General features: G+C 37.4%; 5 protein-coding genes across 7 annotated transcripts in view; all 5 read left to right on the top strand.

Moving 5' to 3' along the window:
* Positions 1–20,262: 20,262 nt before the first annotated feature.
* LOC145578109 (protein FAR-RED IMPAIRED RESPONSE 1-like) lies at positions 20,263–21,219 on the top strand. The gene is made up of 2 exons (XM_081635499.1): positions 20,263–20,727; positions 20,848–21,219. Exons 1-2 carry the CDS (start codon positions 20,263–20,265, stop codon positions 21,217–21,219), a joined length of 837 nt encoding a protein of 278 aa, XP_081491625.1.
* A 16,217-nt stretch (positions 21,220–37,436) lies between these two features.
* Positions 37,437–39,053, top strand: LOC145578110 (protein FAR1-RELATED SEQUENCE 5-like). The gene is made up of 3 exons (XM_081635500.1): positions 37,437–37,554; positions 38,121–38,497; positions 38,619–39,053. The coding sequence occupies exons 1-3, from the start codon at positions 37,437–37,439 to the stop codon at positions 39,051–39,053; spliced, it is 930 nt and encodes a 309-aa protein (XP_081491626.1).
* A 79-nt stretch (positions 39,054–39,132) lies between these two features.
* On the top strand, positions 39,133–41,378 carry LOC145578111 (protein FAR1-RELATED SEQUENCE 5-like). The gene is made up of 3 exons (XM_081635501.1): positions 39,133–39,335; positions 39,936–41,058; positions 41,265–41,378. Exons 1-3 carry the CDS (start codon positions 39,133–39,135, stop codon positions 41,376–41,378), a joined length of 1,440 nt encoding a protein of 479 aa, XP_081491627.1.
* A 7,457-nt stretch (positions 41,379–48,835) lies between these two features.
* LOC145579282 (F-box protein CPR1-like) lies at positions 48,836–53,302 on the top strand. Of its 3 annotated transcripts, none has more exons than XM_081636529.1 (3): positions 48,836–50,193; positions 50,839–50,918; positions 52,789–53,302. In XM_081636529.1, exons 1-2 carry the CDS (start codon positions 48,965–48,967, stop codon positions 50,885–50,887), a joined length of 1,278 nt encoding a protein of 425 aa, XP_081492655.1. In that variant the 5' UTR covers positions 48,836–48,964; the 3' UTR covers positions 50,888–50,918; positions 52,789–53,302. The 3 variants fall into 3 exon arrangements, with proteins under 3 accessions (XP_081492655.1, XP_081492654.1, XP_081492653.1); XM_081636528.1 differs by having other exon boundaries at positions 50,839–50,909; XM_081636527.1 differs by having other exon boundaries at positions 48,837–50,193; positions 50,839–50,923.
* Positions 53,303–70,008: 16,706 nt separating this feature from the next.
* LOC145578112 (uncharacterized) overlaps positions 70,009–72,089 on the top strand; it is a 2,233-nt gene continuing 152 nt past the window's right edge. The window contains exons 1-4 of the mRNA XM_081635502.1: positions 70,009–70,721; positions 70,779–71,379; positions 71,469–71,939; position 72,089. The exon at position 72,089 is cut by the window's right edge and continues 152 nt beyond it. Coding sequence (XP_081491628.1) covers positions 70,009–70,721; positions 70,779–71,379; positions 71,469–71,939; position 72,089 — 1,786 coding nt within the window. The remainder of the gene's footprint in view (positions 70,722–70,778; positions 71,380–71,468; positions 71,940–72,088) is intronic.

Consider the following 72,089-nt stretch of genomic DNA (forward strand, 5'->3'; position numbering starts at 1 on the left):
TGTTTAAGAGACTTGATTGGCCGTTGATTTCTGCTTTTGTTGAGAGGTGGCAGCCAGATACGAACACCTTTCACATGCCATTTGGGGAGATTACGATCTTGCTGCACGACGTGTACAACATACTTGGGTTACGGGTTGCAGGCAATATGGTGTCCACTACTCCTAGCACGGACGTGTTACGGGACGAGTGCTCGGTCACCATGGATATGACTCCAGATGATCTGTCTGAGGTTTGCGGCACAAAGACCATTTGGCAGGGTAGTGGGGTGTTGACTGATAAGATTTTTGAGTCGACGTTGGCGGTCGACCGGGATTTTAGTGAGCAGCTTGATGCATACTTGTGGTTAGTGCTTGGAGGTACACTGTTTGTAGACAAGAGTGGTAACCGTACGCATCCTTCCTTCCTCCACGAGCTATGTCACACGGATGTCCCTATTAACGAGTATGCTTGGGGAACAGCTGCACTGGCCTACTTGTATCGGCAACTGGGCACGGCATCACGGAAAGGTGCTGATTCGATTGCTGGTTGTCTCACGCTTCTGCAAGCGTGGATTTACGAGTACTTTCCGTGCTTTCGGCCACATTAGGGTACCTTGACCCGGGACCTTCAAATGCCTCGTGCGTCTGCTTGGGATGTAGGAGCGGGATGTCCTAGCAAGAACCTGGAGCGCCTGTTAGCTTTTCGTACTAGGATTGATGCGCTTACCGACCGTGAGGTGAACTGGCTACCGTACGGAGCTGATCCTGCATTACGAGTGCCCCCCACTTTATTCATTGGCTGTATCCAGTACCGTAACATCATTGAGCCGTACATGCCGGATAGAGTGGTCCGCCAGCTTGGTTTCGTGCAAGGCATTCCCCGCGAGATCATCAGGCCAAAGAAGGCCAAGAGGCCGACTATCTTGAAGATGTATCGGGTAGACTTCCCGACTGAGATGACAGCTGTGTTGTGGAACAGGTTTGTCCCTGGGGTATCTCAGAGTGTTGTTTTAGGTGCCCTACCCAGGCTTAGTGCTGCAGCTCCTTCGGTTGCGCCCGGTTACATGCAGTGGCTGTACAGGTTTTCTCACCCGCGGGTATCTCCAGGTCCAGGAGTTACAAGCAACCTGCCTGAGCGGACTAACACTGATTACGTACGTATTAATGCTTAATATTATATTAACAATGACTTCTATGAATTTTTGTGTTATAATATGTTATTGTTTTATTTGCAGTGGATGGGTCGGTCCATGGAGATTCACCAAAGAGCACTAGCTGAGTATCCTGAAATGTCGAGTGAGACTCGAACAATGACTGAGCAACTTGTATTTGATTGGAAGTCAAAAATGGGACTTTAGATTATTTTGATTAGATGTTCTGTTAGTGATGGTTTTAATTATGTTATGAACTTATTTGTATTTTATTTTTAAAAATGTAATGTATAACAACCTGTTTTGCACCCGGACTCAATCCGCTCACTTTACGGTGACCCTCTGGGTACACAATCATTGGGTGGTTATGTGTCCCGGTGTGATCATTTTTCACAATGATCTTCCAACTTTCGGTGCTGACATCATAATATATCTTGATGTAGAATGGACAACCATTAGCTTTGGTTTTGGTGTCCTTCCGTATCGCGTTCTCCAAATCTCTCGGCTTGCTCCTTCGTGACCGATCACATCGCAAATACCGATACGGCCGACCATATCTGGTTTTGTTATAAGACGATTTCACCAATACAAATCCCAATTTTATGGAAACACCTTCAGCCCATGTAACAGCATCGTCAAATGTAGGAAAAAACGTATCGGTGACAAAATTCCCACTATAATTCACACCGTCACCGCCTTCCTCAGATTCCATATCCTATACAAATTAAACAAAACATCCTTTATGTCAAAATAATAATAATAAAAACAATAATAATAATAATAATTATAATTAAAATAATAAAAACAATACTAATAATAATAATAATAATAATAACAATACTAATAACAATACTAATAATAATAACAACAAATACAAAACAATAACAATATTAATGATAATAAAAAATTATAACAACAACTACAAAACAATTTATAAGACCATAGCGTTAATTAATAAATAAATAATAATAATAACAATAACAACAATAATAATATTAATAATATTAATATTAAAATTATATTTCTACTAATTAATAATAACAATATTAATAATATTAATATTAATATTAAAATTATATTTCTACTAATTAATAATAACAATATCAACAACAACAACAACAACAATAAAAATAACAGCAACAACAACAATAATAATATCAACTACAACAACAACAATAATATCAACATATTACTAATAATAATAATAATAATAATAATAATAATAATAATAATAATAATGAAACAAAAAATAAACATATTACTAATAATCATATTAATACAACAAAATTACATTAATTATCAAATACTAAATCACAACAATAATCACAAGACCACGAAAAAAAAATACATAAAAAAAAAACTTAATAAACGTACTTAAAAAAAAAAAAATATTATAGGGACATCCGCCTAAAATTTCCGGATGTCCCTAGGTACATCCGCTTGAAATTTCCGGATGTTCCTTGGTACATCCGGAAATTTTAGGCGGATGTACCTAGGACATCCGGAAATTTTAGGCGGATGTACCTAGGACATCCGGAAATTTTAGGCGGATGTCCTAATTACCGAAAATAAAAAAAAAAAAAAAACTTACAGAATGATCCGACGCATTCTCCGGCGTACGTATATTCCACTCGCCGTCCATGACCCAAGACCCGTCGGCAAATTTAACGTTTTTTGAAAATAGAAAATTTAGGTGGTCGTGGGGACCGATTTGGTTGCAAGGTCGTGGGGACCGATTTTGGGAAGCTCGGGACAACAATGTCGTCAAGTAAGGGGACCGTTTCATGCATTGTGTCCAAATGGGGAACAAGGTCCTTTTTATAAGCCAAATTGCATAAAGGGCATAGTGGTCCATTCAAGTCAAAAAGGGAGCGTTACCTGGTAAAATGGGAGCGACAAATAGCAGTTGAGTTGTCTTTTGGGTTTACAAGTTCCTAAAACTTGTTGGCGACTCTTTTTGCTGTTTTTCTTTCCCTTTGGAACGCCACCGTACTTTAGTGTATGATCACAGTGGGGTTCAAGTTTGGGGTTATCATAATGCTTGAAATATTCCCTACAGTTTTTGGCGACTCCACTGGGGAGGATTTCTATTTATATTCCTGAAATTTATTATTAATTTTGGCAATTATTTAGAATGAGCGGATGAGACTCGAAAAATTCTAAGTATTTCATGTGCGTGATTTGATTAACATTATTGTCATATGCATTAAAAGGTCCTCATGGGAGCACCCCATGAGTCAATCCATAGGAATTTTACACGTAGGAAATTTGAGAAATATCTTTCATGACTAGAATCGAAAAGATGATGCGAAATCTGGAAAATTCGAAGAACACAGAAACTTGCCAAGGCATGTAGGAACTAGCGTCTAGAAAACAGGGCTTGTCGCCCGTAAAAAGTTTATGTCGCCTGGCGACAGTTTTGTCGCTTGGCGACAGGAGCTTTTTTGCGGCGACAGTCCCTGTAGTCTGGCGCCAAGTTCTTCCAATACCGAGCCAGGGGTCTGCCTTCTTGCTTTGACCATTTCTAGCATTGTTGGCTCGATTTTGCTTATTGATTGAGTCCTTTTCTCACTTTTCTGAACCCATATGTGTTCTACATATGGAAATAACCCTCTGGGGGTTCCTGCTTCACCTGCCCAATGGAATATCCCACTATCATGTGCAAAGTTCAGATTTGGGTACGTGCAAAGTTTGTGAATCCACCAAACCATGGAGTCGAGTTCGATTTCATTACGAACTCGCGGAATCCTGTCCATTCGCTCCAACCCTCACGGTAGGCTTGTGTGCAATGCATATGGATTCCTAACCATGGACCTTTTTGACTTAACCCATATCCTCGAACTTTAGAGAACTAGAGCCATGGTTAGGTTGCAAACTCATCTTGTGACTATGTGAACTACTTGTGCCCTTGCTTGTATATATTATATATGTGTTAACCGTTTGTTTGACTTGTGATTAAGACTAAATAAAATTGACTAATGACTAAAAGGACTTTGTCTAATTAATTAATTAATTTTGAATTAATTAAAGGCTAATAAATTAATCAATTCGACTTAGTACGACTTTAGGCATGTCCATTTAGAGTAAAATTACTGGAAACAGTCCAGATTAACGTTCCAGCAATGGCACAGAAATTTGGACTGTGGCGCTACAGTTTAGTGTCTGTCGCCTGGCGACAATTTTGTCGTCTGGCGACAGGCTCTAAACAGTGGCGACAATCCTGTTGTTTTAGCGACAATCCAGTTTTCTTGCTCGAGTCATCACGACGAGTCTAATAAACAGTCTACTAATCGGTTAATCAGTTTATTAATGGTTCAAACCATGTTGAAGTCTTTAATTGAGTTTAGGCACCTAAAATCCAATGGTCATACACTAAGAGTCAAAGCATGTCACTCACACACACATAAAGCACACACATAACATGTTTGTCACATTATGACCATGTCTAGAGAGTCTTGAATGCGTGTTTTCCGTCATTTTTTTTAGGGGGGTAAGTCGGATATTAATCCTCCAATTTTAAAACTCCATTAAAATTTCCCTTAAAATATATACCCCATTTTTGCCTATTCTTTCTAATTTTTAAACCATAAAGTCAAGTCAATTAGAGTCAAGTATTAAAACAAATATGGTTAACTTACAGCGCGTGGGCAAGAAAGGAAGGGCGTTTAATCAAGGACAACACTTTTGTTCAAGTCTTACTTTTTGACAAACCAATCGGTAGGAAAAGGAAAGCTAAGAAGGCAATGGCTAGTCAAGAAGAACTTAATGAAGTCAAGGGATAGGTAGCCAACTTGGCTGAGATGTTACAAAACCTATCACTGCAAATAAGTAATCCTAAAAAACAGAAACAAATGGACCTAATCTAGGAAAGCTTGGGCAAGCTGTCCAACGACTTTAGATTCCAAGAGATTAGCTCCCAAGGGGTCTCGGTGGATAAGGACCTCCTCCCACAAAAGTTTAATCCCAATGACATCCCTAAATTTAAGGCTATGGATAACCCTTATTTTCATTAAAGAGCTTTTGAAACTGTAATGAACATTAAGGGGATAGATAGAAAAGCATTTCACTCTGTATTTTCATTATCTTTAGAAGCTGTATGTCAACAGTGGTACTTTTCACTTGAAAAGAAAAGACCTCTAGTTGGGAGTCTATTGTAAGCGCTTTCATTGAAAGGTATAAATGCAATATACAAGTTGAAACCGATCATAGAGAGCTAGAAATGCTAAAACAAAAAGAAAATGAAGGTTTCACCTCCTTCTTTAATAAATGGAGGGAAACTACTGCAAAAATGGTTGAAGTACCTAGTGAGAAAGAATATGTCAGGATGTTCATTAAGAACCTCCAAGAAAAATATTCTAAGCACCTTAGGTACCAAAGCAATCTAAACACCTTCAAGGCCGTCTACGATATTGGAATTAATATTGAAGATGACCTCGCTAAACAAAAAGCTGCTAATAGTAACTCAAGTAGTGGCTGGAAAAATAAGAAGAACGACAATCCTTCTTCATCCAAATCTACCCACTCAAATAATGTTAGCACCTTTAATCTAAATGAAGTTTTGACAATGAACAATAATCAAGGACAAAAGAAACCATTTAGGAAGAATTATACTCCTATTGGTATGAGTTATGACACCGCATTTGACCGCCTGCACGCAAAAGGTCTTATAACTCCTATTGGACCATTTGGAGACCCACCTGTCGAAAGGAGAACGGCTAGCTGGAACCCAAATGCACATTGCAAATATCACCAAGGAAGGGGTCATCCTACGGAAAATTGTTGGAGGCTAAAGGAAGCCATTCAAGACTTGATCGATAGTAACAAGCTCCCATTACCTCCTGCAAGCAAGAAACCAAGTATCAATACCGCACCGCTGTCGGATTCCTTGGCTATTTCCGACGAAGAAAATCAAGTGGATCCATCTAGCCTCATAGAGCCTATCGAGACCATTGAAGAAGAAATTTTCGAAGATGCTCTCAAATGTCATGGCCAGGAACCTGCAACCAAGCAAGAAGTATTGGCGTTGACATCAATATTGACAGAATTGGAAAAATTGATCTCACAAACCTTTGAGGCTATAAGAGAGAAAAATGAGTTACTTAAAAGTAGACCTCCACCCAAACAAAAGAAACCTTTTTCTCTCCAAGTAATTGACACTCCCAAAAAGAATAATAGAAAATATACTCCAATTGGGACGTCATATGCAAACATGTTCAAAATGCTCTCCGAGAATGGTAAAATTCAACCTCTCGAACCGAGACCATTTGAATCACTAAAAAGAATGGACAAATACTATTGTTCATATCATCAATCAGGGGGACATACAATAGAGCACTGCTTTAAGTTCAAGGAATTGGTTCAACGTTTGATTGATGAAAAGAAATTAGTTCAACTTCCACAAGATGCCACGATTAACGAAGTATGGGACAGTGATGATGAGGATGTTTACCTTAAAGATATTGAAGAGACTCCTCTATCAACAATATACCCAGTAAGTGACATTTGGGACGAGGAGGATTCGCCCATAGATGTCCTCACTAGGTCCGGGAGAGTACAACCTCCCATTTCAACACAACCTATACCTTCTATCCAGCAAATTCCCGTGCCTATTATAGAAGACAACGATGTCGTCAAACAGTTAAAAAGGACTAAAGTGGAAATGAACGTATGGAAACTCTTAGCCACATCTCGAGAGCATAGAGTTGCAGTCATAGATGCTTTGGCTAAAGTAGGCATAGATTCGGACACTACTCCTGAGGGACTTGCTAACTTCCTCACGAGTGACCTTCCAAGTCCAATCAATTTAGTCACCTTTTCGGATAAAGATCTACCACCGGAAGGTGACAAAGACAATAAAGTTCTAAACCTCACAGTCATATGCAAAAGGATGAACGTTCCTATGACTCTTGTGGACAATGGTTCAGCAATTAATGTGTGCCCACTTAGAACCGCAAGAATGTTAGGAATAAGAGATGAGGATTTATCCCCATCAACCCAAGGCATAAGAGCTTATGATAACTCACGCCGTCAAGCACTAGGGACAATTACCATGAATATAACGGCAGTTGCAATTGAGCATGCCACCACATTTCAAGTAGTGGATATCAAGGCATCCTTTTACTTGCTATTGGGACGCCCTTGGCTTCATGATTTAAAGGTCGTCCCTTCATCTCTTCATCAACAAGTAAAGGCCATAGTTGGAGGAATTCCAATTACCATTGATGCTTCATCCATGAGGATCAAAACAGTAGAAAATCCACTAATTAATGTGGAACATGATGAAAATGATGAGGATTTGTGGGGCTTTAGCGAAGAGGTCTCCTTAATAGAGGAAGACGAAAGGACCCCTCTTCATTACGACCTCCACTCAAACATGACGACGAATGTTATCCTAAGAAGGCAAGGCCATTTTCCTGGAATGACTCTAGGAAAGAAGAAAGGAATAGCTAAACATATGGGACTACCTGGCCTCCCTAAATTGGATACTTTCGGACTTGGTTTTGAACCAACTCATGAAGACCTTAAGTAGGCCCGGAAAAATCAAGAGCATGAAAGAATGCCCGCACACAAAAAAGGGAGATACCCATGGATCAATATCCTCTCACCTTAAATGGACAATTTATAAGAGAAGGAGAGAATTACCCTTGTCATGAATTTCTTGAACCCTTCGTTGTAAATGGCATAAGACGACCTGGGTTCGAGATCTTTTTGGATTGTTACTTTCTAGACGAGATCCCAACTCCAATTTATAAAGGGAAGACACCCCCTTGCTTTGACTTTAACGTCATGGGACTCCTCTTTGGAAGAGAAAAGAATGAACCAAAATACGCGGAAGATGATTCTTCACTTATCCAAACGGTTCTCCAAAGTGAAGGCTTTGATCCCTCGGAATTTATCACCCCAATAGAAGATCAAGAGCGTGGATGGCGCAAGACGGTAAAGATAACCACTACAAATGGAAAGAAGATTTCAGTAACTACAGAACAAGGACCAATGTTCGAAGAATCGTCTGAGTCAGAGTCTGAGTTAGAGTCTTCCCCTATCGAGTCTTCTAAACCTTTAGTTGTAGCACCCTCGCCTCCTATTTCTACTCCTAGGATAATTAGCAATCAAGTCCCAACGGACATTCCTTTATTTGATGTAATGATTTCCGAATTCAATAATATGTCTTCTTCCCCGTATTCTTCTTGTTTTTCTTTATCTAAAGATGACGAGCATTGCTTAACTAATGATGAAAATGATAAAGAAATAATTAAAGCAATGGAAACACTTGAAAACAAGACACCAATAATTGAGGATACAGAAACGGTTGATATCTCAAAAGATCCAACCATTAAAAGAGAAGTTAAAATCGGACTAACACTAAGTAAAGAAGAAAGAACCGATTTAATTAATCTACTTACAAAATTTATTGATGTATTCGCTTGGTCATACGAAGATATGCCAGGCATTAATAGAGAGATAGCTCAACACACAATACCATTAATTCCAGGAATGAAACCTGTAAAACAAAAGTTACGTCGAATGAAACCCGACGTAGCTCTAAAATAAAGGAAGAAGTACAAAAACAAATAACTGCAGGTTTTATCAGGGTATCCAAATACCCCGAATGGGTCGTCAATGTTGTCCCGGTTCCGAAAAAAGATGGTAGAGTTCGAATGTGTGTTGACTATCGAGATCTAAATAAGGCAAGTCCAAAGGACGACTTCCCTTTACCACACATCGATATTTTGGTAGATAACACAACAAATCATGCACTTCTCTCGTTTATGGATGGGTACGCAGGATACAATCAAATCCTCATGGCCGAAGAAGACATGGAAAAGACAACATTCATAACACCTTGGGGTACTTATTGCTACACGGTAATGCCGTTCGGGTTAAAAAACGCGGGTGCTACTTACCAACGAGCAGCAACTTCCCTACTCCATGATATGATGCATAAAGAAGTGGAGGTCTATGTGGATGACATGATTGTAAAATCAAAAGACCGCCAAGGACACCCAATAGCCTTAAAAAAGTTTTTTGAAAGGCTAAGAAAATACAACATGAGATTAAACCCCTCCAAATGTGCTTTTGGAGTTACCTCAGGAAAACTCTTGGGATATGTCATAAGCTCTAGAGGAATAGAGATAGACCCCACCAAAATCAAAGCAATCATGTCCATGCCACCGCCCAAAACCGAAAAGCAAATTCGAGGATTCATTGGCCGGTTGCAATACATAAGTAGGTTCATATCCAAGTTAACCACGATATGCGAACCAATATTCAAGAAGCTTAAGAAAAATATACCAATTATATGGGACGATGAGTGTCAAAAAGCCTTTGAAAAGATCAAAGCCTATCTCTCGAATCCTCCTGTATTAGCTCCAGCACTCCTTGGAATACCCCTAAGATTATACTTAACCGTCACAAAGGAAACAATGGGAGCTATGCTTGCACAAGAGGTAGAAAATAAAGAAAATGCTATTTACTACCTAAGTAAGAAAATGCTCGAATATGAGACACGCTACACACCATTGGAAAAGCTTGCCTCGCATTGGTGTGGGCCACAACTAAATTAAGACATTACATGCTCGTGCATACCGTTTACGTAGTCTCACGAATGGACCCCCTTAAATACCTATTCGAAAGATCTACACTTAACGGGCGTATATCAAGGTGGATAGTGAATTTGGCCCAATTTGATATAAGGTTTATGCCTCAAAAGGCAATTAAAGGATCAGTGATTTCGGATTTTCTAGCAGATTTCCCAATAGAAGATTCGACACCCTTAGAAGAGAATGAGTTCCCAGATGAAAGTTTAATGATGACGGAGGACGATACATGGACTCTATATTCCGATGGAGCCTCAAATCAAAAGGGATGCGGCGTAGGAGTCTTACTAGTATCACCTAAAGAAGAACATGTTCCTATATCCATTAAATTAGATTTCGACGTCACCAACAACGCAGCTGAATATGAAGCATGCGTGGTAGGCCTCGAAACTGCTTTAGCCTTAGGCGTAAAGAAACTCCGGATATTTGGAGATTCTTCCTTAATCATTAATCAAATCTCCAAAAGATGGAAGGTTAGGAGTGAAAGCTTAGCTCCCTACCAAACATATTTGGAAACTCTCACCGATCAGCTGGAAAAAGTGGAATACCGATGCCTTGGCAAGACTAGCCTCAATGGTTAGAATTCCTAAGGAAATTGAGCAAATGCCTTTAACCATAGAAAAAAGGCATAAACCAGCATATATTCAAGCTATAGAAGATGATGAAGTGATCCAAGAAGAAGAACATGAAGAAGAACCATGGTTCATAGATATATTAAATTACATCACCAAAAGAGAATATCCTCCTCATGCTGACAAAAGAGCGAAAAGAGCACTAAGACTTTTAGCTTCCCAGTTTGTACTCATAGGAAATGAACTACACAAAAAGGTGCCTAAGGGTCGAGCTCTATTATGTGTAGGCAAAAAGGATCTCAAAGAGCTATGAGAGTAGTCCACGAAGGTATATGTGGAACACATGTTAATGGCAAAATGCTAGTCCAAAAGATAATGCGAGAAGGATATTACTGGACTACCATGAATAAAGATTGTCATCAATATGTAAAAAGATGCCCAAAATGTCAAATTTACGCAAATTTACAACATATCTCACCATCTCTCCTCTACACCTACACTTCACCATGGCCTTTCTCTACATGGGGAATAGACATAATTGGAAAGATCACACCTCCCGGAACAGGAGGTCACGAATACATCTTAGTTGCAATAGATTACTTCACAAAGTGGGTGGAAGCACAATCATATGCCAAACTCACTGCCAAACATGTAGCACTCTTTGTCGAAAGAAACATAATTTATCGATACGAAGTCCCACATGAAATGATAAGTGACAATGGAACTCACTTTCAAGCCGAATGTGAAGAATTGCTACAAAAGTATGGTATTCAACATCACCATTCTTCCCCTTATAGACCTCAAGCAAATGGAGCAGTTGAGGCCGCTAATAAAAATTTAAAAACAATCATTGAGAAAATGACTGAAAATTATAAGGATTGGCCTGACAAACTTCACTTCGCACTGTGGGGTTATCGCACGTCAATCCGAACATCAACAGGAAATACGCCATTCAACTTAGTATATGGAATGGATGCCGTACAACCTGTAGAGTTAGAAATACCTTCGCTACGCATCGCGTTAGAAAGTAAACTCGATGAAGTCGAATGGACTAGAGCACGGTATGAAGAGCTAATCCTACTCGATGAAAAGCGACTAGAGGCTCTACATCACACTCCATGTTATCAAACCCGCATGGCTAGACATTTCAACAAGAAGGTCAAGACTAGAAATATCAAGGTTGGGGACTTGGTATTAAAAGCATTAAGAAAAAATGTTTTGGACCCAAGAGGCAAATTTAGACCTAATTGGTCCGGACCATATATTGTCAAAACAATCCTGTCAGGAGGCGCGGCTAAATTAACTGACATGGATGGTAATGAATTTTCAAACATGACAAACCTTGACCAACTTAAGAAATACTACCCATAAGTACTTGAGTAAAATACTCAAGAGAGCTACGTTTGGCCTGATTCCTTAAACAAAGGATACGTAGGTAACCCAGACAGGGTGCGGCCACTTTAATCTTTTCAAATTCTGTATCCCCGAAGTAAAAAATACATGTCTGCAAAATTTCAAGACTGGCGCCAGAAGATAGCCTCTGTCGCCAGACGACAATTTTGTCGCCAGGCGACAGAGCCAAATTGACAGCGACAGCTAATTAGATAGCAGCGCCAAGTTTCTGCGAGTGTCTGGGCAAGTTTCGTATATTCTGGAAATTTATTCGACTTCTGTACTCGAATTAATTCTCCGAAAAATAAATATTGTAATTGTTTCTCATTGCTTTAATTAAAAGTTAATTGAAATAAAAGCTAAAATTTTATTATTTGATAAAGAAATTACATTATTGATAAAATAAAAGCTGACAAAATTAACTAAAACAAATTTACTTTGTCTAATAAATCAAAAGAAAAGCAATGCTCTATTCTTTTTTCTCTTTCTTGATTCTCTTCCAATTTTTGTCTTCATTCTCTTCCTCTTGATCCATAACCTTTGCTAGGAGACAACCATTAGAAGACCTACACTCTATTTTAGTATAGATAGTTCCCCCCTCCGCTAAAACCCCATGTTTCTTCTCTACCCAAACTTCCTTTTTCGTAGAATCAACCTTTCTTTTCCCTTTATCTTTCTTAGAACTTTTCTTCTTTGGCATAATAGGAGTTTTGAATTCACTCCTTTCCCCTAGGCGTTCCTTAGCAGGGACCTTTTTGTCACCTAGACGATCCTTCACATTGGTCTTCTCAATCTTTACTTGAGATTTCTGGAATCTTCCATCAAGCCATTGTTTCACTTTGCTTGACAGACAAGGTGGATCCTTGTGGGTAATCACCACCCATAAGGGCCTACCACTCTAATATCTGTCAAAACGCTCAATCTCTTGTGACACATGAAATTCATAAGGACGACGGAGATCTCCTGTAGGAATGGTTTGTGCGAGACCATATTGTCTCATAACTCTACAAGGAAAATAAAAAGTTAATCTTGACAGGCTCGGGAGACGACAGCATGCTTGGTTACTACAACCAACCATCGCCTCAATCTTCCACCAAGGAACGATCCAGCTTATGGTAAAATCACCGGCAGCAAACACCTTGCTCCATTCACGGCGACCTATCTTCAAAAATCGTTTCTTTCGCCGGACTATACAATTTGGGACATATGTGTGTATATCGTCAGGAGGATTAATAAGCTTTAACCTCTCCATGAGCCATATCTGTAAAATATGCATTTAATTGGTATTACAGTGTAAAAATATTTTTAGTTCTTTGTAAATTAAAAATAGTATCATTTTATACCTGTAATAAAATTGGAGAACCTTGAAAAGGTGCTCTTGGGTTCTTTCTTAACGCATCCAACCATAGCATAGTCTCTCCAACAATTAGCGGCATTGGATTTCTCCCAGACTCAACTTGTTCTATAACAGATATAATCATTAATTGACCTTCATTATCCTTACCACTTACTAAAAGTAATTGGTTAAACATGCAAAAAAGAAAAGCCCTTCTCTTATGGACACGAAAATCAAGATTAGGATTGTCATAAAAATAATGTGCAAATTCTGACAAATCAACTACATTCCCATGCACTATACGTTTTAAGGCCGTACCCCTTAGATAAAAAAATCATTCAAAATCTTTATAATAATATTCACTAATTCTAGGCATTACCGCAAGATCTGTGGAATAATAGCCTATAATGGCTCCAAATTCTTCCGGTAAAGGGCATATTTCATCATGGAAAAATCTAAAACAGTAAGTATCAATATCCCAATAGTCTATGGCAGAATGAATAAAATCCATGTCAAGACTCACCCCCTTTACTCCAAACATACCCCCCATATGAGAAGAATCTAATGTTTTTTTCTCTTTAGCAGTTAAAAGACGACACCACTCATTCATGTACCCACAGAAAGTTCTTTTAGCTAAAGGCATGATTTCTAGTTAATTAGTTAATTAATAAACTGGTTAAATTATGCAGTAAACGGATGATTCGGGGGCTATTTATAAGTTTTTCTTCACAACAGACTTCAATTTCTGAAGGAAATAGGAAAGTGAGTCTGTCGCGTGGCGACAGGTTGAATTACGTGGCGCCAGTTTATTTCTTTGCAGCAACACCTATTACGCGTGGGAAACCGTGTTTTTACGTGCTGGAATTCGACTTTGACTTGACTTATTATTATTTCATACACCCTTATTATTATTATTATTATTATTATTATTATATTATATTAAGCTTAATTAATTTTAGGCTTATTTTTGATAATTATACCTTTTTTTTTCTTCCTTTTTTTTCATTTCTTTTTTGGGGGAGAGAGTCGGTACCCTCCACTAATATTAAAAATGACGAAAATTTTGCGCAAAAATTACACTTTCTCACACACTCACATGCACAATACATTTGTTATAAAATAATAAGTCAGGTAAATAAATTGTTAATAAATAATAAAGTGCATATATATACAAGTGTCTAGTACATAGATCATGTGAATAAAATAGACAAAGTCCTACAAAAGTCAAAATAAGTAAAACACAGGTACAACTACGGTGTCGGAGGTCGCAAGTCGCGAGGGACGCCAAATGTATCAAAGAATGTCCTACTCCGTGGAGTATGTCCATCATCGCCCCCTGAACCACCAGGCGGCGCAAACTGCAACTCAAGGCCAGGCCACCTAACCTCACCCTGAAACCTGACAGAAAGAGGCTGGGGCTGCAAAGGCTGCTGCGACGACGAGCCAAACTCGTATGTCCCACCACCCATCCTACCTCGAACGGTCGGCCCGGTCGGAACATGCTCAGGTGATGACGCCGAGTCCTCTGCAGCGGCCGGCTCAGAACGACCACCTCGGCCACCGGAAGTAGTCCGGCGACGCCTCGAGTCGGACCTAGTAGTCTCTCTCCTAGGCTCGGGTCTCGACCGAGTGCGTGGAGAAGGAATAGGCTGCCCCTGCAAAAGTAAATCAAAGTTAGCAAGTGCAAATGAAAAAATAAAGATGAAAGTAAAAGCAATACCTCCTCAGCATCATTGCTACGACAAGTAGCGCGGTTCCGCAACCTCACAAGCTGGCTGCGAAAAGCGTCTATGCACCTAGCCATAGCCGTCACCACCTCGCGAGAAAACTGTCAAAGTAACTAAGTCAGTAACAATTACGAAGCAAATATGAAGATAATATGTGAGAAATCACTTACTCGAGTCTGGTGACGAGGAATAGACCGCTCCACAAACTGCTCTCCCTCTGGAGCTGGCGGAATAAGCTCCTCGATCGACCCATACATACCTTGGTAGCGTATGGACATCCGCGGAGGAATGAACTCCCTAGGGCCAGCCTGTTAAGAATAAAAAGTTAGAAAAATACTTGGGGGCTACCTAAAGAAAGATAAACAATAAATAAAAGCATACCGCTGCCTCCTTTGAAAGGACAGGAGCCGGCGCTAGCAACGGTAGCAGGTCCTCCTCATAGCTCTGCTCGAGGAGAACGTAAGACCTCCAAGGAGTACCCCGGGTAGGCCCACCAGCACGATCCCGCTGCAAGGCATCGTGGAACATATGCCGAGGTGGAGGAGAGGGAACAACGAAAGTATCTGAGGAATGCTGGATGGCTACCCTCTCCCCTAGGTAGACCATCGCGTCGTACGTCCCCAGAAAGTAACGACGCTCGGCTGTGTACTGCGCCGCCAGCGCAGAGATAGGGAAAGCAGCCCAAGGTCGATAGACGGGGCTAGGCTCCTGCAAAAATCACTAAATAAAACACTAACACCAAAAGATGATAAAAGAAAAAGTATGAGTTATAGAGACCTACCGTGCGCATCATCCTCAAAAGCTGCAGCCAACGTGCAGCGACAAATACATCGGGAACGCAGCTGTCCCGACTGAGCCTCAGCCTGGGCCCGAACAACGATCGGTCCCAACAACTCCAGAACCTCCGGCAAATAGACGGTGACACCAGCATCGAAAGGCAGAGGAGTAGACTGGAACTCTAGCCCCGTAATGAGGCTGAAGTCAGCTGGTGTGACTGTCATCTCACCCCAGGGAAAATGAAAGGTGTTGGTGGTGTCCCAAAAGAACTTCACCAAAGCTCGGACGACGAGGTTACCCCCATCGTATGAAAACATAGCCCGGGTGGCCTGCAGCAGAGGAGTCTATCCACATGACTCCCAAAGACGACGAAGTCCCTCATCGCGGCTGATGAAGTTGTCGTACAAAGAAATGATGGTGGAATTACCCGAGCCGTGGCTACGGGTCCTCCCACTCGCAAGACCTCGTCGGATCCGCTCCGACAGATGATGAACCGGCGCGTGAAACAGGGTGCGCTCATCCCAGTCCGGCATGAGACCCAGCCTGGAAGTAGAAGGCACGTCCTCGCCCTCACTGGTGGGCTCGTCCTCTCGACGCGTGTCTCTCGACCGAGAACCGGAACCACGTCGTCTAGCCATGCTAAAGTATGTAAAAGTAATTAAATTTAAGGCTCTATGGTATCTAAGGTTCGCCTAGGCCGCATGATACTATGTTCGCAAAACAGAGTACGTAGTACTAAAACAGAGCAAGAATTTCAAACGAGCATGGAAGCATTTTTCAAGCAAATAAACAATTTCTTGCAAACATATGATGAATATTGTGACAAATTGTACAAGCAAAAGCAGTAAAAATGCAAAGAACGACCCACATTGTTCCTCACGACCTTAAGAGGTCCAACAATGGTGAATCGCTCGTTTCTTCACCAAATTGAGTCAAACAAGTCTCAAAATACTCCCAAGGTAATATACAAGCATAATTAAACAAATTCAAGGCATAAAATTCAACGAACAAAGCAAATTAAGCAAAAACATTTTCGAATTTTTCAAAAATCCGCGAACAAGAATGCATAATTCGTCAAAAACCGAGTAGATTTTGAGAAAAACTTACATAGATCGGGAAAATAGATGAGAAAAGCTTCGATTTGCAACAAGTTTGAGCGAATTTGGTTAAGAAATGAGCGAGAACGAGTGAAGTGAAGTTTTCGTGAGTTTTGAGAAGCAGAGCAGCGAAATAGAAATGAAGAAGAAGACGGGTTTAAAACCCCGATTCTGTCGCCAAGCGACAGAATTGTCGTGAGGCGACAGACTCTGTCGCGTGGCGACAGGAGCGAAACCTCGCGACAGACATTTCTGGCCAGCGCTGGAGCGGTGACAGAATACTGAGCCCCTCCTTATGGTTTTATGGGTCTATTGTTTGGGTTCCTTGGTACGCCAGTTAGCCCCTTTAAGCAAAATTGACATGATTTAGTCAGCTTGATTGCAATGCATTAAGTGATCGACTTGATGAAGATCGTCTCACTTAGCTTAAAGCGCCTAAGTATTGGCTCATAATATGGCACCGAAATAATGGTTCAATAAAAGCACCGAAGTATTGGCACAAACATAAAAAATAACAATAATAACAATATATTAAGGGTCAATAAGCAGAATGAGTCTTTGGCGATGTCCCAACATAGAGAGGAGTTGTCAAGTGGTGAAGCACAGCCGTGGCGAGGTAATGCCACAAATTTTGGAGATGGCGAAGCAAGGTCAACTTCGACGGTCCCTCAAGGTAAAGAAGAGATTGTCTACAGCGGCGATGCACTGCCGTGGCAACGTACGGCCACAACCTGGAAGATGACGACATACAATTTTTTTTTTAAGATGTTCCCGAAATACTGTGGAGGATTGTCACCAAGAATATTGAAGGCGACGACATACGGTTATCTTCAATGATGGCGTTCACGAGGCACTATGGAGGTTGTCACAAACAACAAAGAAGCAACAACAAAGATGGTTACGTTCAGAGACGTGTGCTCGACGGTGCAAGATACGCGTTTCTTAACTCTTTTATCTGTTTAACTAATGATTAGTTTGCGGGTATCGGTGTTATAAGAATGATTTGGAATCGCAGAACGTTCAAAATTGTTCTCCGTCCCTATCGATACTTTGACTTTCGTTTTCGAAACATTTGTTTCTCCAAACTCAGTCAAAGTGGGGGCTTCTGTAGACACCCATTTGTGTCTCCCTAAAACCAAACCCGGTGATGAATACCTTTTACGTCGAACCATAATCGAATTAGGTGAAAGTGGTTGAAAGTCAAGTGTTGCGGTTTAGTTTTGATTAAAATTCTCTTCTCTCTGTTTTTGAAAATGACTTTTTATTTGAAAATAGCAAAACCAGTTTAGTTTGGTCCATAATTAAGGTCCAATAATAGTGTTGATGGATGGGGCTCGAAAAGACCTTTCCAACGATATATTATAAGCCCAACACTACAAGAAAAATGTCTTTTCGTAGCGATTATTTCGTAGCGATTGTACATTCGCTACAATATGCAAGTATGTTTGTGAAATCATTAAGGAAGTCGTATCATTTTACAATCGCCATGGTTTTCCCAAATAAAATCGATACGGAAAACATAATAATATCTATCCACACTATATTTACACATTTATATAATTTTGAGAAATCGTATCATTTACAATCGCCACTAAATCCCAAAAATCGATACAAAAAGTCTTTTCAACACTAGATATATAAATATTGTTTGACAAAGATACATAAAATATATCATAGCTTATTGGTGAAACATTTACTATAAGAGTTTGAGGTTGCATGTTCGAATCTTATAAAGATCACGTGCATGTTTTTTTTTTTTTTGAAGAAAATGAGTTCAACATTTATAGCGATTGTAATCGCTACAATAATCACCACGATTGGATGTAGTTTTTCGTATCGATTATTAAGGCCAACCCCAACGATATTGAAAACCACTACTAAAGGCTAAGGCAACGGGGGATATTGTATCGAATGATCATTCGTTGGGAAAGCTTTTTGTTGCAATTACAATCGATACTAAAGGTTAAAATAATCGCTACGAAAAGGTTATTTTCTTGTAGTGCAATTCCAATGAATAATGAGGAAGTTATGGCAAAAATACTAAACTGGGCCTGGTTGATCATTTAAATACGGCCCAATGATCTAGAGGAGGGCCCAATGTTAATTATTATTCCTAAAATTATTAGGATTAATTATAGTTTTCTAGAAGTTTCTAGAAAGTTCTTTTTAATTCTAATATATTAGATTTAATAATTAATTATTTTAAAATAGACTTTTATTTGGAGTAAAATATCGTTTTATTATCTTAAAAATACGTATTTTATCTTCTGTACGGATTCCGTAGATCAAGTTGATTAAAGATCGGATTCCGCGTGAAGAAAACGCGCTAATACAGGTTGTCGCCAAACGACAAGTCTGTCGCCGCGCGACAGACCCTGTCGCCTCGCGACAGATATTGTCGCGTCGCGACAGAGTCGATTCCTGGCGACAGCGTGTAGTTTTATTCCTTATCAAATTCTATGATTTTTCGGACTTTTTCCTTATAAATAGGGTCTCAAACCTCCGTTTTTATTCATGATCTCTCATCAACTCTCCTTAATTCTTTCTATTCTCTCTTGAGCAATATAGCTTATTCTTTCTCTCTCTTTCTAAACTAGCTTTTTTCAAACACAATTCCGCATTCACAAGATCTTGAATCACTTATCCAAGTTCGAAGTTGCCTTCGCCCTAGACGTGCAAGGTTGATAATTTCTGAGGGTTTGGTCCAAAACTAGTCAAAACTTTATTCAATTTAATTCTTTAATTCTTTAATTATTGTCTATTTATTTTCATTGAAGTTACTAACTTGTGTATTTTGTTATTAGAAAGAGGTACCGGGCTTCAAAGTATGTAATCTTATTACTCTCTTTCAATGTAGAAAGCATGCTTATTAATGTTTAATTCCTAGTATCATGTTAGGATGCTTTTAATGCTTTCTAGTATCATGTTAGGATGTTATTATTGCTTTCTAGTATCATGTTTAGGGTGCCTTTACTCCTTTCTAATATCATGTTAGCGCCATGTTAGGTTTAAAGCTTTGATCTTTATTGTTTAGTGACATGCTAGGGTTTGTTATTAATCTTGTTAGTATCATGCCTAGGATCTTGCTATTATTATTAAGCTTTATTATGCCTTATCATGCTATTATCATCGTTATTGATTTATTATGTTGCTTTATATTTTATTGTTATTGCTTGATCACACCTTTTATGATTGTTAAAGGGAATTTGTACTTGAAATCACTCTTAATAAGATAATTATTAATTTGGTTTAGGCTAATGTGATTTTAACTCAAGTGATCGCCAATAATAGTATTATTTGTGCATTAATATTCAACCAACATAGATAAACAGGGTAGGTTTAATATAATGTTTGTATGTTATTCGAAAAGTGCACATGAATACGAGCAGAACAAAGTAGAGGCCTATTTTATAGGGCGGGTCCTTTCTTTTGTAGATTGGATTCGTACCCTCATCCCCGGACCCTATTTGGTTCAAGAGCTTATGGAGTAGTTGATGGTCCTTTTGGATTGTCTTTTGGGTTTACAAGTTCCTAAAACTTGTTGGCGACTCTTTTTGCTCTTTTTCTTTCCCTTTGGAACGCCTCCGTACTTTAGTGTATGATCACAGTGGGGTTCAAGTTTGGGGTTATCATAATGCTTGAAATATTCCCTACAATATGGCACTTAGAACAAAATGCAATAACACGATTTGGAGCCCTTAAAAGGGATAATGAGTTCAAAAAAATATTCAACAAATGCTTGAAGGGATGTGTGACAGAAACAGAATTTGAAGAAAGATGGAAAGAAATGATACAAAAATTTGATTTGGTTAATCATGCATGGTACCAAAGGGTGTACAATCTAAAGGAAAAGTGGTGTCCAGCACTCAGTAAAGATTTCTTCTTGGCAGGAATTCTTTCATCACAAAGAAGTGAAAGTACGAACCATGCAGTAGGATTCAGAGCTAATAAATCAACAACACTGACAGAATTCTATGGCATCTTTGTAAGAACCATAAAAAGATGGAGAAGTGATGAGAAGTATAATGAGTTTACCTGTAGCAAATCAATAGCCTTTACTTCATTGCCACTATCCGGAATGCTAAAGCATGCTGCACAGGTACTTCTATATTCCTTTATTACATATATCTAAGACCTGAAAACAAACAACATAAGCAAATATAAAAATGATACATGCAAAAGAACATGACTGGTAGTAAGTTATTGCTCTAATGTACAGGTTTACACATTGTCTCTGTTTAGAGACTTCGAAGAGGAATTTGGATACTCAATGGCGACCACAGTCCAAATTCTAGGGAGAACTGAAGAAAACATTATTCTTTATGAAGTATCTCTAGAAGAAAAGCCATGGTCTTCCCAACACGTAAGTTACAAACATGAGAGCCAAACTATATGGTGCACTTGCAAGAATTTCGAAGCTTCTAGTTGGCTATGCTATCACTGCCTCAGAATTTTACATCTACATTCTATTACAAGAATTCCAGAGAAGTACATTAGCAAAAGATGGACAAAGCTTGCAAAGTCTGAAGTATGGAATAGAATGGAAAAAAAGGATCCAAAACTCCCATATACACCATGGAGACATATATGATGAGAAAATATTATAACTTAATCTTAAAGAGTCAAGAAAATGAAAAGGCAAGAGCATTCATGTAGGACACTTCAAAAGCTGTATGAAAATGGTGGAAGACTTACTTGCGGCTGATGCTTTTACAGAGGAGGTTGCTGCAAGTGATGACAATTCTAATGTGGCAGAGAGTGCTCAGAGTAAAAATAATACTACTACTTCTTCATCAACAAGTACAACCATACCCACTATATCAGACCCTAAGAGATCTGTAACAAAAGGGAGAAGCAAGAGAGCAAAAGGAGAACTTGAAAAAGGGAAGAAATCAAAGCAAAAACCATTACCAGATCCAAATTCAGAGTTTGGATCGAAGACACCTAATGTGCGACTTTTTTGAACTTGTAGTGAGTTTGGATGAAACACAATTGCAAACTTTTTAAAAATTAACCGTCCTATTAGCGGTAGGAACAAGCATACTACTAAGAGCATGCATAACAAATAACCTCTTAAATTCATCACCTCCATTCACCAACTCCTTGATCCTAGTTTCTAATCTAGCCAAAGGTATCAACTCCTTAACACCAACATCAAAAGCAGCTCTCCATTTATTTTTCAACGCACTATCATCTTGAGATTGACCTTTGTAACTACCCTTCATTTCAGGAACCTCACGACCTTCTACCTTAGGCAAACCAAAAACATCACACACATCATCCTTAGTCACAACAAACTCCTTACCTTCAGCCACACAAAACATACAAGTATATCCATTAAACTCTCAACAAGCCAAGGAAGTATACCTCCAACCATACTCTCCACACGTAAAGACAACAAACCACCAAATCCAACCTCTTCTACATGTTTTTTTTGAGTCGGAGAAAGCCCACTTACAACCTTAACTAATGAAGAAGGTCTACAACGACAGGTAATTTTCCTATCAGGCCTGAAAAAACAAAAAAAATTATTATAACATACTTATATACTGAAATTTAAATTATCATATAAAATTAAACATGAATTATGAACATTTATACAAATTTTTATACTTATTCTCACAAAAGTGACAATCATAATCACAAAAAATGATACTCATGACACTCATTAAAGGGATATAATACTCAAAAAAAGTGATTACTATCAAAACTTTCACAAAATGATACTTGCACTCACAAAAGTGACATTGATACATACAAAAGTGAAAGATATACTCACAAAAGTAACACTTAATATATTGACACAAAAATCACATAAAAACATAATTAATCAAAGTTACCTATACTCTTACAAAAGTCATAATTCCATTCACAAAAGTATAGCAAATATACAATATTCTAAAACATAAAATCTTACTCGTCATCCTCTTTTTCATGCCTCTTCCTTTTATTTCCCTTGGATGTACTTCCTTCACCTTTCAACTTCTTTTTTCCTCCTGCATCCATTTTATTTACTGTTTTCTCAGCTCTACTATAACGAAAACCTTTGATAGATCCTACCAATTAATTAAAAAAAAACATCACAACAAATTTTTTTTTAATCTGGCATAATACAATTACTAAGATACACTAATGTGTATAGACACACAAAAATTAGGGAGAGTGCTTCAAAGAAAATAGCTATAAGTTAAGTAATGCTAATCCAGCTGAGAGAAAGGTTTCAGGGTAAATGATGGATGTGTCAGGGGATGTAGAGTGGGGAGAGATACCCAACATAAACTCTATAACAAAGAAGCCATATTATATGGATACACTTACTAATATTTCACTCTAAAGTCTGAGATGTGAACACAATAAGGGAGTTCATGGGCCATGACTCTTGAATTTGTGTTTGATCACAATAAATGCTACTCTTCACAATCTATACGAGTAGCTCAAAATGATTAAGGTTGTCTACTGCCAAATCAGTAAATAGCCTACAATATAGCTCAAAAGGCTAAATAGCTAGCAACACAGCAACATAAGAGCACTAACGAGCCCTCACATTTCAACATGATTCTTCAAGCCCTCACAATAAATGACTAATTGTACTACTATGAACATGCAGTTTATCATATGGACATTTTTACAAACACCTAGTAGGCAATTCTCAAAATAAACCTAATCTAAGAAAAAGCAAGTGATTAAAACGCACAATCAAACAAACATAGCACAAACTGAACAAAAAAAAATTGCGAAAAGGAGAACAAATACTAACCTAGAGCAACATTATCATCACCAGAAACCAAACTCTTCTTCTTCACCATTGCAAAAACTACAAAAAATCCTAAACAACGAAAACCTAAAAATCAAAACACTTAAAACTATATAAAATGAAATAAGATTGAGTAAACAAACCTGAAATCAGCAACAATCAACTTCAAAGTGAAGAAATTAAAGATCGAAGAGAGAGAAATTGAAGTAGCAACAACGAATTTCTGCAAATCGCCAAAAGCAAGAGAAGAAGAGAAGTAGAAGAGAGAGAAAAAGATCAGAGAAAGAGAAGCAGAATAAAGAGGAAAGAGAAAATAAGAAAGTTTTTTTGTTCTTTTTTCTTTTACACGTGTGAGCCCAAATTGGGCAACCCAATTTGCACTTCCTTGTTGTGATTTTCAGTAAATTAGTGAAAACCCAGTTTTATTAAAAGTTTGTCTTATAAAAAATCGTAATACACCAGGTTTATATGCGGTGGGCTTTGGCAAAAAAATGGCCAATTTTGAAGAGAGGCTTCGAGCCAAAAATACCATGCCTAAATCTGCTACTTTAGCCAAAATTATCGTGCCCATGGCCAAACCCTACATTTTAAATTTGGGATGAACTAGAGCGGGTCGGGCTTGTTTTGATCTGGCCCATAGTATGTACAACTTTTATCTTTATACTCTCTCCTATACTCTCTCCTATTGATAAAGTGTGTTTCGGGGTTTTTTGGAATCCCTTGGGATACTAGTCGCACTCTTCGGACAGGATGGCTCGGACACCTGCGAAACACGAATATTCCGATGCCGGAATATTTGCCTCCGAAGGTTAAGTTAGTTACCGGAATTCGGAAAGCTAGAGAGAGAAAGTAGAGAGAAGTTGGAGCTTTTATAGGGGTGGGAATTTGTGCCCCTTTAGGGTTAGTGACCTAGGAAATTGTGCTCTGATTGGCTGCGTAATCAGTGAAGGGCACGCGTCCCTTAGAGGTGCTGTTTTTGCGGTATTCAAGGATTTTGGGCCTCCTGATGTCAGGAGGCCTTCAATCTCTTTTTCAAGTGCTCTTATGTTTGACACGTGTCATCTTCCTATAGGGACACGTGTTGCTTCTTGATTGGGACACGTGTCGCTATGAGATTGGACCACGTAATTGGGATAATTTTTACCCTAAACATTTGCCCCTCAGAGGGGGTGACTCGTTCTTCACGGGCCACCTCCTCTGATCTCACTCGTCCGAGTACTTAGGCGTTTTGAGCGTTTGAGGATGTTTGTAGAGGTCGGACAGGGTCGTCCGTCCGTCCGATTGGGTTGGATGCCTTGTTCGACTCGCGTGACATCTTCAAAGGACTTTGTCTGATTGTCAGGCGGACGGGATGGGCCAAATGGCCTTTTTGACAAGCAACCTTCTATTCTCCATTATTTCGAGAAAATGGTTCAACTCTCGAGGCAGGTGCTGAATTTGACGGACAATTATGACGTCTGTTCGAATTCCATCTTAAATGACCTGATGACACCCGTTCGTATTCCGTCTTGATTGACGGGGTGGTTTTTTAACCGTTTAACTCCTAGGTTAAAATTCTTTGAATGTTAACCGTTTGGTATTCTTTAGACGGGAACGGCGATTTTACCATTTTACCCCCATGAATTTCGCCTATAAATAGCGAGGGTTTAACCTCATTTATTTTACTTTGAATTTTTAACTTTCTAGAGAGAAGTTAAAGCTTCTAGTGAGAGAAAGTTACTTTTTCTTCGAATCTTCAAGAGCTCAGCCCTACACCCGAGTTTTCCGACCAAGTGTTCGAGTTTTCCGATCAACCTACATCTAAGAACTTTAAAGTCTTCCATCTTTCTACTCGGACGAAGGTAACCGAATACTTTCCTTCTCTTTCTTGATTTTTATTTACTTGTTTAATTTCTTCGAACACACTGGCTCAACACTCGGCCTCGTCCGTTTCTCCTCATGAGGCCGTCTGTTTGCCTAGGACTAAAATCTAGAGTGGACGGGGACGAGTCCTTGTCTTTGTGGAGTGGGTCCATTTCTAGTGCGTACCAACTCACCCCCACCTATTCTTTTATGTCCCTGCAGCCGAACATGGCGTGTACGAAGCGGACGCACGACCTTCTTGCTGCAAGAAATCCGGATGGCAGCCTAGTCCAACCCTTGACCTCCTATGATTCGAATAATACGATCATGGAGACCACAACCACAACCTCAAACACAAACACAAATACATCCACCACTATTGGTGGTAGTGAATGCTCGGCTGTCGAAGTGACCGCCTCTTTTGAAGAGCGCCAGAATCAGCTAGGCACTTCTACATCTGGGCGGAGCCTAAGTGTATCCCGCGCTTTATTTGCTAGCTCGATCCTAGGGCAGAACGAGTTGCCAACTTCATGTAACGCCCCCGACTTTTAATCGGCGCTACCGGACCATACTTAACTCGTCATTCGTAGTGGAATTAATTAACCATAGATAAACCATTCTTTACTCATCATACACAGCGGAATTAATCATATAGATAATCTTATAAACCACCTGTGGGTTATGGGCCTACAAATAAACATACTCCTTGGTAAAAAAGATTCCTTTAAAATAATACAACTTCTAGGCTACAAACTTTCAGAAATAAAAATAATTTATCCCTCAATAAATCTTAATTCCAAAATACATTGCATAAAGCCTTGATTTCATAAATCCTCAACACTACAAATTCCTTTAATCACTTTGCCTCCTGACTAACTTGAACTCCGATCCGTCATCATCATTCCTGTACTTATCCATAAAAAATAGAAAATAGAGAAAACACAGGAAAAATCCAAAAATGAGTGGAAAACTCAGTAACATTACTTTAGCCCGTAAAACAGTTTTCTTTCAAAATCATTTGACCACATATCTTATACTTTATACATACATAGTTGTTCAGAGATAATCTAATATCATTATCTTTAAAAGTTGAGTCGACAAGGATCATTCCCTTTACATAAGATCCTAGGTACGCACAGGTTTTGGACATAACATAACTTTCATTCGTGTGGGATTAATTCCCCATTTTCATTAACATACTTTCCTCCACCTGTAACTCACCCATTTACCATGTTCAGTTCATTTTCCAATGCCAACAAAAGTAACATTGTATCATATTAAATCATTTCTAAACAACTTTATACCTCAGCTCATATAAATTCATATTGGCACATTTCATAATCATTCATTCGTAACATTTAAATAAAATAATCACAATCATTAAACATTTAACAGGGGTAAGACATTTCCTACTATCAAGGGAAGCCATTACTCCTTACAGGGGAAACCATTGCTTCATCATAATAGATTATGTTTGCATTTCTCATAAGTTAATAGAATAGCAAAAACGACAGTCATTCATAACATCTTGTAAAATGGTAAGACACTTTACAATCAATCATACATTTCGGCATATCGTAATATCATCAATACAATATCCTTGTGAGTTCTCATAAAGTCCTTTAATAGAATTCATGTATTCCTAATCTTTTTGGTGGACATGCTAGTCGCTAGACAGTATGACATGGCGGAACTCTTCCGCGATGGGCCGATGACCATAACATAGAGCAGGTGCTCGACATAGTTGGGCTGGTGCCCCATGGGTACATGCATTGCATGACCGAAACATAACATATACTGCCAGACGGACTAGGTCTTTCACTTTCATTTATTATGTTGTGTATCTTTTAATAAGTTATTCGTAGATTATTAACAAACTTTCGAGAGATCCCCAAATCAATAGAACCTTATGTGTGTGTGTGTCTATATATATATGTATATATATATATATATATATATATATATATATATATATATATATATATATATATATAATATAATATATATATATATATATTATATATATATATATATATATTATATTATATATATATATATATATATATATATATATATATATATATATATATATATATATATATATATATATATATATCATGCATATAAATCATAAAACTGAAATACATTAATAAACATGTTTATCATCTCGCAAGTCATTTATACAAAGATATAAAAGATCATGTCATGTCATTTCCACATACCATGCTTTTAAATCATAACATGCCAAACATATCATACGGGCATACATGTGATACAATAACATCCCATTAAAATTACACACGTGCACTCATAATCACAAGACATAATTGTCACACATACAGGTCTAAACACAATCGCTAGACATAATGGTTACACATACAGGACTAGACATAATGATTACGGGACTGAACACAATTGCTAGACATAATGATTACACATACAAAACTAGACATAATGATTTCAGGACTAAACACAAATGCTAGACATAATGGTTACACATACAGGACTAGACATAATGATTACGGGACTGAACACAATTGTTAGACATAATGGTTACCTCATTTGATCATCTTTAATCATCTCACTTATTCTCCAATAATCATCATCCGAACTCTCAACCCCCATCATTAGTCCCTCATTGACATAACTCATTCGATCATACCCAATAATATAAATACTCATTAGTAACCTCTCAATTCAAAACCTTTAATAAAACAAGTATAAACTTATTTTTAGAGAACAAAACAAGTATTAGTTCATTTAGAACAAAATAAGCACTACTTTAAAAATAGATACTACCACTATTCATATTAGTAGAAAATATTACTATAAACACTTTAATTTAGAGAACTCTCAAATTGCTTTAGTATCAAAACTCATTTTAGGAAGTTGAATGTATGAAGTGCATAATCATCAATTCCTTGTGCAAAATAATATTAGAATATAAACAAACACTACACTTTTAAGAGTAAATAAGAACAAACATAGAACTTAGATAGCAAGCTACTACTATATTTTAACATCATTTTCTTATCATCAAAACATCTACAGAATCGTTTTCAAAGAAAGTAAAGAGTTTTTATCTCAAATAAAGGATAAACTTATACTCAAAATAAGAGCAAATAAAATAAGCTCACTTTGGTTTCATGTGTACAGAGTAGTCTCAAATATTCTCGGTTTCACCAAACATGACACGAATGGAGGAAGAAGAAGAGTGCGTGGCTGCGGTGCGTGAGCTTGGTCGACGGGAAGAAGAGGGATGGCAACAACGGCCTGGAGCAGGGAAAAGGTGCGGTGATTGCGGCAATGGTGGTGTCTCTTTAGCAGCAAACTTACGGGTGTTACTAACTTGGTACAAGAAACTTACAAGGGAAGGAAGAGTAAAGATCAAGATTGCTATATTAATTTGATAAGCAATAAGTAAAAGAGTCAAGCTAAACCAATTCGGCTTTCAATACTTAGCCATGAAGCAGAAGAGGTAAATGGAAGACATGGGTTTTGTTTCTTATGGTTCATGAATTGAACAAATGAAAGAAAAGAAAATGGCTTTCAATCCCCATTTCTTAACCGTGAAGGAGGAGAAGAAATAAGAGGTGGTGTTTGTCCTTTTGTATGAATAAGGGTATTTTGGTCATTTCACTTCATCGGGTGAAAATACATATTTAAATACAAATCTTTAAATATTTAACGGATCATAAAAATATCATTTGACCTGAAATACATTTTAAAATAAATTACTTTCCTTTGTAAAATTACCTTCTGAAATATTATAATCTTAAAATGAAATTAAGACTAAAACATTCGTTCTTGGTAAAATAGAAACTAAAATTTAATTAAGATTATAATATAGATTAGAGTATAATAAAGCATGTTTTAAAATCTCGAGCATTACACTTCATTGCCCCGCTCTTCATCTCGAACGGCCACCCAGTTCAATCTGGCCAAAATCAGCCAGGGACTCCCGTGGCGGCCGCTGTTCTATTTGGCCAAAATCGGCCACAAGCTTCTGCGGCCGCTCCTGCTCAATCTGGCCAAAATCAGCCATAGGCTTCTGTGGCAGCCGAGCGAAATCTTTCTCCTCCCCTCTCTCATCATAGCAGGTCGGCCAGGCCTAGGATTGACATTCACATTGCTGAGCCGACCGACCGCCCCCGTAACACTCTATCTGGAAATCACAGTTCGGGGGGGTGGAAAGAAAGACAAGGGCAAGGCCCCCTTAGTGCCTGAAGGAATTGTACTAGCCGAGCTAGGGCAGGGCTCGGTTGGAGGTAGCTCTGTCAAGGCAGATGAGTTGGACAGAGTCCTGCCCCACGACTTTGGTTTGGCAAGGGCCATGAACCACAACCGACTGAACAGGAAGATGAAAACCCTGACGCCGAGGCCGAGGTTGAGGAGATTGACTTCAATAGCCCCTACGGCTGCGAGATAGGGGCAACCTCTTTGGGTTTCCTCAACGAATGCTTCGAGGAATGGGAGAAGTTCCTCATGCTAGGGGAGGGCTTCAAGATAAGTCCCCACCCGAACCTCAGGCTCGGTGACCGCCTCTGACGACCCAAGAGTCGTCCGCCGGGGCTTCAATGTATATAGGGTGGCCCTAGAGGTCGGCCTCCGCTTTCCCCTTCATCCATTCATCCAGGAGCTGCTGGACGAATATCAGATTGCCCTGGTCCAGCTGATGCTGAACAGCTGGGCCAATATTTTTGGATACTTGGTGACTTGCCTCAAGATTGGCTTCACCCCTAACTTCCCGGTCTTCTGCACCATGCACAACATGGTGAAGCTGAGGGCTGATGCGGACGGGTGGTTCGTTTTGCACACCCGTCCGGAATACATGGTGGTTTTGCGCAAGCCATCTAAATGGCGCGATTGGAAGCAGAGATTCTACCTTGTTCGGACCAAAGATCGGGAGTTCAACAAAAATATGAACAACTTCAACTCCTCCCCTATTCAGCTTGGACGAGGGGATCACCAGCCGACCCGACCTCCCATCCATCCGGACCTTACCCCACTACTTGACTATTTCTCGGTCAAGAGGGAGTTTAGAGGGGGTCGTCGAGTGCCCATTATCCCCAAGTGGATTCCCCTAGTAATCTGGTTAAGGGATCCCTTGTTCATGTCCTCATTCGGCCTGCTCCAAAATTATACTCCAGGTTGACTCTTGTAGCATGCATACTTGACTTTATTTTGATTTGAGAATTTTCTAACTCCCAATTCTTTACTCTTGACAGAACAAGCCATGTCTCAACTCGACCCGGCACAGAAGGGAGAGGTTGACATGAATGAGTTCAACATGGAGCACTATCGGCTCCTGAGGCAGCAGTATGAGGCGGCGAAGGGGGTACGAACACTTTCTTCATTCCTTTGCCTTAAGAATTTTTTTTTTCCTTTTTTTACTCGAACAGGATAACCTTACTAAATGCTTCTTTTGTTTTTCAGTCACCTACTCCTAAGCCAGCGAGGAAGCGGTCGGCGTCTGCTTCAAAGGACGAGGGGTCGTCCAAGTCTCGCAAAATCTCGGCTTTCAAGACCCCCTCAGGGACGCCGATAGCCAGGGCAAGGTCGCGGGTTACACCATCGCAACCTAAAGGAGAGCAACCCCAGCTAACACCTAGTGGGGACTCCAAGCCTTCGGAGCCACACCCATCCAAGGTGGCCCGAGAAGAGCTTGTCCGCAAGGACGGGGAGGGAGAGCCGTCCCAGGACCAAACGGCCGGCCAAGACTCAATTTCGCATGTTGAGTATCTGGGAACCCGGCCAACGGGTTCCCATGCTGAAAAAGGGCATATGTCCCCACCAAAGGTGGACGAGCACCCTCTACCAACGCCCACTCCTGAGAGGCGTCCGCACATTCCCAATCTCTCATAAGGTACTCATACACCTCCACCTTTTCCCTTCTGAGTTTTCTTTTATCAAATTTCTCCTAACTTGTGTTTTTACTTTGTAGACATTTCTGAAGAGATGGATGCTCGGCTCCCTGGGTCTTAATGACCGGGGCCAAGCGCAAGGCTGTCCGGGACGCTATTCAACAGGCCGTCCCGGCCGAGGCTCATGACAAGTTCCGGGGTATCCATGATGGGCACCTCGGTCTGATGATCAACAGCTGTGTTGAGGTATGCAGACTCATCTTCTTACTGAGTACTTAGCCAATTTCCTTTTTTTTTTTTTAACTTTGTTCATTCATCCGCAGCTTCTCCTTGGGTCCGTTCGAGTGATAGCTTCAACAGACAACTCAAACAAAGCCAATAAAAGGTCGTATACCCAATGATTGATTCGGCGTTCACCTAATCTAAGGGCAATATTATATATGATTTGATTAACATATTAGTAGTCATACCCTTCAAGGTATAAAATCTACTAAGTTAATCAAATCACTTGGAATATGGACAAGGAAAACGTCGAATAAAAGGGCATACCCCCAGTGCTCGTACGAAAAGCAATAAAAAGCATAATTAAATTGTGCAAAATTGCTAAAATGCATGGACAGTGCTAAGCCGAATTTTTCAGGGGGGGTACCTAAGCTCGGCGTTATGCAGTACATGACTAATGAAATAAACAGGAATCTGGTGGTCGTCCCTTTCAACAAGTAGGACGGCACTTAAGGAATACTCTAAAATGGCAAGATACATATATAGCTTTTCATCCTTGAGTGGACTAACGAGCTGAGGGAGCGTATGCAGATGGTTTTTAAGTTGCACAAAGGCTTCCTCGGCCTCTTCCGTCCACTTGAACATGGCTTTTTTCTTGATTGTCTGAAAGAAGTATCGGCACTTATCCCCTGACCTAGACAGAAATCGGTCGAGCGCAGCTAAACAGCCGGTCAGTCTTTGCACTTCTTTAATTATTCTCGACCACTTCATATCTAAAACAGCCTGAATCTTCTCAGGGTTGGCCTCAATCCCACGTTGATCAATCATAAATCCGAGAAATTTGCCAGACTTAACACCAAAAACACACTTTTTCGGATTTAACATCATCTTGTGTCGCCTGAGTTCGGTAAAGGTTAATCGGAGATCATTGAGATGATCGGTTGGCTGCCTTGATTTGACGATCATGTCATCAATGTAGGATTCCATGTTTCGGCCAATCTAATCTCTAAAGACAGTGTTGACAAGTCTCTGAAATGTAGCAGGGGAATTTTTAAGGCCGAATGGCATAACTTTGTAGCAGTACAGACCCTACTCGGTCACAAATGCGGTTTTCTCTTGGTCTTCTTCCCACAGGGGGATCTGGTGGAATCTTGAGTATGCGTCCATAAAGCTCATTAGTACGTGTTCGGCCGTTGAATCAACCAACCGGTCGATTTTAATCAAGGGAAAGCTATCCTTAGGACACGCCTTGTTGAGATTAGTGTAGTTTACGCACATTCTCCATGTCCCATTTGGCTTCTTCACCAGAACTACATTTGCTACCCTCAATTAGGGTAATAACATTGCCGAATGAAATTGGCGTCCAGTAGATTCTTCACTTCTGCTACGGCTGCAAGATTCCTCTCTTCTCCATGATTTTTCTTTTTCTGCTAGACGGGCTTTATCAATGGATTTACCGCCAACTTGTGGACGGCCAGACTTGGATTTATGCCCGGCATCTCATGTACTTCAAATGCAAAAATATCCTTAAATTCTCTCAGCAGCTTTGTCAAGCCAACTCCAAGCAAGCCCACAGCCACGATACCAACCTTGACCGTCTGATCGGGCTGGTCTAGGTCGAGCACTATGTCCGTGTGATCACTAGCCAGCTGTGGCCAACTCTTCTGGCCGGCCAATGACCATTAGCTGCTATGCCTGCTCTTTCTTAATGCGCTTCTGGCCGATGTGCATTGCTTGGAGTACCCCTTCATTTGAGTTTGGCTCGGACGATCGTCATCGTCTTCTAGCTGTTGGCTTCACGGCCAGCTGATTGCATTCCTTTACCATCTTTTGGTTACCATGAATGGTACCAATCTTCCCATCCGTCCTCTCAAACTTCATCAGCATTAGGTGCGGTACGATTACACCCTTGGCTTCTATTAGAGTCAGACGACCAATGATGACATTGTAGCCTGTAAGCTCCTTGACCACCAAGAAGCGGACGACCATGTCCCTTCCTTCTCCCTTCTTCCCAAACCGGACGGGTAAATCAATCCGTCCGACCGGGTGAATGATACTCACACCAAATCCAACAAGCGGATGGGAAATATCCTAGAGGACATCCTCTGAAAACTTTAAATTTTTCAGACATCCTAGGCTGATGATGTCGGACGAGCTGCCAGTATCAACTATCACCCGGCCGACCTTCAAGTTTTCTACCTTCATAATGAACACCATAGGGTCATTGTGAGGAGCCTTTTATCTCGCCTCGGTCAGCCTCGAAGACCGTCACCTCTGGGAAAGGCTCGTCCTTCACACCCTCGGTTTGCATCACATTGCCCAACTTCTAAACGTCCTGCTTGATTCCCTTCATGGTAGGGCCGCCTACGGCAAAGCGGCCTGATATGACGGCGACAAAACCAGAATCAGTGTTATTTCCATCATCTTCTTTGTCATTTTGCTTTTTCTTCTCGGATTTGCTGTCTGTCTAAGTGTACGTGAATTTTGACTTCAAGACGTACGAATTCTACGTGCCCTTTTTGGCCAGTTTATCCAGCATTTTTTCAAATATATGCATTCATTCGTGTCATGTCTCATGTCCTTGTGGTAATGATAGTACTTGTTTTTGTTGCGGTATTGGGTCGAGCCTCTCAACTGTTGGGGCTTCTCGAACTCAAATTTATCTTTGATTTCCATTAGGATTGAATAACAATCCTTGTTGAACTCATACTGAGGCTCGTACGTCTTGACCTTTTTTGACTTCGTCTGCTGGCTGTCGGCCACCCAGACTTCCTTTCGCTTGCCGTTTCCTTCTTTTTTCTTCCCGGCCGACTTTTGCTGAGAAGGTTGCTTCTTTTCATCTCCCTTGGCCGGTTGTTCTGCTTTAGTCAGGAAGCAAAAATCTGATGCTTCAATGTAGGTTCTCGCAGCACGCCTGCGTACGTCCGACCTTTTTCCTGACCAGATCAAACGTCCGAACCCTTGGGATACTGGTCGCGCTCTTCGGACATGATGGCTCGGACACCTATAAAACACCAATATTCTGATGCCGGAATATTCGTCTCCAAAGGTTAAGTTAGTAACCAGAATTCGGAAAGCTAGAGAGAGAAATTGGAGCTTTTAATGCTCTTTTTCAAGGTTATGTCACAATCCACCCCTCCCATCATAAATGATTGGGGTATTTATAGGGGTGGGAATTTGGCCCCTTTAGGGTTAGTGACCTAGGAAATTGTGCTCTGATTGGCTGAGCAATCAGTGAAGGGTACGCGTCCCTCTAAGGCGTCGTTTTTGCGGCATTCAAGGATTTTGGGCCTCCTGATGTCAGGAGGCCTTCAATCTCTTTTTCAAGTGCTCTTATGTTTGACACGTGTCATCTTCCTATAGGGACACGTGTTGCTTCTTGATTGGGACACGTGTCGCTATGAGATTGGACCACGTAATTGGGGTATTTTTTACCCTAAACAAAGTGCATCACTTTAACTGGTACATATGTCGATGCATAACTCTGACCATTGTAGACACCCAAATGTGTCTCCCCAAAACCAAACCCAGTGATGAATACCTTTCACGTCATTTGATTATCGAACAAAGTGAAAGTGTGAAAAGTCTAGTGATGAGGATGTTTTTATTAAAATATCTTCTCTTTCTGTTTACAAAAATATTTCTTCTCTTACTCTATTTATGAAAAATAGTCGGTCCAATTTGGTTTGGTCCATGGTAACGGTCCAATAATAGTGTAGTTGGATTGGGCTCGAAAAGAGCTTTCCAATGACATATTATAAGCTCAATTCCGATGAATAATGAGGAAGTTATGACTTAAATTAAATTAGGCCCGAAATGAATTTTATATGCGGCCCAATGATCTAGAGGAGGATCTATTAATTATTATTCCTAAAGTTATTAGGATTGATTTTAATCTTCTAGAATATTTAGAAGGTTACTTTTTAATTCTAATGAGATTAGGATTGATAATTATATTTTAAAGAGTTTTATTTTGAATAAAATATGTGATTTGGCACAAATGTGATTTTAATCTGCTAAACGCGGAATTAGCTGTATTAAGAAGATGATTCCGCGTACAAAGCGCGTTTTAATTTTGACTTAGCGCGAGATGACAAAGCTGTCGCCTGGCGCTAACAGCTGTCGCCTGGCGCTGCTCCTGTCGTCTGGCGCTAACGACAGGAGGTATTTTATTCCGAATGAGACTTGATTTGATTCCGTGATATTTTTCCTATAAATAGGGGTCATATTTCCTTGTTTTCAATGATTCATCAATTATCATCATTTATCATCAACAATCAATCACCTCTTTTTATTCTCTCTCTATTCTTTTTCTAAACCTTCCCCTCTCACAAAATTCCTCATACACAAGTTCTAGACACACCTAGCCAAGTTCGAAGTTGCCTTCGCCCTAAACGTGAAAGGTTGATAATTTCTGAGGGTTTGGTCCCAAACCTTATTACAATTCTTTCATTAGATTTATTGTTTTAGTATTTTTCCTTGAAGTTACTAACGTGTGTATTTTGTTATTAGAAAGAGATACAGGGCATCCAAGTAAGAAATTTAATTGCTTTATTGATCTTTTGATATAGAAATCATGCTTAGATTATTTGTTGATTCCTAGTATCATGTTAGGATGTTTTATTGCTTCCTAGTATCATGTTTAGGGTAATAACTAAAATTTCTAATATCATGTATATTTTATTATGATGCTTCATATTTCTTTCCTAATATCATGTTAGTGTCATGTTAGGGTTAACTGATCTTTAATGTTTAGTGACATGCTAGGGTTTGTTATTAATCTTGTTAGTATCATGCCTAGGATCTTGCTAATATTATTATTGCTTTGAGATTGAGAAGATTATTATGATTGATGATGATTGTTGTTATTATGTTGCTTGATATTATATATATTGTTATTGTTATTGCTTGATCACGCCCTCTCTTGCAGGTTTAAAGGGAATTTGTACTTGTAATCACGCTTAATAAGATAATTAATAATCTTGTTTAGGCTAATATGATTATAATTCAAGTGATCGCCAATAATAGTTTTGTTTGTGCATTAATATTCAACCAACATAGATTAAACAGGTTTAGGGTTAACCTATTGGTTGTATGTTACTCAGAAAGCGCACATGAATACAAGAAGAATAAAGTAGAGGCCTATTATTAGGGCAGGTTCAATCTCTTTTAGGTTGTATTTGTACCTTCATCCCCAAACTTCCAGTCATGGTTCCAGACCTATTGAAATTAACGATCTCCTGGATCGTTATTAAGGGGTGTAACCTTCACCCTGTGAATGGTTTGCAAGTTCCTAAAACTTGTTGGCGATTCTTTTGCTCTAGCTTCCTTCCCTTTGGACGCCACCATGCTTAAGTGTATGATCATAGTGGGGCTCAAGTGTGGGATGCTTGAAATACTCCCTACAACCATCAATATCTTTTATGAAGTGTTACTAATCTATGAAAAGGGTTGGAGAGAAAGTGAAATGGGTCGAGGTTGATAGGGGATTTGCTTTGCTTTGTTGGTGGGGTGAATGGGGGGGAGGGGGAGGGGCTGATCAAAGGTGATCGACAAGGGGGCTCTAGGTCGACGACAACAAGCGACGAGGGATGCTAGTCGACGGTGACCAGAGAGAGTTTTGGTCGACGGTAGCCGAGGGCTGATTGGGAAGTGTTGTTTTTTTTACAAAATGTTTACTTCATAATTAATTTAAATAATGAATTTTAATTAATATTAAAAAGAACCAATTATAAAATGACACATGGGATCATTAATCCAAAAATCAGCTACCCCAAATCCAACATGAAATTTACATAATACACCAGGGTGTACCATGAGCATAGTACACCTTGCCTTCCACGTTGGATTTTACATCAAATTAATACTTAATCTGCCAACTTTACACATTTAAAAAAAAAAAAAAAAAAAAAAAAAACTACCTCAATTCATGTTATTAGGCGTGATTATCTCCCTTTTGTTATAACTTCCACATTTTAATTGCACCAGATTTTCAACTTTAATTATGGAGAGAAAATTTGTTGTTAATTTCCACCCATTTTTAAATTTGAATTTAGAGAGAATTACAGTTAGAATTTTACAAAGAATTATATTGGCAATCCAAATTACAGAGATTTTAGCAATATAATGTCCTACCAATCTGAATTTTGCCATGATTCAGATTCGAGATTCGTTAATTATGATCTAGATAATGATGATATTGACCATGGAGGTGAATTTGAAGACATTGTAACCGATGGAGAAGGTAATTTTTTGGTTTTCGTATTATTTTAATTTTTGAATTTTGGTTATTATGTCAACATAATTTTGATATTATTATCTTAAGTTTCAAATCAGAATATTTCTAATATTTATTGAATGTGTTAATTCCTTATATTTAAGTATTTATATTATAGAATATAGAATTTTATATACATTCGATTTTCCGATTTTCGGTTGTAGGTTGATGATGAAGTTCTTTTTAGTGACCCTTATGTTCTTTGCTATTTTAACAGACTAATCAATGAGTTGTGTACTCTTCCTATAGTATGTTCGTTGATTGTAGGAGTAATGTTCTTTTTAAATTTATATTATTTAAGTCAACGGTTTTTTTGGGGAAATATTGATGTAGTAACTTTTTAAGGAATAATTTTATAATATTTGATATAAAATATAATATTAAAGAATTTTTTTTTTTAACATGTAAGACATATACATTACAGTAGTGAGGTATATGACCTATTTAGTTTACTTATTTATTGTGCATTATTTTATGTTATAATGTACATTCATATGTGATATAACAAACATAGTTTATTTTTATTTTTGTAGGTTTTATTGAGGCAAAAGAATCTGAATTGCTTCATAGAAAAGTAAAGTCTAACGAAGAGGCATATGATTTATATAATAGATATGCATTCAAACATGGTTTTGGTACACGTAAGGGAAAGTTGAATACTAGAGAAGACAAGTGTACAATTCAACAACGATTTTGTCAATGTTCTTATGCTGGGTTCAAGAGGGTTAATAAGCCTGGTGCTGAACTAAAGGTGTATCAAAAAAGAGACTTCCGTACCGGATGCAAAGCCATGATTCAATTTGATGTAGACAAGGATTCTGGTTTGTTTATTGTAGTTAAGCACCTTATGGAGCATAATCACAGTAGAGTCCCTATTTCAAAGAGGCATTTGATCAGGTCACATAGGAAGGTTAGGGCACACTCATTAAGTTATTAAAGAACAATGATTTTATATTCAACGTACATTACTTTATTTCATAATGTACATTATATGATAACTATCTGAACATTATTTGTTTAATTTATTATAGGTCAGTGATGAACAGGTTGCAATGCTTAGTAGTTTAACTGAGAATGGTATACCTATTGCTGATGTTGTCCGTGTTTGGAAAGGTCAAGCTGGAGGCGAGGCAAATCTTGGTTTTTTGTGTAGAGATGCATATGGTGTTTTAGCTGCGGAGAAGAAAAAAAATTTTGATGGTTGTGATACAAAGCAATTACTTAGTTACTTTAAAGAACGAAAATCTAAAGAATATGACTTTTATTATGATTTTGATGTTGATGAGAAAGGTCATTTGCAATCCTTCTTCTTTCGTGATAGTAGAATGAAGGTTAATTATGATACTTTTGGAGACTTATTGGTCCATGATACTACATATCGTACAAATAAATATGCTATGATTTGCGGTCCATTTGTTGGTATGAACCATCATAATAATAATGTTATGTTTGGATTGGATTTTTGATAATGAAAAGTGGGAGTCATTTGTGTGGTTGTTCAATACTTTTTTGAAATCTATGGGAGACAAATATCCCGTCACAATAATGACTGATCAAGCTCAAGCAATGGCCACGACAATTAAGATTGTCTTTCCAAACACTCGGCATCGATTATGTACTTGGCATATTGGGGAAAATGCAAAGAAAAACATCAAAGGACTCAAAGCAAAGGATGGTTTCAATGACTTGTTTGATATTGTTTTAAATTACACCGATACTATGGCGGAATTTGAGCATTATTGGTCAAGGTAACATTATGCAATTTTTTGTTTCTTATAAAATATTCCGTTAAATATTAGTTGCAATTTTAGGATATTAATTGTGAGATATAAAATATTATAGTTTAAATATTTAACGGAGGTAGTACATTAGTTCACCTTAGATTTTGCATGTTCATTTAGTACATGTAATTGTTCTATGTTTCTCAACAATATGTTCTTTTTTTCTCAACAATATGTTCTTATTCAATACAATAGATATTCCTTTTTCCCAATATTGAATGTTGTACGGTTTTAGTCCTATGTGTTCTGTTTAATAAGATTCCACTAAATGAATGTTACTTAGTAAAGATCCTATATATTTATTTATTTCAAATTGTAATAATATTTCGTACTATAATGTAGTGTGGATTGGGTGCATTTGTTATGGACATCTTTTTACTAGTATAATTTATTTTAAACTATATTTTGTTGAAGTTCTACATGATCCAGTTAAAGCTTTGTGTACGATCATTGATTATTCAATTCAATACACTAGCATTTTACATGTTTTTTTAATAATTTAAGTTGTTCTTTTTGTTTTTACTTTATGTTCACTTAATTAGCTAGTCATGTTCTTTTTAATTTCAGCATGATTCAAAAATACAACTGCAAGGAGAACAAATGGCTTAGCAATTTGTATAATTTTAGAGAGATGTGGTGTCCTGCATACTCGAAAGACTACTTTAGTGGTGGCATTCTCTCATCTCAAAGGAGTGAAACAACAAACAAATCGGTTTCTCGTAGAGTCCATGTCACTCATGGTCTTTGTGATTTCTACAATTCGTTCCTTGAGGTTGTTGATGAGTGGAGGAGCAAAGAAGGCAGTAAAGATTATGATAGTATGACTGGTAATCGACACTTAGTGTGGGCAGATGTCGGATTGTTAGAGCATGCAAGAAAGGTATATACCATTCAAGTCTATCTACAATTTGAGGATAATTTTGTGAATGGTGTGCCTTGCACTGCAAAGGTAATAGCGATGCAACCTCCTCTTTATGAATATCATGTTGGGCATCCCAAAAAAGATTTGATAATGCATACAGTTACTTTTGATGAATCAATGGTCACAATTGAATGTACGTGTAAGTACTTTAGCGAAGTAGGGCTACTATGCAAGCACTCACTCCGTGTACTTCACTTGAATAACATCACCTACATTCCAAAACGATATATTGTGAAGAGATGGACAAAGGCTGCCATGTGCACTAGGGTTAATGACAATGTTGTTGCTGAATCAGGTATCACTCCTTCTAATGTTTGGAGATTACATTCTATTAGGACCTTTATTAGGCTTGTCGATCGTGGGCAAAATGACATAACTACTCGAACTGTCATTGAAGAAGCTATTGATGAGTGTACTAATAGAATCGATCTATTATTGAGAAATAATGAAGATGAACCCACACAATGTTCAAACATCAATGATCAATCAGCTACACAAGATAATGGTGATGGCAACCTGTTGGAACCACAAGATAATTTAGAGGAGTGTGTTGAAAGAATAGATGTGGGTGATCAACAAGAGGTTGTGGATGATATTGATGTTAAGGACCCTGTTAAGAGAAGGAAGAAGGGACAAAGAAACACTAGACTAAAGAGCACTCAAGAAAAGATATGTAACAAGCTAAAAGGTCAAAAAATCAAGTCATGGAAAAAAAAGAGTGCTAGAGGGGTTTCTAAAATGAAACAAAAGGCGCAAACTACAATCAAGGTACTATATATTATTACATAATGTTCTTTAATTATATCATTTATGTTCTTTTATTATGAATGTGCGCTTGTAAATTTGTGAGCTACAAAATTATCTTTTTTCAATATTGTTTAAGTTCTTTGCAGGGCATACTTGTGTTCTTTTTCGAAATATAACCTTTTATCATTATTCATACCTTGTATTCATTTTATTTTATTTTTTGGTAGAACTCTATGGCAATACCTCAAGGAAATATTTTGGCACATTCATCTGAATTTGGAGAGTCATTAGAGTACGTTGAGCCAGATGAATACTTTGGAATAAATATTAGTCCTTTTTAAGTTACACACGATAGAGATATTTTTAATTTTTTATAATTGGGCATACAAGTTTTTTTGCTTTATGAGCACCATTATTAAATTGTCTTTTTTTTTTGGTGCAAACAATTGGATTGTCTTTGACTTATGAGTATGAGTATTTTATTAATTAAAGATTGATAATTATTATTATTTTATAACTGCACATTATACATATAATACTTTTTTCATGGGCCCACTGAAATATGAAATGCAATATTATATCAGTTAGAATATATTGATATACATCACTATCTTTTTTGAAATTATCCTTTCTTAACTCAAGGATATAAGGCCCTTGTTTATAGCCTTGTGAATAATCCAAGGAATTATCGTCCTTAGTTCATGTTCAGGTATTTAGTAGTTCATATTCTTCAGTTTCGACCAATATGTTCTTTGTCATAGTATACTATGTACTTTTATCAAAACAATATTCATATGAATTTTTTTTGTCTGATTTTTGAATACTTTGGTATTGAATTTCACACGTTTTACATCTTGAATCGTTGTTGATTCAAATTTAACGCATAATTTTTTATGAGCAGTTCAAATTATTGTTTAAAGGCATTGGAAGGATAATTAACTTTAATACAAAGAATATAAAGTATAATAAAAAAGAACATACTTCACATATAAAAGTACATAGAAGTAATATCATGATTTCAACCAAAAACAACGCGTTTCATAAAATAATTGATATGTTCTACATCAATTATACCTCAACTTATTGAATTATCTTTCACACTTTAAAATTCCAAGAAAGAGTCACCAACTTCCATTGTCAAAAAGATAAACAAAAAAAAAACAAAATTGCCCCATTGTTCAAAATAAGAAAAATATCATATATATCAATATCCAATTTGAAAAAACTAAGGTTAAAATATGCTTCTTTGCAAGATGATTGAAATCACCCATTGTTCCAATGAATGTTTTAAGCCTTTTCATTTAAGAATCTCTTGGCGCGAACACGAACATCTGCATCGAATTGGTTGAGGTTGCTGGTGATAAGCTCAAAAGTATATTGCATCCTTAGTTTTTTCAACGCATCAAACTGAAAAAAAAAAATTATAAAATAAATTAAAATTTATTTAACACAAACAAAAAGTCCTAAAAAAACATCTAGTAAAATTTGAAAGAACATAACCTACATTTTGGTAATCTAGACCACATCCCATGATTTCTTTCCATTATAAGTTTCCATGTGACGCATGGTATATATGCCACAATCAACTTCATTATTCACTGTTTGCCAGGGCATTGTAAACAACATCACAGTGTACGATGGCATTTTTTCATGAAGTTTAATATTTTTCCATTCAAGGTAAATTGTAAACGCCTTCAACTGTGAAAAAAGAAAATAAAAAACAATAACTGTTATTAAAGATTATTGAAACTATGTTAGAAATAGACATTAAGCAAAATTTTGGATATATCTTACTATTTGTTCCGGACAGTCCTTATATTTTTCTGCCATGTCCATACCATCTGGAATTGGACTACTACCAATAATCTCGATTGATCTTGATCTAGTGTTGATTACTAAAACATAATAATGATCAAACACGTACATGGGAAAATAGAACTGAACCATTAAAGAACATAAGTTATGGTTTGATATTTTAAAAGATCTATAAACAAATATATATAAAAAGAACATGCTTTCTAAATGAAAAGAACATGCGTTCTAATTAAAGAGAACATGCTAATTGAAAAGAACAGTATACATTTTTATAAGAATCCTACCAATTGGAAACCTTTGACTGACTTCAACTTATTATCAACCAACCAATCATCAATTGCTTCCTCAAACCTATGTTGTTTCAAAGTAGGAGTGACAACTTGACTATCATCTTCGTAAGCATCATTCATGCATAAATGATTCTAAGAAAACATAACAAAAAATTGAATTAAAAAAAAAATTCAACAAAAAAAATTGATCACTACAGATTTGGATAAAATAAAACAAAAAATTGATTAACCAATACTTACAAATGCATTGTTTGGGAAGAAAATCCTCTTCTCATTTGATATAGAATTTTTATAATTAAGGATAAGAGACCAAGCATCCACAATTTCAATGAATATGCCCACATCATGACCAAGTGATTTGATTATCTCTCTTGTTATAACTGTATGACCATCATCATACAATAATTCCCTACAAAAATTAATAAATGAACATTCCAATAAATTATAAATTCTAAAAGAAATGCTTATGAAAAATATGATATAGAGGTAAGCTTACTCATCATCCAAATGTTGTTCATATGCATATTCCAAAATAGCATTTTGGAGGTCGTGCGATTGTTCTAGTAGATGCGAGTATTTAGCCAAATACGGTGACTTGAATACATGTGCCAACTTTCTCAACCTTTTTGAAACTTTTGGTGATTGCCTAAATAAAAAATAAATAAAAAAAAACCCACACCAAATAATGATGAAGGATATAAACATTGCAAATAAAGAATACACACTTAATATAAAAGAACATGTACCGATTATAAACATCACTTTCCCCTCTTTTTCCATAATCTTTCTCATATTTTTCTTTTCCTTTTTCTCCCATTGCCCTTTTTCCTTTTTCTGATTTATTTTCCTGACGATCATCAGTCTTTCTTCCTTGGACACTAAAAGCACACAAATACAATGTAAATAACAAAAAAAAAGGCATAATTAACAAGAAGTACATAGATATCAACTAAAGAAAGCACAATAAAAAGTACATCAAGCATAATATAAAGAACCTTAAACATTTAAATAAAGAACATATACCATGCTATAAAAGAACATCATTTATATTGAAAAGGAACATAAGTTTTTTTTCCCCTATCCGAAAGAGGAACATAAGATTAATAATAGTACAATATATAATCAATTACAACAACAGACATGCTCTAACATAATAACACCTATCCAGCCAGAAATAGATAATACTTACCACTACATTACCAAGTGCAAAATATCAAAACCAACATATTAAATAACAATAAGAATGTGAAATAATTAGTTACCCGGTCTTCTCAATATCACTTATTGGATCACTAGACACCTTTTCAACATCATCAAGATGTATATGTAAATCAGATGAGGGTTCATGCACTTGAGCAGTTTGTGGTGTCTTCCATATCCCCTCATTTTCTTCTTGCTTTCCATTCACATCTTGGGGTTGTACACCGTCATTATCACCACATTCTTGACGACATCGTCAATTATATTCCCAAACCAATCTGAAGCGAAGAAGTCAGTGTCCTGACTCAGTATTGAAGCTCCTTCCACACGTTGATTTTGTGTGAATTGCTGTAATTCAGAAGGCAATTTTGCAGCGGCACACTTAGACCACATGGCTGTAACATTGTAGATTGTGGTCTCCTCAACTAATGGAGCTGTATGGAACCTCTCACTTACTCTCAACAGATTGGATAGGTTGAGAAAATCATTGGCTATCCTCTCTGTTGCCTCTCGGAGCATTTGATTATATTCCTGAAATGTAAACAAGCATTCATGACATCTTGAAAGATCAAGGTCATTCACAATCTATAAAAAGAACAAAGATTTAAATTAAAAAGAACATATACTTTAAGATTTGATGGGTTGCTGTTTTGGTTGTTGATGTTGATCTTGTTGTTGTTGTTGTTATCTTCTGGTTGTTGTTGTTGTTGGGCTTGTTGTTGTGCTCGTTCTTCCTCTTCTCCAGATTGTCGTTGTGCTTGGTCTTCCTCTTCTCCAGATTGTAGTTGTTGCTCTTCAAGCAAAACACCTCCCTCGATGGCTTGAACTCCAATAAGATCCTGTGGTATTGGGATGTCCACGACATCTGGTCTCGGAATTCTGTCCAACACTTTGCCAAGCCCAAACCCAGGCCCTAATTCTTCAACAATGCGTTTCTTGACGACGTCTTGTCTTCACTCTTTCAATAATGGGAATTCTCTAGGCATAAACGACGTCTGCTTTTGTAGTCGATCGAAGTAACATATCTGCATCACATTTTTAACATTAAATATGACATCAACAACAAAAACTAATTGCACAAACAATGTGTGCTCTACACAAATAATGATTAAACTAGTTGACAAAACATGTCATGCATTACCATAAGAAATGGCAATGGCCCAGCAAAGTATGTATTCGGTTTTCTCCTCCACTTGATTGTCCACTCTATCAAACTCTCTATTGCATAAGAAGACCAATCATATTCTGGAATCTTCTTGGTGTCAGTTGTTGTGCTCAAAAATCTATTAAAAAAGAACATCATAAATACAAACAAAATGAACAAACCATAGAAATACAAAGAACATACTAGATGAACGAAAAGAACATAATATATAAACAAAAAGAACATACTATAATAATGAAAAGATCATATTAAATGAAAAGAAAAAACTATATAAACCAAATAAGCTTATACACATTACAATTAAGAATATAATATATAATAAAAAAGAACAATGCAATTATTTAAATATTGTTGTTTATCTAAATTTTTTTACCTTAGATAAAGTTGTGTGCTTGTCACATACTTAATACATGAATTGACAACTAAAACAAGGAAGCTCCTTCGCCGGTCATCATCAAGTGGAGTTGTTTCCAAGCATAGATGTACTGCCAAGTCCGTCAAAGTAGGCACTTGACCTCCATGATAACTCTTGAATTGCCTTACTATTCATTATACTCCTTTTCACCAGGCTTAGCTTCTACAATTTCTATTCCTCCAAATGGTACTCCATATACCAGATGGACATCAATTGCCTCGATACTTAAAACTTGATTTCTACCAAACTATGCACATCTCATTAATCTCCAATTTATCTACCAACATAGTAGCAAACTCGGGTGAATTCCTTGGTAGGTCAAGGTGTAAAAATCCACCAAACCCCATGTTCTTTATTGCTTGCAGCGTATGCACTTGATTTTCTAAAGCAACCACCAAGTTCATTAAGGGTTGTATTGTATGCCTAGGTTTCACAACACATCTACCAAGAGGAATAGAATTGTCCTCCTCATCCTCTTCATCATCCTCATCTATTTTTGCTTTCTTTTTTCTATGAGTAGGTTTCACTTTTAACACATCCTTTGGTATAACAACCAGTGATGATGTCGTACCTGATTGGGAAGCTGATTGTGCAACACCTACCTCAGGTTTCTCAACAACCTCAAAGCTAGCCTCTTCAATTGGTGCCCTCCTCTTCTTTAGCACCAATTTGTTTTCTTTTGGAGCAACATCTTTGAATGCCTTGCTAGTAGCTGGTTTTATTGGATTTGCATCACCTTCTTTTCTTTGTTTAGGATCACCTTTCTTACTGGAAAAAAGAACATTGCATAATAATTTAAAGAACATATATAATATTAATAAGATCATCATATATAATTCATATGTACTTTGTGATTAGACTAATGTTAATTAAAAAAGTACATTTGTAATAAATAAAAGAACGTGTAATTAGTAAATAAAGTACATTTGTCTTTCTTTAATACCTTTTTTTGGTAGCTATTTGCTTAAACCGATAATCTGTTTTCTTTTTTGGTAGACCCTGTTCTTGAGGTTGTGATGCCTTTTCAGATTTGATTGTTATGGGTACATCTTCGTCAACCCTGTATGACAGACTTACCAAATGAGATCTCGAATGAAAAGGGGATATCTAGTTTTCATATAAATCTTAGCTTACTAGTTGATATTTATTTTCAGCTTTAATTTAATAAAGTGATCTCAAAATCAATTCATATTAAAACTATCTCTATCATAACACTAATCACACTAAAACGACATTTTATAGGGTTTGGGCATACAAGATCACCACACAAGTATAGAGATAAGTACTACAGGATCAACACACAAGGTGGGGACTATCTTGATAATGGATTCCAATATCCATATCAAGTTCAATCACCGCAATAAAATTCGCTCATCTCAAGCTATAACTCCATGTATCACTTTGGAGTCATCTTTTTAATCCCACCGTCACTTTTCATTTCAACTTAAATTCTTTAATATTTTTTTTTATTATTTTAACTTACCATATCAAGATTATCAACAATTAAGCAGGGCAAGCATATCAAAGAACATGTACTCCTCTCAAAAATAATATTATAACAAGACATATAAGAATATTATAAAAGAACATATACTTTTCCCAAAAAAACATCATTACATTACAAAGAAAAACAATTAAAGAACATCAAAGTCATACAAAGTATACATACGGCCAACTATAGGGCTTTAGTTCATTAGTATTTTAATGACCCTACCAAGAACCAAATCTACCATTTTTAATGAATTACTGTGAACAAAACAACATGCAAAATCTAAAAAGTTATAATTTTATCTTACTTGGAACTACCATCCATATTGTTTATGGATCTTAAGATTGTCGGGTCCACAATCGGACCTATGCCATCTACAACCGCACTTTTGCTACCATTTTTAGACAATATATTAGCAATAGGTAGCTCGTCCTCATCATCTTCTTGTCCTACACTAATAAACAACAACAAATATAAAAAAACACATCAGATCCAAAATAAATAAAAAAAAAAAAAAAAAACAAAGTTGTAAATATCCACAAAAAAAAAAAATGCTTTAAAAAAAAACCTAGGTTGTGGATCATCTCGTTGTTCTTCTTGAACCACGAAATGTTCTTCTATACCTGGTTCTTCACGAATCACAGTAGATTCGCTACTTTGATTCCAAAAAAAACCCAAAAAAAATTCGAACACAATTAACAAAAAAAAAACGAAAAGAAAAATAAATTTAAACTCTAACAATACAACATTATGGAATAAAAAAAGCATTTGATGATTACAATTACTACTTACCTTTCATATAATTCGGCCATAAACCCAAGATTTCAAAATACACTAGGGTTCTTTGCTGAGAAAGTAGAGAGAATATAGTCTGAATAGAGAGAGACGATTTTTTGGAAAATGATATCAACCAAAAGATTTTTTTACAATTACTGTGGGCCATAGGGGGTAACTATTCAAAATTAAGTAAAAAATTACCTCCTAAATAGTCGCGTTCTCTTGCTCAGGGTATAATGTACTTTTTAAATTACATGTTCTTTATTAATCAACATAATGTTCTCTCCGCCTTTTATATTGTTGATCGGGATATATGTTTTACACATTGAAGGCTGTCGTTTTGGGCCGGGTGTACCATATTCCCGGGTGTACCAATCATGAATTAAATCCAACAGGTCATGACTCATTTTAAGAAAATACCCCATAAAAACGACTTTTTTTCCGTCATGTATTTTTAAGCTGTTTACTTCCTCCGTTTCATATTAGATAACATATTTTATTTAGACACGTTTGCCAATTCATACATTATAATGCAAATATCATTGCTTCTATGTTAGCAAAAACTATAAAATTTCAATATTTAAAAAATAGATGTTGAAACGAATCTAATCACAAAATGAAGTTAGACCTGATTCGCTTTCCGGGTTTTTGGAAAACATTTTCGACCCGAAATCGCTCAACCGTTGATCACCTATGAGTTACTATGACTATGAGGACAGAGCAATAGAAACTACTGAGACTGGTAAAAAAAACCCTTCTTTTCAATCACAGCAAAAATGGCGTCACTACCAACAGACATAATCTCCGAAATTCTCTGTAGATTACCAGTCAAAACCCTGCTACGCTTCCTCTGCGTTTCTAAATCATGGTATTCTCTAATCAAAACCCCCAAATTCATCAAACTTCATCTCAATCAAACCCTAAAATCCAACTCCAATCGCCACCTTCTTCTCACCCATTCCACCCTTTCCTCCGGCGAACTCCGCCCTCAATTCCATTTTTCCGAGATCAAAGACCACCCTTTTATCGGCCGATTCAACCCCAGGAAGGACACGTGTCCTCTCGGTGTGCCCTCTGACTCATGCCCTCTTCAACCTGCTGGATTACAGTTTCATGGGTCTTGCGATGGCGTCGTTTGTATTTCCGACCCAGAAAAGATTGATGTTGTTTTGTATAATCCCAATACTAGAACTTATCGTTTTCTCCCTAAGACGAAGAATCCATACCCGGATAAGTTCTCGATATTCGGGTTCGGGTATGACAGTGGGAGTGATGATTACAAGGTGTTGAGGATGATGCAGTGTGTTGGGCCTAATGATGAGATTCTTAATGATGCTAGGGTTTATAGTTTGAGGAAGAATTCATGGAGGAAGATTGATGATATGCCTTACCATGTAATTTATGATGACGGGGGTGTGCTCCTTGATGGGGTTTTGCATTATGTTGCTAGTAAGGTGGCATTCTCCCGGAAAACGAAATCGATTGCGAAATTCGATATTAGGACTGAGACTTATTCGGTTATGGATGGCCCTGATTATGATAGGAGTTTGCAGAGTTGGACAATGTACTTGGGGAATGTGGATGGTTGTTTGAGTTTATCGGTTAATTATGATTTTCACGGCCGTGCTGATTTGTGGGTGATGAAAGAGTATGGGAAGAAAGAGTCTTGGATGAAAGCTGTTAGTATTGGGAATCATCAGGGTAGTTTGATTGATTTGAGAGCTATTGGTTGCTCTGATGATGGGGAGAAAATTTTGGCTGAGATTGATAACTATGAGCTGCGTTGGTTTGATATGAGGCGACAAGGGGGGATTCGAGCTGGAATTGAGGGGCTGCCGAAGTATAACTATAGAGCGGCTATATACGTCGAAAGCCTTGTAATGCTTGATGGTGATAGGGTGCAGTCACAGGGGAGTAAGGTGCTTTCGAAGGGTGAAAAAAAGGTGCAATTGGACGGTGATAAGAAGTCGAAAGGAGGGGGAGCGACGACAAGGAAGCATAAGAAGTAAAATAATTCTGTTTGCCTTGACAATTACTGAAATATGCATGATTAATTTTGTTATTTGCATTCTTAGTTATGATCTTGATGGCTTTAAGCATGCGGTTGACTTTTATAATTGTTTAGCTTATCAATGTGGAACATGTGACTTGTTTAATTGCATTGCTGTGTGTTGATAATTTGATATGACATGTTTAGGATGTATTACTTTAGTTAAAGAAAAGGAGGATCACTCTCCAACCTTGATCTCTGTCTCATTTTAGTAGAAACATACTTGCATTACTTCTTTGTATGTTTTGGTGGCTTAATGCTGAAGCGATAGTTGGACGATATTTTCATTTACAATTTGTTTGATGGCTTATGACTGGATTGAAATTGTTGATTTCTTATGCTATTTTGTCTTTTTAAGTCTAATACAGAGTGCATTTCTGCCTTATTTTTTCCTTGAGGTTTTGTTTTGTAAAGAAGTATAAGTATTTTTGATTACTTGATGTTTAAAGCTTTTGTAAACTATTCATAAGTTTTTCTGTAAAAATGAATAATTATGATTATAAGCAAATTTTCATGCAGTGGAACCAAACTAAGCTTTTTTTTAAGAATTAAGATTGAAATTTTGGCATTTAGTTTTTATGAAGCTCTCTGCTCTCTCAGGGCTGATCAGGATGATTTCCTTACTAAGGGGTTTAAGCTGCGACTTTGACAAAATTGAAGATGCTATGCAGGTGAACTATGTAATGTATACTTCTAAACTCATTTATCAATGATCTAATGCTATCATTTCGTGTGCTTAAATGTACTTCTAAACTCATTTATCAATGATCTAATACCATCATTTCATGTGCTTAAATGGCTCAGCTTTTTTGTATGTTGTTACCTTTTTGAATTAAAGAAAAATCAATCAGCTGTTTAGCTTTTGAAAAACTTGTAATTGAATGGTGATAAGTCATAGGCTATTAGTTGTTAGGAATGATCAATTATGACATCGCTGTTATGTTGAAGAGAGATAGATCAATATATAATTTGATCGTGCTCTATATAAATTGGTAGAGCTATGCCGTTCTCAGGCTTATACAGTGGCTCTACAATAGAGGAGAGTTTACTAACCTTAGGCTTTTATTGAATCACATAATGATACCCCAGTATGCCTCCCCTATCTTATTTGCTCATGAGCTAAATATAGACAAGGAGATAATGAGATAGAGAAAGTAACCAGGGTTTTCTAATCAGCAGAGGCATTTGGCATTCATTGGAAGGAGACATTTTGTGATCTCATTGTTGCCAATCTATTTCAAAGAGGACATAAATTTAATTATTATTTATTTATTATTTATTTTAGAACTCTCTAAAGTTCAAAGCAACCTTGTCAAGTTATCTGTTATTTTTGTATAGCTATTATTGCAATTGAAAGCCAGCTTTAAAAAAATTCTCATAATTACAATCAAATAAAAAACAAGAAGCTCAAGTTGGCGGTTCTTCTGTCTGTTTTGTTTCTATACCCAGTTTCATTACACTTATTCCTGATGTTTCCCAAGATGATTTTGCTTCTGCTTGGAATGATAGATGGATAGCTTGCTCATGATATTCAAATATGGGCATACTTTCAGTTCTCTTTCTTTAAACAGGATTGCGACAGCATTGACTTTTTCTCTATTTTGGTGATAAAATTCATCTAATATTGTAGGTTGGTTTTTCAATCTGTTGATTTTTGGCAATGCTAAGAATATGCTACCTGAGATTAGAATCTGTTGAGTCTGTTATGCTAATGCCTGCAGCAACCGGTTGAAAAGCACTAGAATAGTTTCTTAATTAAAAACACAAATATGACATTGTGGCTTGGTCCTGGGATGAATAAAAATTTTCTCGCTCTTTTTTTTTTTAACTAGGTTTTTAATTGTTACCAATCTTACCATTGTTCTTGGCTGGTATATAAACTTGGCCTTATATCTCCAGTTTGCAGTTTTGCTATTACTTGGGCAGCTTTTTCTTTTGTTTTTTAATTATGCTGTCCGTTATGATGAAATGCTTATAGGGGTAAAAGTTAACCACTGCAAAATCAAAATGAGAAAGCCTCATATGGGACGATCTCAGTATAACATAGAAAGTCAAAGTCTTGGAGTAGGTATTCTAGCTCAAGCTTGTACTAACTATTGATTCTTATGCCAAACAGATTTAAGCTTTGTGAGATGTTAGGCTTGATTTTAGATCTTTTAGATATGGCTACAATATCCAAAGTTACAAAACAAAGTAAAAATTATATTGCTGATGAAAATGCAGTAACTTGTTATAGGAGCTGATAAGAAATTCATTTGAAGCTTCAAGTTAGTACTCCATATGGGTTAAACTTTGAATTTAAGCTATTGATTGACTAGGATGGTATGAATGGCACACATCTGAACTTAAACAACACTTTCAGATTACAGATGTGTGTCCTGCCTTTTGGCTTTACCTCGTTATTTCGTTCACATGCTCTATGATGTTAATTTATATGCTCTTCTGTACTAACATAGTATGTGATATTGTGTTGTTTGAACGTGCTGTTTTAGTGCTGTGAATTGGGCAATTCATGTTTATAATTATACCTATTTTGGGTGTTCCTGACAGTTTTCACATTTTGCTTTGGACAATGGCTATTCTTGACTTCTTGAGTTCAGAGTTAGCAACATCGTTTCAAGAGAAGAGAAGAGAAGAGAAGAGAAACCTCCTGGCTATAGGTTTGGTGGATGACTTTTTGTGGGAGGCCGCATCTGTTTATATCTGGTTGTGTCGGTGTTTCATATTTTGCTTTTGGTAGATTGCCATAGTTGGGAGTTATTTTTTTTTTTTTGCTTGTTGAGAATTTTTAGTTTTCTACCGCTGTTGGAGTTGTTATCACTGAAGTGTGTTTGTAGTGATATTGCCTCCAACAGAGTAGAATTAGTTGTTAGTTGTGACTTGTATGTGATATCTATAGTCTAGACTCTAGTGTATTGTGGCTCAGTTTGATTTGACATATGAAACTTTATATTAATACCTATCTAACAACATATTTTATGATAAAATTACGGTCAAAGTTAATACATGAAGTGGAAAAAAGTCCAATGCTCTATGTATTTTGGAATTGAGGGAGTATCATTAACCTTTGAGGTTAACAATGCCATTTGTTTCACCATTTTTTCTTAGGGTTTTTGTTTAATTTGACGGCAAAGCCACCGATAAGGCGAAAATATGGTGGTAGAATTGGTGGTTTAGGAGAGGAAAGCCCAAGCAACTTCAATAGAGGTGGTCAAGCGTTGGAATGGTTATATGTGGAAATAGTAGAAGATAAAAGAGGATGAGAAGGAAATAGAGGGAAAAATAATTGCTCATTGATGTTTATGTTAAAAAAGGACAGCCTCTTTTTATTAATTAACTAGATGTAAACCCGTGCGATGCACCACGTTTCTAATAAATCATTTTATTTAATTCAAGATTTTGTATATTTATGAAGATCATTCATTAGAATTTGGATAAAATACCTAGTATCATAAGATTTTTTTTTTTTTTAATTTTAACACTAAAATTATCTTTCGTTGTTTCATTTATTTTACGTGGCGCTTGAATATAAAATCTCAAACCTTATTCATTAATTTTGTTTAGGTGACAATTTAAATTTTAATTCAAAAATAAACGACAATTTTTTTATTGGTTAAAATAAGTCCTTTGCACATGCATTTTTTGATATACTGTTCTGTTTCAAAATGTTAGTCCCATTTAGAATCTTTTTAACTATTAAAAATTAAATTAGGGAGAATCTTCTAAATTTCTCTCTATATATAAGGACAACCATAGTCATATGAGATTAGGTTTTATTCGTCTCGATGAGTACATTATTAATATCTAATTTTTATAATATATTAATATTTGCTAGGGAGAGATTAAAGATATTTGCGATCAAAGATTTGCACCATATATGTAAAAAAGATAATTATTAGTTTTTTAAATAAGTTAAATTTTAATTAGTTTTTTTTAAATAAGTTAAATTTTAATTATTCACTATTCGTTGTTTTTACATATGTGGCAAAATTCATAAATCTCATTCGTAACTTTTGCTTAGGTGGCAAATGAATTTTTTTTTTGAAACAAATCAATTCATTAATAAGAAGCCATCCGGCATCTATCTTGCACTGTGGTACATCTCTCGCACACATCGCTGGAATATACAGCCTTTTCGGAGAGACGGTCTAAAGATTTGTTGTAGTCGTAAGGATAAGTTTCATTTGATTCACTTGAACGCATTCGAAAATTTGACAACCGTTGCGATCCAGAACAAATCTTTACCAACGAACTGACAATAGGGCAAAAGATGATTACCTTTTTGATAAACACTAACATACAAACAAACCCTAAACGTAACCAAACAACTAAACTAACAAAAACTAACGACTCCGCCATAGGGAGACACTCCACCATAGGGAGACAGACGAATATCTACACTAGTGTAGATTTATTGAAATCTAAATTGCAAAACTAAAGAAAATTAAGGAAATAGGGTCGAAAATAGTCTAATTTCTTCCGACATAAATGACTAAGATTTTGGAGAAACCCTAGAAAAGAGGAGGAGAGAAGAGGAGAGGCTCTGGCGAGTGAATTTTTTAATTCTAAAATAAATTATTAATCTAATTTTTCCTTTGTCAAAATAATACATTTTTTTAATGTGGCGTGTCGAATGCTCTCCAAAAATATCTACTTTATTTATATATATTAAATTAATTGCATCCAAAAAAGCCCTAAATTATGGAAAAGTTCAATTTTTCTTTCTCCTCCATGTCTCCTGTTATTTTCTCTGCTTGAGATTAGATTTCAATATAATATTGATAAAAATACATAAATAAATAAAAGTAAAAGAAAATTCTCCTCTAAAAACAAGATATCAATCGTAAGTTTCAATAGTAGATCTTGTTGCTTCAAAATTGTTCTAATGGACTTATTTTAATATAAATAGCATATCTTAATTCTCAACTTTCAAATAATTGATAAATTTCACAATACTTACCTTCAATTTACTCCCATTTAGACAATCACATAATTACTTCTTAATTTGGGTTTTTGAATAAAATAATATTATCACATTAATAAACAATTGTTGGTTAATCATTCATTTGTATATACTTGTACTAAAAATGATTTAATTATATAAAAAATAAACTTTTCAACAAGTGGGTCTCACTCCAACATCATTAATGTTATATTTTATTTGGTGCTTTTCAACAAGTGGGTCTCACTCCAACATTATTAATGTTATATTTTATTTGGTGCTAATAAGTGTGAAACTCCAAGTTTGTGTCAAATTTTTGTTTGGTGCTAATAAGTGTGAAATCCCCAAAGTTTGTGTTAAGAAGTGTGAACCCTTCAAAGTTCGAATAATTTAACAACGGTAATAGTATTACTTTTTTTTTTTTTTTTTTTTTTTTTTTTTTTTTTTTTTTTTTTTCCCCCTCTCTTTATTTACAACACATCATTAACACTGTACTAGGGATGTTGGTCAATTTAGCTAATTCGAAGTTGTCTAAAAAAATATGTTAATATTTGTGACATTAACGTATGAATAAATAACACTAAGGAATAAATATGTATATTTGTATGAACAACATCACCTCCCTTATCCTTATTTAAAATCTTAATGTTAAGATTATTACAAATGTCAAAATCTCTGCTTACAATGAATTGTTAAAGATTATTGCAAATTTTAACATCACCTCCCAACTTTCATGACACCTTTATCTTTTTTTCTAATTTTTTTTTTTTTTTTTTTTTTTTTTTTTTTTTTTTTTTCACTCCTATGTTATATTTTTTTAATAGATTGATTTAATATTGGAAAAATAGAAATAAATAATCCTACCTTTCACCAGTCTTCACAAAACAATCCACTTATTGATTTTTCCGAAACAACACCACCTTCGACATGGATCTTCTTTTAAAGGTTTTTTGATCTATAACTTGTTAAATAGGTTAAAATAGCTTTTTTAAAAAATAAAAAAATAAAAAAATAAAAATTGTTCACTTTCCTTCCACCTCCCCGTCCCCCTTCCATGGCAACCGCTATAGCCACCACCCAAAAACCCTTACCACCGTACTCCTACCTACTACTACCAGCCTTCTCCCTTTGCAGCCATCCCCCACTGCCACGGGATACCCCAACATTATTTTTCTGCCGCCCTAAAACCCCCAACCACACCCCCATGCTCCTGAAACCCCAAGCTCCACCCACATGTCGCCTTGAAACCCCCAACCCCACCCATCTGCCGCCTCGAAACCCTAGCTAGCCCCACTCTCCTACCGCCCCAAAACCCAACCCCGACCCCGAAAATCCCACTTCTAGCCACGAAAACCTCTACGCATGCCGGAAAACCTTAGCCACCACCCAAAACATCAACCACCAAAACACCCACCTCCACCCCCACTAGGGATGTCCATGGGGCGGGTCAAGTAGGAGACTCGCCCCATCCCCACCCCAGTGGGGCGAGGATGAGTCTTGGTTTGGCGGGTGGTAGGTGAGGATGGGGATAAAAATCATCCCGCCATGGGTGATGGGACGGGGGTGGATTTTAAGTTGTACCCGCCCAACCATCTCGCCATGGATGATGGGGCGGGGTGGATTTTAAGTTGTACCAGCTCCATCCCTGCCCCGCCCCGCCCCGCCCCACTTCGTACCCGCCCCATCCCCACCTCATACCAGCATATATATATATATATCTTTAAAAATAAAATTATATACTTTTATACTATTTTATAAAATAATTACATGAAATAAAATATTAATTATAATACTTTGTACTTCACTTATATTATAAACAGAAACGTGTGTAATAATAAGAATGTTTTTTTATATATATTGTAATTCGTATTAATTATGTAGGATTGTGTATTTGAAAGCGGAGATTGGGTGGGGATTAGGCGAATCTTTGGCGGGGATTAGGTGGGGGTGGATATCTAAGTGGGGGGTAGGGCAGGGATGACTTTGGAGTTGTACCAGCCGTGGCGGGGATGGGGATGAATTTTGGACCCGGCGCGGGGGATGGGGATGGGGATGAAAATATTATGTGGGGATGGATATGGGAAGGCCAACATCCACCTCGCCCCGCCCCGCCCCATTGACATCCCCAAACCCCACCACAAAAACCCTTAGTCAGCCCCGACACACCTAGTCCCGCCCCAAATTCACCAACCCCAACCCATCAAAGCCCCCCTCATCTCCCCTTTTCGTTTTTCGCTGCTCTTGTCACCATTAGACATCAATGTATGACTGCTCTTATCCATCTATATATTTAATTTTAAAAAATAATTAAAAAATCAATAATCTTTGAAAAATTAAATCAATTATTTATTTACAAAAATTACATGGCCCTACACTAGTAATAAACTCCTTCTTTATTCCAAAAATTTTATATTAATTAAATTCTAGAAAAAATTCATTCTAATAATCCCAACTTTTTCCAATTTACTTTAAATAATCTCAACTTTCGATTATCCTACAATAATTCCAACTTTTATATGTGTTTTAATTTCCTTCTTCAATCCAAAAACAGATAACCTAATGAAAGGGTTGAATTTTTTTAAAAGCAATATATTTGACACGTGTTACACGTTATTAGTTCAAATAATTAAAAAAAGAGAATAAAACAAATCAAAGAACACCAAGCTAATGGCCACTGCTGCCGCTGGTGGCCACCCCCTCTGCAACCCTAGCTTGAACTACTCACTCCCTTAGCCTCGATCACCAATTCCCGACCCCCTCCCTTCCTCTAACCTTGGAACCTACCCCGGCCTACCCCAGAATAGTTGTAGTAGAAATAGTTTCCACCATGACGCCGAATAACAACAAAATGATGTCGTTGAGACCGGTGAACAAGGCGACACTGCTCAATGGAAATAAGCTTTGAAGAAAAGACAAGGAACATTTGATTACGTGGGGAGGGGAATGGTTTCAAGGGTGGTGCTGTGAGGAGGGTAGCAAGTTCTAGAGTAAAGTTAGGGTGGTAAGGTTGATTTCCGCGCGTGGTGGTAAGGGAAGGGGGTCGGAGATCAGCGTGGGGGGCTAGGAGGGTGGTGGTTCGAGGTTGGCTAGGGAGGGGGTGACCACCACTCGTGGTTGTAGGCTGGTGGCTTGGATTTTGTTTTTTTCCCCATTTTTTAATTGATATTTGTTTTAATTTGTTTTGAACCAATCACATATTGACACGTGTCCAAAGTCACCTGTTATACAGATGATGAATTGCTGAAATTGAAAGAAAAACGCATATGAAAGTTGATTGCAAAATAGTCGAAAGTTGAGATTATTAAAAGTAAATTGGACAAAGTTGAGATTACTAAAATGATTTTGTCTTAAATACTACACGGCACACGTTTCAAGCAAAGGAAAGTATTGTTCATGTACTGCTCTCATTTCTTATTAACTCTTTTAATTACCCACCCCACTCCTTAAACTCATCCTTGCAAATTACCAAATCCACTAATCAACAGCCATAACCACACTGCCATATATAGAAGTCGATGCTACTGACATGCCTAACACCTCCACCGCCACGCTTTAAATTAATCAACAGAAACTTCTAATCATATCTAAGTAAAATACCCCATTCGTCGTTCAATTTTTTTTAAAAAAATATCCAACTCTAAAAAAATAAATTAAAAATATTTATATATGTTTTAAAAAAATTATCAATAACTACTACCACAAAAACAACTCATCTTCCTTTTCTCCTCATCCTCGTCACCATCTTCACGACTACCGGGCACCAACACAATTAAAGAGAATAAAGAGGTTTTTTTGTGAGGAAAAATTAATTTAGATAATCCAACCTTTTGCCCATTTAAATCTAACAATCCAGCGGATTATTCCTGAATAATCAAAGCTTTGGGGGTCTTCAATTCTATTAGGCCAAACCGATCACCAACCTACAGCATCAGGTCACCTTGCCACGTGTCACGTTCTGATTCGTCCAAATATATATTTTACATTTAAAAAAAAATTAATTATGCAATCTTTTTTTCCTTTTCTCTTTCCCCTTCCACTCCCTAGCTACCTCCTTTAAATCAGGCCCCCCCCTTTCCCTCCACCCCCATTGAACTAGCACGGTGGCAACCTTGCCCCTCCATTTCTCTACTACTTATCCCCTCTGTTTCTTGACTGTCTTACTTTTTTCCCATCCCCTCCCCTTCCTAATCACTTTTCATACCACCCATCCCCCTCCCCTTTCCCCCACACCCACCTAACACGACGACCCCGAAATCCCAAAACCCTATCGACCTCTGAATTCCAAAACCACCTCCCGTAAAATCATTAACCCCAAAATCCCCTTCCTAAAGCCTACACCCTCGAACCCCCCGCCACTTAAAGCTCCTTATAGGTTAACGATTTGGCTAAAGGTCGGAGTTGTAGAGGGGTTTTGAGGGTGACTAGGTTCAAGGGATAATGGGTGGCTGGGGAAAAGGAGGGAATCAGGGTTATAAAAGCAGAGGTGGTTGTTGGGGAATGGATGTGAAAGGGAGAAGCCAAGAAGGAGGAGAGAGAAAGGGTTTTTATTTTTAATTTTTTTGTTATATTAAAAAAAATTACCTGATGAGCAAGTCACCAGCCAACTTAGCTTAATAAAGTTGAAGACCCCTTAAAGCTTGGATTGCTCAGGAATAATCAAAATGTTGGATTATTGCAGGCGTCATCCGAAGCGCGCCTACTTAAGCATGTGTGAATATGTTTGACACTCTTAGGAAGTGGGAATTGACATATGATTAGGAACACGATTAGGGATAAAGAAAAGTAGGAAACCAGCAACAAGTTTTTAAGGAACTTGTAAACCCGTTCACGGATCATTATAAGGAAACCATGATAGGCAACAAGCTAACAACGATTGACTCGTTAAGGTTACACCCCATTTGTAATGCTCCATATTTTTATTATATTTTTATATATATATAAATGAATTATTTTATTTATTAAAAAGAAAATTATTTAATTATTATGAATTATAAGTGTGTGTAAATAAAATGGATCATGAATTGAAGCAAAAAAAATATTTTTAATTGGGTCAATTCTATTTAAAAGGGTGGATCAACTTATTGGGAATTTAGGGCCCTAATAAGTTGGCCCAAAGGGAGAATTTGTAAGGGATTAGGAATTAATAATGGAAAAGTTGTAAATATGAGTTTTAATTTTAAAAGGAGAGTATAAATACCTTAAAATCTCAAGATTTTTCCACACAAGATCATAGTTGTCAGATTTCACAAAAAAAAAATTCAAAGGTTTTCTTTTTATTTTCTCTCTCTCTCTCCTTTTTCCTTTATTTTTCTTTCTTTTTCCTCTTCTTTTTCCCCTAAAACCCACGCACTCTCTCTCCTTCTCCCTTTTTTTGGCACGGTCGGCCACCAGCACCACCACCACCACCACCGGCGGCCACCAGCAGCGGCAGCGGCAGCGGCGCCAACAGCCCAGCCGTCCTACGCCACCCTTCTCTTTCTTTCTTTTTTTTTCGGTTTGTTTATATATATATATATATAACTTCTTTAATCCTAAAATTTATTCTATTGATTTATTGTTTTAAAGGCATGATTTTTATTATGTTTTGGTGTTGATTTTGGGATTTTGATGTTGCTAATTTATTGTTATAAATTTCAGATTTTTATTTAATTAAAAACCCCAAATTATAAACCCTAGAAATTGGGGATTTTGTATAATTGGTTAGGGATTGAGGCTGGGTTGTTGTTCTTGATTAATTCATGGTCTAATCATGTTTTGATGTGTTTAAAGCCTTCAATTTAATGCTGGAAATTATTTACACACACTACTAATTATTGAGTTAGGGTTTGATTACCCATAAAAGGGAAAAAGATTTTAATGATTTATATATGATTTCCTAGTCTAAAAGTGATGTTTTATATTAAATAAGTATGCTGGAATTTTATTTAAGTCATAAAAATCAAGTGTTTTTGAAAGGATTTGAAGTACCCACTTAAAGAAAAGGTTTTATGGCTTTCATGTCATTAAACAAGGTTAATTAGTATGGTTTATATAGTATTATAGTTGCTGGAATTTGTGAGAATAGTGAATTAATTATAGTTATGTATTTTTAATTGTAGGAAGTTTCGAGCTAGGTGATTTCTAGCAAGTGTGGCCGAGTTTAGGCGTTATTCAAGGTACATATGTGCAGAAGAATATTTGTGTATGCGTAATATCATGCTAGGATTGTGAATTGTGTTTGAAGTGATGAATTAGTAGCATGTTCGGTTGAATGTATGCTTGGAATTGATGTTGGTTGAGCATGAATAATTATGCAAGCATGTGAATATGATATTTGAAGCATGATACAAGTTGAATATATATATGAATCATGGAAGTATGTTTTATTTTTGAGTATCAAGGAAGTATGAAATTAATAAGCAAGGCTTGTGTATGTTTAAAAGAGCTATAATTAGAATTATTGAACATGATTCATGAATTTTATTCTCATCCATTATTTATTGGTGTTGAGTCAAGGAAGTTAGTTAATTTATTTGCTCACTCAAGTATGTTGAGATCGTATCAAGAAAGTTTATTTGCATTCTATGCACCAAGGTAGTAATCGTGCAATTTTGTGCATAAAACTAGGTAAGGAACCTTAATTAAAATAAATAGTATGTGCTCACTAATTAATTCAAGAATTAATTGGAAGAATGTGTTGATTATTGTTATGTTTATTCTTGATTGATTGGTTGGAGTCTTCACATGTTAAATTGATAAATCACATAAAGTGTAAGAGGATACGCACCAAAACTCTTGGAACGTATATACCTTGAGTATGACCATATGGGGGGAGTTATGGGGTTTTATATTTAACCATAGCTTCTACAGGGGTAAAGACGTTGTACTTTTTTTTTTTTTTTATTATTATTATTATTATTATTATTATTTATGCCCTGGAATTCCGTCACCAAGGTGTGACATTGTAGGTGCCAATTGGGGTAGCTCCCTGGTTGGAAGCTCCATGTTAATGGGCTATGTTTTTTAAGGAAGGAAATCCGTTCGATGCGTAATTCAAATATATTAATTAATAATTAATATTGCTAGTTATGAGTCAAAGGTAAGTTGACTGTGATTGTATGGCAAGCATGTTTTATTACTATTCTTGTTGATAGGATATTCATGTTAGTGTGGTGCATATGTACTCAGATTTTGCTGATTCATACTTTTGTGTTTGTGTTTGGCTTTCCTTTGGTTGACCCTACTATGACCCATTTATATGGTGAGTAGAGGGTTGAAATAAAGGGGAAGTGACAGGTACTTGAAGCATGAAGAGCATGATGGGAATGAGTGCCGAGAGTTACTTGTTACGCTTTCCTAGTTTTATGTTTTGAATTATTTTATTATGGACTAACCTTATGTGTTATTTAAAGTTGGATTTTTAAAAAGGACCATGTTTGGAATGGTTCCAACTTGTGATTTAGTTACTTTTATTTTGTTTTGAAGTTGTGAGCTCAAGTTTTATTTTAAAAGTTGGTTTTTATTTTAGACTTCCGCTTTGTGACTTTGAAAAATAGCCTTAGCCGTTATCACGGTGTTAATAATATTTTGGTTATTTCCTTAAAATAGTTTTAATTAAAATAAAAAGATTAATTTAAAATAAGGGAATTTCCGGGGTATTACACCATTCATAATCCATGAGATTACTAACTCCAAATGGTTCGGAACCACGAAAGGAGGATCGGGGATGATGGTACGAAGTGCGTCATGGAGTTACATTCTCCCGTATTGACCTCTACTCGATTCTTATTGTGAAAAGTATTTCCTGCGATCTCAAAGTCACACAAACTAAGATTCAATTTGCTCCAAACAAATATTAAGCTAAATTGGTTGAATGTTAATGCAACACATAATTCTAAATATCGTGATCACTTTATTAGACAACTAGCTTAAAAAAAGCAACCTAAACCGTTTGTCCAAATTATCTTATTAGGCGTTATATTCAATAACATATTCCCTTTAACTTGCATAATGGTGATCAATACAATAATAGAATTAACATGAACATTGGAAGCAATTTAACCATAATAACGATAAATATATGACAAACATAACAAAAATCATTAGAAATATAATACGAACAAAAGGAACATGATTCCTTACTTTGATTGCATTTGCTTGCAACTATAAAACAATAAACACGTTAGTGACTCAAGGAAAATAAATAATATAAATGGAAATTAAATCAAGTGAAAGTAAAGTTGATTTGGGTCAAACCCTCAAACAATTCTACCTTAGCTTTCATGCCTTGGTTTAAATTTAGAACTTCAGGTAAAGTACGGACTCCGGGGAGTACTTAGGGGACAAACTTTGAGATTAGGGAAGGCAAGTATTTAGGCAAGAGAATAAGAGAGAAAGAGAAAATTATTTAGTGCTTGGTGCCCTGAGACTGTGAAATCAACCTCGAATTTATAGAAGAAATGAGAGGGGTAAGGTTCAGAACCCTAGAAATGAGGCGCCGCAACAAAATAAATTGCCGTGTCACGAAAAAATTATCATGGCACGGTAATGCTGGAAAGGAGCGGTACCAAATTCTATCTGTTTCAAAGTCAAAATCGTGTAAAAAGATAAACCGAGTAAAAGAAATTTCCACGGCGCAGTAGAGATTGCCATTGCACGGCAGGGATTGTCGTTGCGCGGAAGAAATTGTCGTGGCGTAGCAATTGTGTTTCTGGAATTCTATCTAAATTCATCTTTTTCTTTTGTTTTACATTAATTGTACGGGATAATTAGGCATCGTTTAAGCTATTCCGGACCTATTTCATGTTTAGAGTTTTAATATTTAATAATCGGGCTCAATTAATAAATAAATGAAATAGATTAATATGTTTTGGGATGAAATGAGGATTGGACTATATGCTTTAACTAAATACTTGGACTGAAACTAATTTGTAGACTATATTTGACTGAATATGGATTTTAAGCACTCCCGAGATTAAATACTCGACCCGACCAATAATGGCAGTGAAAGGCCGTTCATCATCAAGTTTGGTTTTGAGGAGACATTTTTAGATGTCTATAATTACTTATATCATTTTTTCCTTTTTGTAATTTATGTTTTTAATTTACATAAGAGTATTAAGGGTGTAGATTTCATTTTTGTAATGTTAGTGTAAATTATCCTTTTATTTGTTTTATTAATTTTACAAAATATTTTCAAGAAGTATGCTCTAATATTGTATTTGAATCCTCTATGCCCAAAACTCACAAATGTATACTCGTATATAAATATGTCATTTACACACATGACATTTTTTTTTTTGACAAGAAGAAAAGGGATTTCATTAATAAAATATAGTCAAATGGCACTTACAAATAATTCCAAAGAAATTAAGAATTAAAACACAAGTACATAACACCTTAAATTAAAACTAGATAAATTATTGTAGATTTGATAAACAATCACCTTAATAAAAAAAAAAACTTTATCTGAAGCAATACAATAATATGTGAGTTTGCACTGATTTGGCTTGAAATCTACTTATGCGTTGTCGTTTGAATGAAAATACTCATGTGGTCCTCCAGATTCTTATAGAGATTATAAACCTGAGATCTTCAATTATCGCCAAACAAACATAAAAAAAAAAAGTAAACTCAAGAGAAAAATCATCACCTAAAGAATGAGATCTATTTATTTGCAACTAATAAAAGGTTTTTGGGACTTACCACCGGTTAGAACACCATGGAAGCCCCTACAAAGATTCACAATTGAGACCAAAAGGAAAAGAGATGGTAGAGATGGAGAGAAAAAGGAGAAGAGAGAAGGAAAACCTTCAAACAAAGTGAAAAAACCTATCAATAATGAAGGCTAGATAAGAAAACCCTCTCAAGGGAAAAACCCTACAAGAAACAAAAAAAAACCCTCTCAAAGAGAAAACTTACACGTTGTTCTACTAAAGAATTAGTTAAACTAATACAATAATAACATCTCAAGAAACTATAAACTAAAATAAAACCTAAACATAGACTAATAATATCAAGACTAGAATGAAGTTACGCATGCACGTTGTTCATGGTTAGTTTTTGCCTCTTTAACTTTACTTTCAAGCTTCATTGACATGGACTTCCGAGTTTCGATCCACGTCTTACATACCATTGAATTATGATATTTGTCTAAAATGCTTTCGAATCATCCCCGTCTTACTTTCTATTGATCTTGTTTTTCCTTGTGTTAATTAACATCATGCTTACTATACACCAAACTCATCAATCCTCATGTATTATCCTCGTCGTCCTCGCTTTCATTCGAAAATAATTATATATCAGCATATATATCTTCCTTGAAAGTTCTTAGCCACAATTCATGCCACACTATTGATGATCATTGATCAACCATATTCTTTAGTTCTTCCTTCTTCTTCAAGGTAATATTAATTATGAAAAGGTAATTCTATATGTAGCCCTAAGGGTTATATATAAGCATTAAAGACACTCTTGAAAATTGTATAAAATTAGGAATTCATGACAAAAACACGCGTAAATCAATGTAATTAGTGTTTATATTTTTATATTTCTGAACTTTTTACAATTTTCAAGTGTAAATTTAATGCTTATATATAGCCATAAGGGTTGTGTATAGCATTTTCCATTATGAAATTAAACAATGGACCCAAACACTTTGCCATGGCAAGGTTGTATTAAAATAGACTTTATGGTCAAGACTACTACAGCGTAATAAATAACTTGCGCATGTGTTGTCGTCGATCTAGCTATGACTATTTGAGTTATGCAGGGAAAGTATGTATAAACTATATATGATAACCAAAGACGGCTCGACCATGTTTAAGTTGTGTGGGAGGATACCAATATCTGGTACAATGCCGATAACCAAACTTTTACAGACTTAACGAGTTTGGGTTTTTAGTGATAACACCAATACTGGCACCGTCATGTAACGGCATACATATCGGTGCCTCTTAAAACTGAGCACGTGGCGTTAATTAATAGACACTTGGCATAAAAGTGGTTTGCATGGCATGCAGCCATCTGGCAGTTGAAGTCATTATAAATAGGTAAGATTATCCATATAAAAAGGTAGCATCTATTACACACACACTCTCTCTCTCTCTCTTCCTCTCTCTATATTTCTCTCTCTTCATATCGTCCTCTCTTTTCTCTTAAAAAAACATTCTAACTTTATCATCGGAGTGGTTATCCCCCGATTCACCCCGGGGTTAGCTAATCCTCTCTTCCTGTGTAGGTGCTTAGCCGGAGGATAGGGTCTTCACGGATCTCGGATACGAGCAATCGGATCTGAACAGGAACATTTGGCGCTAGAAGGAGGGGATAGTGATTACTTCTATCGCCTAAGGACTTCACGCAGAGAAGTCATGGACGGTAACAAAGAAACACTTGGAAGTAACAATGGAGCAAGTAGGATAATCAACCCTGGGGCTGGAACACATCAAGAGGTGGAAATAGAGGATGAAACCCACACTCTGGAGGGAAATCAGTTTAACACGCCAATAACTCCAGAGTGGCATATCGGTGCAGTGGCAGATCCCATGGTGGAGTTTACCCCGGAGGATTTGGAGATAGCGGCCAGGGTAATGTCAGCTCTGAGCAAGAAAAGAAAGGAAGCCGAGGCTGGAACTAAGGAGGGGTGCCCATTGTAAATCTGGATAGTCAATTCAACTAAGCAGTAAACTCGCCAAGACAACCCCGTAGAGAAATGTCGCCGCAAGGGACACATGCAACCTCCCAGGAGACAGAGGTACAATCCTCTAGTCGTGTCGTTAACACCAAAAATCAGCGGCAGAGAAGCTCACCGGATGCAAGGCAGGGGGTGATCCGAACAACTGTTCAGCTGAGGGCATCGCCATTTACGCAGGAAATATTGGATCATCCGATGGAAAAGATTAAAATGCCAACATGCAGATATGATGGAAGAGGTGATCCAAGCAGGTTCATAACGTCCTATGAGGAGCATATGATTTTTTACACCAACTCAGATGCGGTTTGGTGCAAGGTCTTTCCAACCACCCTAATCGGGGCAGCAGCTGATTGGTTTAATAACCTGGGAAGTGGTACAGTGGATAGCTTTGAGAGGCCAACAAAAATGTTTGCGGGGCAATATATCAGCAATAGTGTTCGACAGAGAACCTCGGGGAGTTAATGGCTGTAGGGCAAAAAGCAGATGAGTCGCTAAGGGACTACATCAGGAGGTTTAATAATGAAGCAAACACAATTCCAAAGTTGCAGCAGGAAATAGCCGTTATGGCATTAATGAACGGCCTAAATGATTCTGAGTTCAAGCGGTACTTAGCAAGGAAAAATTTACCGACACTGGCAGCAGCTTTTAACAAAGCTCATGGCTACATAAAGAGCGAAGAGTTAATGAAAACAAGCAGCTGAGTTACCCCAACAGATAGAGTACAACATTCGTCTGAGGGGGGAGCCTCAGGAAGTGGAAGGCCGAAAAATCCGGCCCCAATGAGAGGAGAAAGAAATCGGAAGGAGGTCAGGGGTGCGAAAGCGCCGATGCGATACTGTGCATACACTCCACTGAATACACCCAGGCCACCATATACTCAGTCAACCAGAACAGGGGGGATGGGTGAGACCCATGCCCATGAAGGCCAAGGGAAGAGATGCTAAGAAGTACTGCATGTTCCATCGAGATGTCGGACATTATACTGAAGAGTGCATGCAATTGAAGGATAACATTGAATAGCTGATAAGGAAGGGTCATTTGGCTCAATACCAGCTGCATGCGAGGGGAAATCAACCACCGCTACATCGGCAGCTAGAGCGTCAACAAATAGAGGCACAGCCTGAATGGCAGCAGGTGCAAATAAGCCGGCAGGGAGATGGTGGGCAGCCACCATTGTCAATTAGGAAGAAGATTGATGTGATAACTAGTGGGCCAATTCACGAAGGAACAATAAGTGGAGCTCGAAAGCATTTTTCGGAGCACCGCCATATAGTGAATGCATTAGATGCCGACAGCCGCCCCCGACAGGCAGGAATACCTGATGTGATGTTTACAAAAGAGGATGCAAGGGGAATTGTCTTTCCACACGATGATCCCCTAGTGCTGATAACGACAATTAACGGGGCCGACATCAAGCGAGTCTTGGTGGACGGAGGTAGTTCGGCTAATGTCCTGTTTATGCAGGCGTTCAATAAAATTATGATAGGCAGGCAATATCTGACGCAGGTGTCTTATCCAGTGATCGGTTTTAACGGGTCAACTGTGAGGCCGGAAGGCAGTATAGTTTTGCCGGTCAGATTCGATGATGGCGCGGCCGCGAAGGATGTCATGGAAGAATTCCTGGTGGTAGATGTACCATCAACATACAATGCAATTCTTGGGAGACCGATAATACATGATGTGCAGGCAGTGGTATCAACTTATCATCTCACCATTGCATATGTATCAAATTTGGGAAAAGTGGAGAAGGTGCATAGGGGGCAGATAATGGCAAAGTCCTGCTATGTGACCGCTTTGAAGAATCCGGTGCGAGAAAGCCCAATTGCGAATAGCCCGAAAAGGGACAGGGAACCATCGGTTCAAGATTTGTCAATGGAAAACTTCGATACAAGGCCGGCAACAGTACCAAGGCCGGCACCAAGAGGAGAAACAGTGCAAGTTGAACTTCATCCAGGTGATCCTAGCCGGACAGTAAAAATAGGAGCCGACATGGATTCGAAAATGAGTTGTAACTTGATCAGTTTGCTGCGGGAGAATGCAGATGTGTTCGCTTTCTCGGCAGATGAAATGTCAGGGATACACCCCGACGTGATGGTGCATAAGCTGAATGTTGATAGAAAATTCAGGTCAGTGAGGCAAAAGAAACGAAACTTCTCAACAGAGAAGATTGAGGCAATACAGGCCGAGATCAATAAACTCCTGGCGGCAGACTTCATAGAGCCGTACACATATCCTGAATGGTTAGCTTATGTTGTAATGGTGAGAAAGCCGACAAGAAAGTGGCGAATGTGTGTGGATTTCACGAATTTGAATAAGGCATAACCTAAGGATTATCATCCTTTGCCCCGAATAGATATGCTGGTAGACTCCACGTTAGGCCATGCAATGCTCAGTTTTTTAGATGCATTTTCGGGATATCATCAGGTCAGCCTTCATGAATTAGATAGAGCAAAAACGACGTTCATACCGGATGCCGGAGTTTACTGCTACAAGGCCATGCCGTTTGGGTTAAAGAATGCAAGGGCAACTTACCAAAAATTGGTTGATAAAATCTTCGAGAAGCAGAAAGGTCGAAATGTAGAGGTGTATGTAGATGATACGATTGTGAAGAGTAAGGTGAAGGAAGATCACATAGCTGACCTCAAAGAGACCTTTAATACTTTACGGCAGTATCAAATGAAGTTAAATCTGGAGAAATGTGTATTTGGAGTCTGATCAGGAAAATTCTTGGGGTTTATGGTGAGTGAACAAGGTATTGATGCAAATCCTGACAAGGTGAATGCAATCCTCGAAATGAAGCAACCAAAAACAATTCGTGATATACAGAGACTTACAGGTAGGATGGCAGGGTTGACTCGGTTCATAAGTAAGTCGGTTGACAAGGCACTGCCGTTCTTTGTAGTTTTGCGGCAGATCAAAACTTTCCAATGGGGAAATGACCAAAGTGAAGCTTTGGAGGTGGTAAGAGACCACCTAAGAAAACTGCCAACAACTGCTAGACCAGAACGAGGTGAATAGTTACAATTATACATATCGGCTTCACCAAAAACAGTGGCTGCAGCACTGCTGGTAGAAAGAAAAAAGCAGCTAGCTGCCGATATATTTTGTCAGCCATGTGTTAAACGTAGAAGAACGCAGATATCCAGTGATAGAGAAAATGGCACTTGATGTGGTGATAGCGGCAAGAAAACTGCGCCCTTACTTTGATTCTTATCCAATAGAGATATTAACTAATCATCCCCTAGAGAGATCATTCCAAAAAATGGATACATCAGGTCGACTGTTGAAATGGGCAGTTGAATTGTCGAAATATGAGTTGCATTACAAGCCAAGGGTGTCGATTAAGGCACAAGCCTTATCGGATTTTATTGTGGAGACATCCTACAATGATGAAGAAGAGCCGTTAGGAACTTGGCAAGTATCAGTAAATGGATCGACAACATCAACTAGGTCAGGGGCCGGTATAGTAATAACATCGCCAGATGGTACAATCTTTGAGTATGCTTTGAAATTCAAATTTAAAGCTACCAACAATGAAGCGGAGTATGAAGCGGCCATAGCTGGAATTCAATTATCCATAACGATAGAAGCTAAGCGTTTGATATTGAAAACTGACTCCCATTTAGTATCAAGCCAGTTCAGTGGAGATTACGAAGCGCGAGAGCCAGCAATGATAAAGTACCTTGAAAAGATCAATCAGCTAACGGCACAACTGCAACACTTTGAGGTACAGCTGGTCCCAAAGACACAAAATGCGCAAGCTGATGCCTTGGCAAAATTGGCAAGCTCAAGTTTCAATGATCTAGAAAGAACAGTAATGGTGGAAATCTTGAAGCAAAAGAGTATAGATGCGACCTCGGAGCAAGTTCTGTGTGTAGATAACGGCAGTCAGTGGTAGGATAAAATCTTGGGGTACATCCTTTATAGGGCGTTGCCTGATGACAAAGGAGAGTCAAGAAGGCTGAGAAAAGATAGTGTGTGGTTCATCATACATCTAGGGCAGCAGTACAAAAGAGGCTTCTCACTCCCGTTACAGAGATGTATCACAGATTATGAATTTGCAAGACTCATTGAGGAAATTCATGAGGGGACCTGTGGAAATCATCTTGGAGCCCGTGCTTTATCCCGAGAGGCAATGAGACGAGGATACTACTGGCCAACAATGAATGAAGATGATATTCGATATGTGAAAAGGTGTGAAAAATGTCAAAATTTCGCACCAGCCATCAATCTCCCTCCGAACGACTTGATGTCGATACTGAACCCAGTTCCATTTGTGCAATGGGGGATGGATATCGTAGGGCCGTTTCCATCAGCTACAGGCGGAAGGAAATTCCTTTTGGTGGGAATTGATTATTTCACAAAATGGATAGAGGCAAAACTAGTTGCAAAGATATCGGCAGCGGAAGTGAAGAAGTTCATTTGGAAAAACATCTTCACAAGGCTTGGATTGCTAATGGCAATGGTCTTCGATCACGGTTCACAGTTTGACTGCAAGCCAGTAAAAGACCTTCTGGCCCTATACAAGGTAAAATTTGCATATGATGCAGTGTGTCATCGCAATCAAATGGCCAGGCAGAAGCAGCAAATAAACAAATAATAATGGCAATCAAAAAGAAAATTGAAGATGCAAAGGGCTTATGGGCAGTCCTCATGCCAAAAATATTGTATGCAAACAGAACTACAACCAGAGAAGCAACAGGAGAATCCCCTTTCAATCTGGTATTTGGAACAGAAGTTGTGGTGTCGGCTGAGGTTGGGTTGCCGACATTCAGGATTCAGCACTATTCTGAAGAGAAAAATGATCTACTCCTAAGGCAGCAACTTGATTTCCTACCGGAAATCCAAGAAAAGGCTGCAATCAAATCGGCAGCCTACAAAGACAGGATGTCCAGAGTGTATAACAAGAGGGTAAACCATCGCCCACTGAATACAAGAGATTTAGTCCTCCAAAGAACGGCTGCAACTGGAAAGGGGAATGTTGATGGAAAGTTATCGGCAAACTGTGAGGGCCCATACCGAATCAGAGACATGGTTATGCAAGGGTCCTACTACTTAGAAATGATGGACGGAAAGCCATTGAAGAATGTATGGAACTCAGCAGTCTTAAAAAAATATTATTTTTAGTATGATGTAGTATGTAATACTTTTGAATTATCTTGGTCGAATAGTACCGATAAGTAATACAAGGTGCGACTTCCGATATATAAGTTGATTGGGCATCCTGGATTTAACAGT

This window comes from Chenopodium album, chromosome 14, assembly GCF_948465745.1.
Source record: "Chenopodium album chromosome 14, dcCheAlbu1.1, whole genome shotgun sequence".
Taxonomy (NCBI): Eukaryota; Viridiplantae; Streptophyta; class Magnoliopsida; order Caryophyllales; family Amaranthaceae; genus Chenopodium; species Chenopodium album.

What these genes read in the sequence shown, in the direction of transcription:
- LOC145578109 (XM_081635499.1), top strand. Translation starts at nt 20,263, where the DNA reads ATGCTTGAAATATTCCCTACAATATGGCACTTAGAACAAAATGCAATA. An exon ending in TGCTAAAGCATGCTGCACAG is followed by an intron (nt 20,728 to 20,847) that starts GTACTTCTATAT and finishes TCTAATGTACAG; the next exon opens with GTTTACACATTGTCTCTGTT.
- LOC145578110 (XM_081635500.1), top strand. Translation starts at nt 37,437, where the DNA reads ATGTCCTACCAATCTGAATTTTGCCATGATTCAGATTCGAGATTCGTT. An exon ending in CATTGTAACCGATGGAGAAG is followed by an intron (nt 37,555 to 38,120) that starts GTAATTTTTTGG and finishes TTATTTTTGTAG; the next exon opens with GTTTTATTGAGGCAAAAGAA. An exon ending in TGATCAGGTCACATAGGAAG is followed by an intron (nt 38,498 to 38,618) that starts GTTAGGGCACAC and finishes AATTTATTATAG; the next exon opens with GTCAGTGATGAACAGGTTGC.
- LOC145578111 (XM_081635501.1), top strand. Translation starts at nt 39,133, where the DNA reads ATGACTGATCAAGCTCAAGCAATGGCCACGACAATTAAGATTGTCTTT. An exon ending in TTTGAGCATTATTGGTCAAG is followed by an intron (nt 39,336 to 39,935) that starts GTAACATTATGC and finishes TTTTAATTTCAG; the next exon opens with CATGATTCAAAAATACAACT. An exon ending in AGGCGCAAACTACAATCAAG is followed by an intron (nt 41,059 to 41,264) that starts GTACTATATATT and finishes ATTTTTTGGTAG; the next exon opens with AACTCTATGGCAATACCTCA.
- LOC145579282 (XM_081636529.1), top strand. Translation starts at nt 48,965, where the DNA reads ATGGCGTCACTACCAACAGACATAATCTCCGAAATTCTCTGTAGATTA. An exon ending in ACGACAAGGAAGCATAAGAA is followed by an intron (nt 50,194 to 50,838) that starts GTAAAATAATTC and finishes CTGCTCTCTCAG; the next exon opens with GGCTGATCAGGATGATTTCC.